Source organism: Gobius niger (genome assembly GCF_951799975.1).
Source record: "Gobius niger genome assembly, chromosome: 12".
Classification (NCBI taxonomy): domain Eukaryota; kingdom Metazoa; phylum Chordata; class Actinopteri; order Gobiiformes; family Gobiidae; genus Gobius; species Gobius niger.
Genome location: NC_136863.1, coordinates 15,162,911 through 15,223,681, shown reverse-complemented (window position 1 = coordinate 15,223,681; position 60,771 = coordinate 15,162,911). Strand labels below are relative to the sequence as shown.

General features: G+C 41.6%; 3 protein-coding genes across 4 annotated transcripts; 1 reads left to right on the top strand and 2 right to left on the bottom strand.

The window, feature by feature from the left end:
- Window positions 1–5,806: 5,806 nt before the first annotated feature.
- On the bottom strand, window positions 5,807–28,358 carry bicd1a (bicaudal D homolog 1a). Of its 2 annotated transcripts, XM_079568274.1 has the most exons (10): window positions 27,875–28,358; window positions 13,935–14,147; window positions 11,888–12,040; window positions 10,967–11,452; window positions 9,958–10,335; window positions 9,148–9,885; window positions 8,907–9,058; window positions 8,610–8,820; window positions 6,687–6,762; window positions 5,809–5,946 (listed from the first exon to the last, which is right to left on the bottom strand). In XM_079568274.1, exons 1-9 carry the CDS (start codon window positions 28,088–28,090, stop codon window positions 6,715–6,717), a joined length of 2,595 nt encoding a protein of 864 aa, XP_079424400.1. In that variant the 5' UTR covers window positions 28,091–28,358; the 3' UTR covers window positions 5,809–5,946; window positions 6,687–6,714. The 2 variants fall into 2 exon arrangements, with proteins under 2 accessions (XP_079424401.1, XP_079424400.1); XM_079568275.1 differs by lacking the exon at window positions 6,687–6,762 and having other exon boundaries at window positions 5,807–5,946.
- A 5,819-nt stretch (window positions 28,359–34,177) lies between these two features.
- slc23a4 (solute carrier family 23 member 4) lies at window positions 34,178–38,768 on the top strand (the record flags this gene model as incomplete). Its single annotated transcript, XM_079567891.1, has 11 exons — window positions 34,178–34,225; window positions 34,887–35,027; window positions 35,216–35,373; window positions 36,154–36,313; window positions 36,755–36,936; window positions 37,009–37,129; window positions 37,209–37,619; window positions 37,695–37,859; window positions 37,938–38,046; window positions 38,131–38,226; window positions 38,470–38,768. 11 exons carry the CDS (start codon window positions 34,178–34,180, stop codon window positions 38,733–38,735), a joined length of 1,857 nt encoding a protein of 618 aa, XP_079424017.1. The 3' UTR covers window positions 38,736–38,768.
- A 620-nt stretch (window positions 38,769–39,388) lies between these two features.
- Window positions 39,389–41,303, bottom strand: LOC306971874 (protein FAM180A). The gene is made up of 3 exons (XM_079568313.1): window positions 41,162–41,303; window positions 39,895–39,995; window positions 39,389–39,818 (listed from the first exon to the last, which is right to left on the bottom strand). Exons 1-3 carry the CDS (start codon window positions 41,238–41,240, stop codon window positions 39,495–39,497), a joined length of 504 nt encoding a protein of 167 aa, XP_079424439.1. The 5' UTR covers window positions 41,241–41,303; the 3' UTR covers window positions 39,389–39,494.
- Between the last annotated feature and the right edge of the window lie 19,468 nt (window positions 41,304–60,771).

Sequence of the window (60,771 nt, the reverse complement as noted above, 5' to 3'; positions counted from 1 at the left end):
TACTAATCTAATTCGTCTTGCTGCGTTTAATGCTTGTCAGTTCTCATATTACCCATAAGCAACAGTTGTTGTCTACTCTGTTTATAGTTTAACCGTTTACAAAGCACAGCGTTAACCTATATCCACACAGCAAATGCACTTCAGTCTATGAGCAGGCAACACCATTATCAATGTGTGTTATCAATATGCGTGTACTGCCACCTTCTGGAAAACTATAGAACTACAACCAAAATTTCACCCAAAACTGCCATGACTCAAATCACTGTATAGAATGAATATATATAAATAAACAAAGCAATTATTAAAGCATTGTATGTTGGACAGTAAAACAAGAAATTAAATTCATCCTCCACTACTCCCAACTCACACAGAGAACACAGTCGACTATCTTGTGCAACCCCCTTATACCGCCCCACCTGAACCTCAAGGGGCAGCACTCCTGCTCCCAGCTGAACGCACAGAGACCTCTGCCCTCTTTTTAGATAACATGCTACATACATTTCTGTCAAAAAAACAATTCTTAAACTGGACATAGCTTCTATGTCCAGTTTCCATTACTCCTTATGAATATCGAATACCATTTGCCTCAGAGTTGTTATTTTACAATTTAAGTAAATCATTTTGAAATAAGTATTGTAATTCCACTGTGTCTGTCTGTGACCTCTATCCCAATTGAAATCTTCCAGGTAATCTTCCACAATCTGATCATCTCTACCTTCTGTTTTACCAGAAGGCAGAGATGATCAGATTATAGAGTAGTATTTCTTGTTTGCAGTAATATCCATGTTGCACAATTGCAATGCAAACAGTAGCTATGTATAAATATCAACCGTAACGCAGCAGGACAATTATAAAAGTTAAATGATTAGCGATATCGTCTGTGTGTTGATATTGCAAGGAGGATAGGTTTACATTGGTGGAAAGATAATCTTGAATAATGAACAGTGAATAATACTAATACATTGCACAGCGAAAGCAAAGGAGAACATACAAAACACAGCTCTAGTACCATGGAGTTTGGTAGAAAGAGAAATAATTCGGGTGTCCAGAAATGTAGGTGGGAAAATGTGAAGATGTTGCTTGTTAGATATTATTAGATAGTGTAATGAATAGGGCTACTCACAATAATAACAGGATTCATCAAAACTCAATCAATTTCATAGCTCAATTATAAAAACTAAAAACAAATTTTTGACCAGCAGATAATAGTAAACATAGCCTTGCTATCTCACAAACAAAGATTCCACATCAGAAGCTTAATCCCCCTTCTTGCCTTTGAATTAGACTGACATTAAAAGTGCCCGTCCAGTGACTCTCTTCCATTGTTTCTAACGTAATCTGTAAATGGCTGCAACACACAGAGGCCTCAGTTGTGGCACAGTGGAGCGTGTGGCACATAAACAGTAATTATGTGAGAGGCACAATTAACTCATGGTCCATCCCACAGAGACAGAGGAGAGCCGACTGAAGGGACATTCGTTCAGACTGGGACAAAAAGCATCAGAAAACAGTGTGACTCAGACTGTCCCACTGCCTCTGTCCATGCGTACAGTTCACAGTGAGGAGTATTGTCAAAAAAACCTACAGCTGCCTTCAGTGACACTAGGCTAACATTTACTGCAGACTCTGTAGCTTTGAGTAGACCAACATACCCAGGGCCTAAGACTCAGTAAGTCAGTGTAATGTAATAGTCAAACAACAATACAATACATTAAAGTTAGGCTGACAAAATACAATCCATACGCTATATTTGGGATCTACTTCGTTCCGCAGGGGGATATGGGGACAGCTTTTGAAAAGAATGCTTTGTAGAAAGGATTGTGTGTATAAAATGGCTACTTTTACGTGACGGAAATATACCTCTACAACCAAGAGGACACTGCACAGTCACCACAAATAAACTCTGCTTATTATAGGCGGTGGGCAAATATCAAAGCAAGTCTATTACAATAACACATTTTTGAAGTTCGATATATTGAGGACCATTTTACGCTGATACATAACTCTAAAGCATGAAAACCTTTATTCTAAATATACTCAACCACATCTTAAAGGTGCACTATAGAACTTTTTATGTAGGGGAAAAAAGTTGGTATTAGTGCGTATTTGACCTTTCAGTGACCCACCAGCGTGGTCAGCTTGGATCTTTAATTTCACACAATGGTCTCTAGGATGCACCAGGATCTATTGTTTCTTAGGGTTTCTGATAGGTTTTCTGGATGGAATGTATGCATAACCATGGAGATGATTCCATACCAGGAACCCTACAAACAATTGGTCATTAAGCGGTACAGAGTCCACTGTGAAAGTAAAGGCACCATGCTTACCAGAGGTGGGTAGAGGAGCTAAAATATTGACTAGGTGACAAGAATAATTACTCAAGTAAGAGCAAAAACATACCTGTTGAAAATGCAACTTAAAAGGTGCACTATGCAACTTTTTAGATGAAAAAAAATTCTTAATATTTGCACGCATTTGACCTTTTAATGACTTGGTGGCATTATGGGTCGAGCATGGCACCTTTGCTTTCCCACACAGTGGCCTCTATGACGCGCCAGGAGCAAATGTTTTAGGGGTTCGTACCAGAAACTGACCAGAAACTCAAAAACAATTGATTCTGGAGCATCACAAAGGCCACTGTGAGGGAAAGCAAAGGTGCCATACTGCGTCCATAAAGCCACTGAGTCACTAAAAGGTGAAACACACGCTAATATCAAGACTTTTTTTTTCACATACAAGTTACACAGTGCACCTTTAAGTACTGTGAGTAGTGAGTAACTATTTTTAGCGTAAGAGTCTAATTTACGTTAAAGTAGTGACATAAATTATGAGAAACAAAACATGTATTGTAAAAATCCTAGTCTTTCAAAGGAAATGCCAGATTTACTCACAATTTCTTTTTATTCAAGTAAAGGTACAGATACTATCACTCAAGTAAGTACTATCCGCTGATCAAATATGCAATAATATAAACTTTTTATTAGCATACAAAGTTACATAGTGCACTTTTAAATAACACACAAGAAGATAGAAAATGAAGCCCTAAAACATATTGTTCATCCTACATTTACTGAACGATAAGTCGATATTGCAATTATTGTGACAGGATATCAAGATATGTTTTGAAAGCAATGTTAATGTCTACAACTCCATTTTCACATATCACATAGTTGAGTTGTTGAAGGAGTACACCTGTAATTATACTGTGAAACAAGCTTAATTCCTGCTACTGAGATACATAAACATGAGAAACTGAAACACATGAAGCTCCACTGTTGCCCTGCAGTGAGTCAGTGGCCACGCAGGTGATTTGCCCTCATTTCCCGACACAAGCCTTATCACCTGGCCTGAGCCGCCTCCTGACTGTTCCACTGCTGCTTTGAGATCTAAATACCGCTCATTCCCAGGGCAAAGTGCACCGAATTACACTATCCATAGTTAAGAAGGATTTGCCCTCTTGCGCCTGCCTGGCTGCATGTTTGCACAAGTTCATACAGCGAAGTTGCAAAATAAGGATCTGGCATGTGCGCGTGCCTGTTCACGCATGTGTTTTGACTCGCGTAGTTTTGTGAAGCAGAAAGATGCGATAAAAAAAAAAAGTGGAATCAATCTCATGTGATCTGGGGAATGTATTGGTGCCAACTCTGCTTGTTTTACAAAGGTGGAGCCACATTGATCCATTCAAATCACCTCCTCCGAAGATGAGAAATGGAAAAATGTGCCCTCCAGCTTAGTGAGAACATGCTTAGACGTGCCGCTTCATACTTGTTGAGCAGCCTCTTACAGTAACATATGTTATGTGTAGGCTATAGGCAGTGGAGTACAAGTAGTGCCAAACAGCAAAAGTGCAATAACAAGTTTATGAAACCAATGGCAAGTTTGGCTACTACATCAATGGAGAAATAATGCGTCCATTAGAGTCAAAAAAGAGAGGTTATTATCAAATTGGCAAGAAGCAACTTTTTGATGCAGATTCCGTAGTTTTTCTGACCCACCTGCCTCGTCGTCGTCTGACTCCTCGTCCAAACTGAGAGGTTTCCTCCGAAAAGCGACCCTGCTGAAGCCGTCCATTCTCCTGTGCAGCACTGACCTCTCCAGCATGAAGGTATTTTACATCCAAGGGCAACAAAGCCCCAAAAACAACAACATCGGGGGGGGGGGGGGGGTGGGGGAAGCGCCGCGTCCAACAGGTAAGCGTACACACGTGGAGAAGAAAAAACGGCCTTAAAGCATGAGCTCAGATTTGAGAAGTCCGATGTACTCTCCTGCAAGTCTTACAAAAGCCTTAATGAGAGTTTGTGACATTATAGTGAACTGCAATTAGTAAAGCTCTGCTGGAGCGCCACACTCAGGGAGAATTGCTGCTGAAGCCCCGCCCTGTTGCCGTGCGCGCTCTGGGGACGCACATCAGGCGTGACAGCTGTTAGATATTTTCGGCTTTTTACATTTCTGTGTTAATAAAAGCTTTAAAAGTTGTCCAAGCTTCCCATCAGTATTCAAATATTGAGTCCGATGTATTTAGTAGTGACACATAAAGCATAAAGTCAAACAGAGGTCCAAGGAAAAATCTTTTATTGGCTATGACACTGGCCACTGGGAAACTGGGGGGCAAACTATAAAACTCGCTGTGTAGAGTATTGTCTGCTCCTGTTTCTCTCAGTGGTTAAGTCTCTCTTCAAACAGTGCTCATTTGTGCAAACAGGCCACAAAAGTCCCTGTGTGGGCACAAGAAATACTAACTTCAGAAATTGCAGGAAAAAAATCCACATATTTAATAGACACAGACGAGAGACAGTCACTAACACAGACCTTGCTATAACACTGCTCTGGCTTTCAGTTTGAGTTTAGATTTGGTTTTAAAAACACTGTATGTGCAATAAGGAAAGTATTTTACAGCATTAAACTGGTATGAGGAAGTAGGCAGCAAAAAATGATAACATGACAGACAATGAGGAGGTGAAACATCCAATTCATTATTCAGGAATCTTTGAAATGCTCCAGAGCTATGCAATGCCATGTGTTTAGTTTGATCAAAATTCTGAGTATAACTGGATACTGGCATGATATATTGCTGTCATTAAAATATGTATTGTGCTTGGAACTATTGCATTCTGTTCTGAAAAGAAAAGTCCACTTATACATGTGTTTAATAGAGAAATTGAGTCAAAGGGTATTGGGAATGACTGTCTGTGAAAACAAGATGAAAGATCATGATCTGCAGTTCACACAAGAGCAGCATACTCTCAAAGATCTATTTACTTGGCCACTTTAAACCTGTGCAAATCAAAAGGCAAAATCCAGCGAACTCAAAAAAGAGTTATGATAATAAATTATAAAAAAAAACATACATTTCACTAATACAAAGTAGAAAATATGCAAAATGCAACATGCTGTAATGTCATAAAATAGTAATAAAACATCCACCTTTTGTCAAAGTGCTAACGTTCCTTAATTTGATGCAGTACAGTTAACCCACATCACCAGAGGATAATGCTATGGCTGTAATATTTATGTAGACAGACTTTCATCGCTCTTTATCCAACTCTTGCATCAAAGAAAAACCATCAACACTATTGTTTATGTATTGTTGATTCAGTGATTTTTCACGTCTTTCTTTATGATCTCAAGTAACCACCAAAACATTCAAATTATTTATATATAAAAAAAATCAACCAAATAAATACATTAAAGTAATTGTCACAGGCATTTGCACTGTTCCTTCAGAAGACCCCAGGTGAAATAGTCCTGCATCGGTCACTGGTAAGGGGCAGGGTGTCCGGTCCACAGCAGCGGGGCAGTGGTTCTAAGTGTGTCTCTGAGGCTCAGGTCCCGGGCGGCTGGTGGAGCTGATGGGACAGGCAGTTACGAGGGTCACACGTGGAGAGGGCGCCGCTGCTGCTGGACCAGACTATGAGCTGCTCCGGGGCAACTGCTGCAGATCTACGACTGAAACAACAAACACAAGTGAAGAGTTAGCCGGTGGTTGTCAAAGTAACTCAAACTAAGAGATGACTCGTGTGCTGATAATATGGACCCGCAACAGAACAGAAGAGAAAAAAAAGGAAAAAAAAGGAAAAAAAAACCTCTGGAGCGACAGCCTCGTAAGCCTCAATCAATCAACAAAACAGAAGGCAGTAGTGTAGGAGGAAGAGCTGGTTGACAACTAATCGGAAGAAATAGCAAGTTTAATTCAGGCCCCCTCGTGCATGTGTGTCCTTGAGCCCTCCAGTCTATACAGTGACTGAATGTGCAGCTCAACAACAGCAATGCGTTACTGTTGAGAGGATGAATCACAAAGACGTGCGGTGCTATGAGTGCCTTTTATACACCAATGTATTTATTCATTGATATCCTTACTGGACCAGCTCTACAGTCCACTTGAGGCAGAACCTACACCATGGCAGAAATTCATAGATAAGCCATTTTAGACAATGGATGTCTAAAAACTATGATTTGGCTAACTAAGGCACCATGCAAAGCTGTGCATGCAAAGTCAGTCAAAAAGATTTTTGCATCACTATAATTATAACTAACTATTGTTAGTGCAGAGTTGCAGACTGTGAGAAAACATGCATGCACCACAATATTTGTGAGGTGTTACTACTGATTAAACAAGTCACTGCAAGTTAGTGATTCATCTCAAGATAGAGTGCCACTACAGCTACCAGCAGGCTTCATCTGGTTACCTGCGACCAAGAGAGGGCCTCCCTCGCCTTAGTGGTTGGGAGAGTGGCGATACTGAGGCAGCAGGCTGCTGACAATCTACAAAAAACTGATAAATTAGACAGATATACAGTGGTGACACTCAGGGTTACACAGGGGGTCCACAAAACACAAGAGCACAACAGGAACCGTGTGAGAGACAAACTGAGCAGATCTGGAGCTACACACTGTGGCACATGTCACCTCATCTAGACCAGTGGTTTTTAAACTCTTCACTCCAAGTACCATCCATAGACTGTAGAATTGCAATGGACTAAGTGAAGGTGGCTTCTCACACCTTCACCTGTTCAGTGAAGGCTAACAAAAGCTTATTCATTTAGCTGGATTTTTGGAGCCAGCTTCTATATTTAGAGTCAGCCATATGCAGACACACACTACAGGATCCATATTGAGTGAACAATAATGTTCTTACCTCCACGTGTTGCACATGTTAAGACAAACATGTGGAGGTAAACATGACTTAAAGAGGGGTAAATTTCCTATTGGGCATCCCGCTGCTAGTAGTGATGCTACGTCCATGTTTTTCATAGTCTTCTCTGGTACCACCTTATAAAATATATGGGCTGCTGATCTTCCAAGTACCACCATTTGAGAAGCACTGATCTGATGTTCAAGTAACCTTTGGATGGTTATGGGGAAGTTTGTGTGTGCATTGTGCAAGTAAACAGCTGTAAAACAGCCTCTCACAGGTTCACAGTGAGACAATCAACATAAGAGTCAGCACAAAGACAACACAAAGCAACAGACACACACTGACACAAAGGCAAGGTCACCATTACAATGCTGTATTGTTTTTACAACACAATATACAGGGTGCATGTTAGCAAAAGATAATTAAAATCTGCATCTTCATCTACACTTTTTACTCCCAACATGAGAGCAAATCTACTCTTACCATTTAAAAAATTAATAATTCATTATCATGATATAGTATCTAAAAATAAGGTTTACTATTATTATTTATTGTTACAAAATAAGCTACAGAAAAAGCATTCAACAGGGTATAGATAAAATGTTTAAATAATCAAGTGTGCCATCTGGTGGTCATTTTCAGGACTGGTCTTTTTTGTAAAGTTTCACCACTTCATAGTGGAAATGTGAGTTAAAGAGAGGATGCGTACAGGTTTCTAGTGTGTATATGGATAGTAAAATCTTTGTTTACATAAGCATTTACCAACATATGTACTGCATCGTATTATGCAAGATTGGTAATAAAATATTGCTTTTGTATAAATAAATCCATGTTTGTATTGTGAAAAAGTTATAATGTTTTTTGCATGCCATTAGAAAAGAGAAAGACAGACATTAGTATGTCAGCAACTAGGAGGCATACCACCAAGATCAAATCTGAGTTCATATGTGGAAAACTGCACATTCAATTTCTATTCTTTCTCACTTCAGCTCTCATTTCTCAGATTCAGCTCATCAATTATTGAGAAGTACCTGCTTCATGTTCAAACTAACCCTCACCCTCCTCGTATCCCACATTTCACTGGAGCAAGGAGGTAGTTCTCACTAGCAACATTGCCCATTATTCACCTCTTGCGGGGAAGGCGGGGAGACACAGAGGTGGAGTTACAAGGGCTACATCTTGGTGATGGGGACCGCTGCCCTACACCCTGTTTTACGGAAACCTGACGTCTAATTTCCACTGAGAGCCAATCTGGGTTTATCACTACAGGCTCTATGTCAGCACATAAAGTCAAGTGTCCTGGTTTGAGCGCGTGACCTGAACCTGAGGTCTGATACAGAGGGTTTGGGGTCCATGCCGGCACAGCTGTGCAGGATGGCTCTAAAGAGGTAGGCAGGTTGAGGGTACTGAGAACAGACAGACTGTGGAATCGAGTGGGACTGGATGGTGCTGTGCGGGCAGCTCTGCCACTTACTTTAGGTGGGCTGCTTCTAATCTTGGGCACTTTAGCCCCACGGCCTCGATAGGTCTGCTCATGGTCAAACTCTAGATCTTCCAAACGTTGCGTCAGAGCCAGTTTCTGTTGGATGGCCATTCGCAGGAGAGAGTTCAATGTCTTTTTCTCATCTTCAGCTGCTGCGAGCTGCCTCTGCATCTCATCCAACTGAATGACATACTCATCACATCTATAAAACAAAACACATCAAATTCAGCGCGAAGCATGGACATAATATGTGTCTAAATGTACATGTGTCTGTATCTATTGTGTTACCTCGTAGCAAACATAGCTCTAAGAGAGGAGAATGTTGCAGCGTCTTCTTTCAAAGCCTTCAACTCATTCCTCAGCTTCATCATGGTCTCTGTCACTATTGTCTTTTCATTCTCATATTTGCTTTTCAAATTTGCCAGAGCACCCTCTGCAGTCTGAAACACAGATCATTATATCATTCACATGTCACTGCATTTTCCCTGTAAGAAGAATCATATTTGTAAAAGTATAAGTCCTACTTTACCTGTTTATTAGCCTTGAGCACTAGCCTTAGTGTTGCAATCTGCTCTCTCTTGGTGCTCAGCAGAGACTTCAACTTGAGTATCTCCTCCATGCAGGACTCTTTGTCCTTGTCAAGAATAGGGGCCAGCTCCCTGGCAGCAGCCCTCTGGCGGGACAGCTGCAGGGAGCGGTCCACAGCCCTCTGGAGGTGTTTGATCTGGTCTCTGATGATGGCATTTAGGTTGTAAATATTCATGGGTTCTTTGCGCAGGTCTCCTGCCTCTGAGGGCGCTGGGGACGAACATGAAGACAGACTGCTGGCTGTGCGGGTGGGGCTGCCGTGGTACGCTGGAGAGTCTATCCCAGAGGTGGACTCGCTGTGGCTGGTGTCTTTAGAAGGGGAGTCCATGGGGCTGCGTGGGGGATCGGAGGAGCAGGCTGCAGCGATGGCAGCCAGGCGCCGAGCCAGGCGAGGGGATAGTAATGCTCGAGGATCGTCTGAGCCTTTGAGACTGCCGCTGCGGGTCACGCGGCTCTGCCTGTAGTAGTCCAGCATGACGCGGTTTGGCGTCTCGTTGTTGCATAGACACACATGGTGGTAGAGCTGAGCCAGCTCCTCACTAAACGTCACTAACTCGTCCTGTGCTGTATTTAGCATGCTCTGGCTCTCTGTTGTGGCTGCTGAAACAGCTCGTAGCTCTGCTTCTAGTGTTGTGACTCGCTCTTTGGCGTCGCGACAACTACGCTCCAAGTTAGTGACCTGGAAGGTACACATGTGTTAGACTGCCCCGTCACAGTACAACAGATGATGAGTCGTCCAGCTGTGACATACCTGTTCAGACAGTACCAGCACCCTGTCATCAGAGTGGCTCTCCCCCTGGCCCTCCACTGCCTGATTGTACTTCTCCTTGAGCACCTTGAGCTCAGCCTTCAGGTCGATCACCTCAGTCACAGCCACTTTATACTTACACTCCAGGATCTCCAGACCATCAACACCATTGGCTGGTGGAGACGCCAGACCCCCATCAGGTTTCTCACTCTCCTGAGGGTCAGCCAGCTCTTTGTCTCCGTTGAGCTGCTTCATGGCATTGACATGCTCTGTGAGGCGGTTCACCCTCTCATTCTGCTCACTCAGGACGCCCTGGGTGTGCTGCAGCTGCACCTGGGACTCCTGAAGTGTCCTTAGCAGAGAGGCTTTCTCACGCTCCACCTGGAAAATACACAACCATTAAGAACCAGCACAACTGATCTTTGAAAAATGTACAACCACTTCTATATATTCTATACTGTATGTTTTATATAAATGTGTATGACTACACTCTAAAACATCACGTTTTAGTTTTCTTTGTGACAAATAAGCCCCACTTAAACATGAACAGTGCTAAAAGTGGTGCTGCTAACATGTTTCAAGACTAATGGAATCTGAAGAGAAAATTGTTTATTGAGTAATTCTGCTTACTGTATGGCTCTCGGGTAATAAAAGGGGCCACTAATCTAATTATCTTTTCCCCAGTCGAGCACAGCTCAGGCAAAAAAAAAAGAACACTGCAATTGCTTTATTAGATTTGTGAAGTAGAAAGCTGTTCTAAACCAGCATTGTTAGTTAGTTAGGTTAGTTTTACTATACTGAGTAAAATAGCAATGTTAAAATGAGTTTGTCTTGTTCTATACAAAACAGCAAACCCACAATATATATTATTTAAAGCAAATGCATTCTCACTTATTTTAAGATATGCATCCTACGTCTAAATGGTTCTCTTTTCTGTCTTGAATTAATATTTGACGTTTTAAGTCTGATTTTTATTTGTCTGGGATTTAATTAGTGAGAACCTCAAACTCACCTGCAGCAGCTGCTGTTTGAGCTTCTGTATCTCGGACAAGTTGAGCTCACTGAATAGATCTGGGACAGGATGGAGGCTGTCTCCCTTTCGTCCCGAACGATACTCTCCATTGATCTTTGACAGCCCTGAGCCTGTGTGGAGGTGCCCGTTACGCCTGTTGCTGTCCTCATTGTTTCCATTGGTGCTGGGGGCTGCACTGATGGTGCTGTTGGTTTCTTCACTGAACTTGAGGCCCTCCACACCAGTGACAGTGAGGGCCAGGTGGGCCCCTGCTCCATACACACTGTCACTCAGGCTGAGGTGGTGGGACAGCTCTTTGCGCAGGTTGTTCTTCTGCTCTCGCTCATTCTTTAAGGCGTCCAGGGCCTCGTCCAACTGACTCTGGGAGATGTCCTTCAGGCGCAGGGCATCTTCCAGCTGGCTGTTCAGAAGAACAGTCTCCTCCTCCAGAACTTTGATTTCATGCTTTAACCCTTCATATTCCACCTAAAAAACAGAATATGTGTAATAGCAAAATGCCATTGGAGTTAAGTCATGTTATTAATTCAGGGCACAGATTTGTTTACAAAAGCTGGAATATAACCAAGGAACAACGCACTCCAGGATCTCTGGACAAACATGATCTTTCGAGGGAACACTCTCAGGAAGTAGGTGAAAAGCAAAAAACGGAGGCTCACAAAATTGTAGGAATGATTAAAAAGCCTTAATATCCAAGCAGTACTCCTACTAATGAAGTTTTGCCAGGAAGTATTTTAAAAATGTAACTGAGTATGGGTTTTGTTAATTTATTTGATTGAAATAAATAATATATAATAAATGGGCATGTAATGGGTAAATGCCTCTTCAGTAATAATGGGATAAACAAGCCACCAAAGGACCAGAAGTGCTTGACCTCTTCAAAACCATATTGTGGGCACACACCTGGTTCTGTTTGAGCGTTGACACCAGTTTCTGCAGAGTGATGTTCTCCTCCTCCAGCTCCGTGTAGTCCTGCAGCAGCCGTGTCTCTCTGAACTTGTACTCTTTGATTTCTTCTCTCATTCGGCCTCTCTGTATCTCCAGCATCTCACTGCCCTGTGATAGAGAGTATTCAGTACATTTTCAACCCATAACATACTCAATAGCAACTCAAAACAAATAAAATTAAAATTGATGAATAACTCTGTTATTCATAAATTTGATGAATAACTCAGTTATTCTGTGCCCAGAATAATTGAAACGGTTCACATGAGGGTCAGGGGAAGTGTCAATGAAAGAACCAAAGTCATTAATCCTTATAGCTGGCACACACTCAGCAAAATCAATGGTGCACTGTAGCAACTACTTTATTAATTCTAGGTTTTCTCTAAAAATGGGTCCATAGAATGCATGTCTTTGCACTACTCCTTTATTCCCACGAGATTTGGTCAGCACCTTTTTGAAAATAGAAATTCTACTTTCTGTCTCTGACACTAAAACTCTCAAAAATATGTACTGGACTATGTGTACATTCCTGTTTTTGTCAGCACACACATTCCTGTCCTGTGCCCTTATGTCAAAGTGTTTTTATTTTATTCTACACTATAAGTCTCAATTTGAACCGAACAGAACAATATGTGCACCTGTGAGTTAGCTTTACTGCAGCACTGCCTGCCGCATCCCCGCATCTCTACATATGGCAGAAGTGCTGACCCACAGAGAGTGTCAGGACAAGGTGGTGCACACACAAGTATTCTCACTCAGTAGTGTCCATTTCTTTTTATTAGAAGAATAACATGGACAGAACTTTTTCAGAAAGACTGTAAACACGCTTTCTATTTTGATAATGCAGTGTCAGCCGGTCCTCATGTTTTAGAAGGCAGCGGCAGGAATACTTACGTTAATGAACAATATTAATTGTCTTGGTGCAAGCTTGGTTATTATATTGTAAGTGCACAGAGAGCTTTAGTGAACAGTCAGGCTGTGTAAGTGTACAGTATGTGATGGAGCACATTACTCAAGACTGGCACAAAGCCCATCAGAGGGCAGCACCCGCAGCTCCTGGGATTAAAGCTCTTAGTGTCATATTTAATGTTTTTTGTATGTATTTATTTATATATTATTTTTGTTAGCAAGAGCTTTGGGCTGCCTTTTGTTCACAGTAAACATTCTTATTCATTTTTTTCTATTATTTAATCTGCAAACACACAGTTGTTACATTCAATCTCAGTTCAATCAATTTCTATTTATTGTGCTGATCTTGTAACAGTTGGCAGAAAATGAGTCAGTGCTTGTGTTATCAAAGACTGTAAACTGTAAATATTTGTTGATGGGTAGCATTTATTTTATTGCTTTGGTAAGTCATCCATTGCACCCCAGAGAAGTAGTCATGTCCTAGTAAACCTCTGCAGATTAGTGATTGAATAGTTAACAATGTTTTGTTTTTGTTTGTTTTTTGTCGTTAAGCTTGCCCAATCCCGGTTATTAATGACTAGGTTTATGGTGCATTTTATGCATGTAGTATTTAGTAACATTGACAGCTCCCTCTGCTCCTCCACATGTGCCGAGCTCAGGACATTTCTGTCAGCCCTGAGTTTAGCCCTGGATTTGGCCTCTACAATGGGGTCGTGGCCACAGAGTCTGACCCCGGCATGAACTCTGATGCTGCCGCACAGGGGCACACATGCATGAACTATAGCACCCTTTCACACCTACCAACACTCATGTTCTGCACATGACCTATATGTGTCAGTCACCATGACTTGTGCTGTATCAATCAACTGTGGTAGTAAACAATAGCTCAAAGGCTGAGTTTAATTGAAGTACAACTAAAAAAAATCCTGCAATTTAATAACAGTAATAGGATCAACTAAGCTTTCTGTCTAACATAAGCTTTCCATGACAGCAAATGCTTTTAAAAATCAGGGCTCATACAGATAATTGTCAGTTTCTATGTATATTTGCATGTACTCTCCACTGTTAAAGTCCTTTGAGAGTTTCGGAAGCTCACCTCTCGTAGCTCCTGCAGTATTGCGTTGAGCCGCTCTGCCTCGGCCTGGGCGTTGGAGGCCACAGAGCGGCTCAGCGTCACCTCTGTCTGCAGCTCCAGCAGGCGGCCCATGTAGTAGGCCTCTTTAGACGCTGACTCCAGCAGCAGCGTCTCTTCATTCGTCTCTCCATCCTCTGCCACCTTACGCTGGTTTGAGTACGCCTGTCCAAACGCCTGCAGAGACACCGGCAACAGTGTTGAAGTTAAAGAAGAGAAACACCACTTCCACATCAAAGTTTGCACTCGTGAGTGTATCAGTGATTGCAAGTGGAACATTGGCAGTGCCAGCAGGTGCAACGACCGTCCCATAAGGATACCTAAGTAGGGTGAGGTTTCAGGGTGATCAATAGAAACGTTGTTCCCATTTCCTGACACAGGTTTTCACAGAGCTGACTTGTCATGATAATGAGGCCACAGCTCGGATTGAAAAATAATTAAACAAAAATACAAAATGTACAGAATAACACTGTCCAATACAAACGTTCATGCCAATATTTTAAATAACATAATATGTAAATCATTGTAAATGTTAAAATAGTTGTTTGTGACTTTGTAACACTGTGCCATTATGGTCTACTGCACCATAGTAGCACAGTGTTACAAAGTCACAAACAACTGTTTAGCTGATCAGCAGAATAAAACACTAATGGTCTTGGTCATTATCTGAGATAATGGGTCTTTACTGTCAACACGAAATGGTTTACAGTGACCATAAAGCAATAGAACCTAGAGACATGATCGATATATCCCAACATGTCTGACCGGGCTTCATAACGGTACATGGCATATATTAATAATTTAGCAGTTCAATCTCATGATGATAACATTTTCCTTTTAGACATGAATCATTTATCGGCTTCAGATGTGTTTAAGTGCTGCTGCTGGACTCTACAATCTACCGTGCTAAGGTACAGTCTAAGAAACTAAGAGCTGGGTCCTTTTTTATTTATTTGTATATTTTGTGAGTGTGTGTGTGGGCATATTGATACTGTTCATAGGAACACATTTTTTCTTCTAGTATATTGGAAACTCAGACAATTACTGTGCATTTATTAAGCATTTGTATTAACTTCATGACTAGTTTTGTTGTTGTGAAATGCGTTAGTTATGGATAGGTTTGGATCAAAACTAACAATCATTACTTGCTCCCTCTTTCTTCGTTTGTAAACAAAAATCAGGTATAGGGCCTTTAATGGAGACTGTATAAGACAATTCATAACAAATTGGGTTAAAATGAATGACCACCAATCATCACACAAAGACATTATCAATAACAATGAATGTTAAAATCTATATTCAAACAATCTTGTAACAGATTATGCTCGTTGTACATATTTATTTTGCGAGACCTTTTGTGTTCAGCTCAATTACAGACATGCAGCTCTTAGCATATGAATAGAGACCGACTCTATCAACTTCAATAAGCGCGGCAATAACAATAAACCACTGAAGCGTGAAAACTAGCATCAACTGTTGTGTGACTGCGACTGATTTACATTTCCCTCCGGAGTTCTCCTGTGTCTTTGTTCGTCCACTTTTCGAGCTCATCTTGTGCTGCACTGGCCCCATTACCCTCCCACTCTCCGGAGGCGCAGTTTGATTGTGGTAAGTGATTAAAAGGGAGGGCCTCCAGAATAAACGCGGTGATTTATGGGAGACAGTGTGTGGGCAACAAGCAACTGTTCCTGCTGCCAATGTCTCGAGAGGCTCTTTGTATATCCAGGCTCTAACACAGTCATCTGGCATGGACAATGAACATGGTCATTTATTCAAATAATGACAGTAAAATGAATACAAATATATCATCCCTCTATGACTGTACACAATATAATGACGTTTGAGGCTGAATTTCCATGTTGCAGAATTATAACTTCAACTGGACTAGAGCTGAAGATGTCCAGCAGGCCTCCAGCAGAAGTCTGCAACCTTTAGGTGCCAAAGAGCCTAATCTACCAGAGAATATCTGAAAAAGAGCAAATATTTTCACTAGTATATTTACAGTGAATGCAAAACCAGAAGCTGAGCCAAACCAGTGGCAAGGACTAAATGGGTCAAAACAAGGACTGACTCTGGATTAGACCAGTATGAAAATAATGTTTAAACCACACTTGAACCAGGACAAAATCTCAAAGAGTGTCCTGTATAATCCCTACAATAATGACCATCATTTTATACAGTGCATTTTATGAAAAGACAGTTTTCTATCTCTCACTAACCCACTCACAAACACAAGCCAAAACACTCGCTTGGCCGCCTTACTCCATTCCTTACTGGTGACGTGAAGGATACTGCTGCCCCGTCTACCAGAATAGATGCTCAGATCCAAAGAGCTTGTGTTTGGATGCAGTGAGTCAGAAACATTGCATCCCCCTAACCTGTATTTGTTGGATGCCAATGAAGGGGCAGATGGTCTTAACACAAATCGCTCCAGCTTTCTCCTGCTCCATCTGCCATCCACAGTCACACGGTGAAGTGCAAAGGCGACGGCTGAAGTCTTGCATTTACACGTAAACGCTCCTTCTGTGACTGCTTCTAATGTATGTAGTGGGCTATACAATATATCGGCAAATTCTTCTTCTTCGTGATTCCATTAGTGTGTATTGCGCCTCTGGTTTGGAGCAGGGAAAGCTGCAAGTGTGGTTTTCTGGCCAGAGACACCAGGGGGAGATGAAAGACCCCCCAATCATCCCATCAACACTTGTATTACCCCCAGAGGGACTACGGGAAGGATTTATTACGGTAAACAAGTTACTTGGTACTGCTTTAAGTGGAGATGTGAGGCCTGTGTAATCATTTTAAACACTTCAAAGACAATAGAAGTTTGATTTATTCTGTAGAATGATCTTTTAAAATAAAATGAATAATATTTATGTACGCTAAACTGTGTGAATATATGAATTGATCCATCAAAATTACTCAAAAAAAGTTCCAGCCCTATTTATGTTCTTGACGGTGTAGAAATGACTTAAAATATCACAATAATATCAATAATGCCTTGTTTTTCTCATATTACGCAGCCTCACTGTTACTTATGATTATGGGCATACATGACATTTTATAGGACATTTATCAGAAGCCATGTGACAAACTGAGGCAATAATTAATGTGGCATGAAATATTGATCATGTTTCCTGGGATGCAGTTCATTTAGAGGAGGTGATTGGCCGCCAGCGCAACTCTTAGTTCGGAAAACTCCATAATTCATTCAACCTTGGGGCTCAGCGCGGCGGATACAAAGGCGTCCTCGCTGCAGATATTCACCCCTGGGGCCGAGAGAGAGAGAGAGAGAGAGAGAGAGAGAGAGAGAGAGAGAGAGAGAGAGAGAGAGAGAGGGGTAGGTGGACAAAAAAACAAACTCGCCTGTGCACTATTGTACATGGGTGGAGCCCACTGGGGCACTAATGAGGAGTCATGGGACGTCCCGAGGCACTGGGGTAGTCTACACAGCACAGGAGGACTTGCTTATTTTAACTGCCAACTAAACCGCAGCCTTTAAACTGTAATTAAGCTTTATGTCTGCATTTTATGGTGGACACACTTCCATAGAATCCAATGTAACGTGTGATCACTAAAAGCCACACTGTTGAACATTTCACCCAATAAAGTCGCTAGATTAAAATAAGGAGCATACATTTCATTACAGGTGTTTGCATTCAGCGCTCCTCACACCTGACACCTGACACCTGAACTCATGCCCCTAGAGGCCATAAGAGAGGAATATTGTACATCCAATTACACTATAGAGATCATTTTTTTCACTCAAACTTGGCTGTAAATACTGTTTAAATGGAGCTAGCCCCCAGTTAGCTTTGCCCGTTAGCCTGTTAGCTTCTTCTTCGTGATTCCATTAGTGTGCATTGGTGACTGCGACCCGGAGGCAGCGAAGATGCAATTATGGTTTTCTAGCCAGAGGCAGGGGGAGATGAAAGACCCTCCAATCATGGCAGAAGCAAGGTCAAATTCAATACTTTTTAATGACCAAATACTACATTTTAATGCTACAAACACTGACAAAAATCAGCATAATAAACAACTTTTTAGCAAAACATATGGTAAATTTCAGCCAAAACTGCAGCTGGATATGTTTTGGTATTTTCAATGAACTTATACATTAAAAATTCTTCAACAGGGTCATACTTTCCCAAGAAATTAAGATTTAATGCCAGTTTGAATCTAATGGAATCATTTAAGGCCGTGATTTTGGCCGAATTCATTGAATTACTTTTTAACACGGAAACCCTGTGAGTTTTACATCATCAGTTGAGTTGCTCTTGAGTTTTGTAATATGGCTTAACATTTAGATAAATATAGATTCAATCAAAATCAATTTGCACCCAGAATCAAATCAAAAAGATTAGTGTAAAACCTATAATAAAACTAAAACAAATCAATAAACCTGCAATCATTCAACAACCAAGGAATCTAAGCAGCATTTACATAAACAGCAAGAATACGGACATTCACCGCATGGAATTTGATATCGTTCATGCGTGGCCATTACGGCAAAAGTCAGAGCTACATTTTGAGCGGCCTCAATGTTAATCACAAAAACATCATGTCACATTCTTAATGCCACACTCTTATTTGATAGACTGTCTAATCTATAAGTGGAAGGCTGGAGCTATGACATGTTTCCACAGGCTCAAAAATGTGACCTGTCCAGATGGCTTACTCACAGTGAACTTAAGTACCATGGACAGAGACCAGACGGGGCAGTGGTGCACACGGCAGGCTCAAATCAGGTCCAGAAATCCTTTTTGTTCGATAATCACCAACAACAGAAGCAGAAATGTCAATCCAAAGGACGAAGTCAAAGAGTTTGTTTCGGATTAGAATGTTGTGTTTCATTAGATAAAAAAAAAAAACTAGGATGAACCAACCTGTAAGGAAAGGAATTGTGAAAAGAAAGCCCAATATGATTTAATTGCGCATTATGCTGAAAAGCCCTATTAGGATGTAAATGAGACAACATGCTGCCTATGTGAGATTATCGGCTGTTTATGAGAAGTAATGCCCTGACACAGTATCTCTGTACAAGGACAGAGAAATGTCCTTATGTGCCTCTCGGCCACTGCTGAATATGCCAAGTCGAGAGATCTGTCAGCTTTAATGCTCATTTTTCTGTGAGGAGAAGGACGGCAGCAGTTCATAGAGGTCAGTCAAAAACAAAGAATGTAAAGCAAGATGTATTCAACTTACACTTCAGCCAGAAGCCAAAGGGAGGCTTAAAAATTATTATTCTAAGCTTATCGCTTAGCCATGCACCATTTTAATTTCCCTTTTGCAACAAGAACAACAACAACAACTCCCATTGATGAATCACCACTGCTCTTGTGTGAAATTATTGCTTTATAGGATGACAGCACAACACTAAACTAAAATAGATTGCCAGGCTCTGTGCTCCTCAAATGCTATTCATCCAAGAAAAGCCCTTTCCCGTGGTAATAACATGCTATTATGCCGACACTCCAGGACAGCATCCATAATACGGGATCACGGAAATGCCCTATTTGTGCTTCATAGTGATTATCCATGCCAGTTAGAGCCAATGCACAATACTGTCACATCTGCCACTTTGTAGCCAACACAGTGTATACGCGCACACAGTCTGAAGGTCTGCCAGAGGAAAGGCCTCCTCAGTTAAATAGACATGTCTTGATAAGAGTGATTTAATTTGGCTCATGAAAAGAAAGAACCTGGATTATTTCCCAGAATCACTAGAACTCAGTCTGAGCCTTACGAATGGATATTGAATAGGAATAAGACGGCATTTTTAAATCTGCTAATGTACTTTTGTTCAGCCTCATTTTGTTGCTTTGTCCATTACCAAAAAAACACTAATATTTTCTTCCCACTTCTTTCTTTGCCACAAAACATTGTTTGTTTTCTAAGTTGAACACCAGATGCCCTTTTTTGACACACTCACTCTCTTCTCACGCTTGATCGTGATTATTTGGTTGGGACATTGCATGTTAACAAACACACATGAGACGAATGCCATGGTTTCTAATTTCCATCCATTGTTTGCCAATTTCTAGCCACAAACACCCTCTCATTCATCCTGGCAAGATAGCAGTGAAACAATGGGATTATCAAATGTGGGGATTCGTGTAATGCTATGGAGCAGCCATTAACATTTAAAGAATTAGATCTAGCAATTATGAAACATTTGAATAGTGTCTCGGAAAAAGCCTCAAATAGCTCTGGATATCATTCTCACCTGTGCACTTTTTAAACAGTATTCATCAAAGAGAAGTCAGCTTTCTCAGAGTTCACATACTTCAAAAGTAAAACTGCATAATCTACACAGTCAGGCTGATGCAACATGGAAGTATATATGTTGCGCGTAGGAGTGTAAAATAAGGAAGAGAAGCACACAAAGAAGGCAGTTGTGACAGAGTCCTCTCTTTGTTGCTAATGCCCCATAGCATCAAAACACATGGTTTGCCCTTTGAATATGTCCAGCGAACAAATAATACATGGCTTCAAAAATACACACAGCTACAGGCTTTCAGTCTAACGTGTTCTGCACTGGTATTCAAATAGACTGCTGCTGCCATTCCTCTGTGTAGAAAAGGGAAATCCTGCACAGAAAAAAATGAAAACAATGTGAGAATGCCAGTCTCTTTTCTCTTTTTTTAAAATTTTTTATCATGGCTTGGTTGCATGTGTCAGGCAACCCAAACTACAACAAACAATTCATAAAATAAAACAATTGAGAAACAGATTATCCCCTGAAATATGAATTGATCAAACGATAACCAATGCAAGCATAAATCAGTTGATCTTAGCATTAACTGTAAATGACCACAAAATTAACTGCACAAATCAAGTGCCTATTGACTTGAGTCTTTTCGTGATCAGGATTGTGCCCCGGGTGAAGAGGAACGACCACAGCTAATGCAGGAAGTGTGGATCGACCGGGGCTGTCTCCTCCTCCTACAGCGCCTCATCACTCTGACCTTTACCCCATTACTCCGAGACTCTTTCCATGGAAACTGCATTAAACAGAGATTTCCTGATGAGTAAGATCCAAAAAGCGTCTTAAGTTATGAGAGTGGATACTGCGACGGGAAGAGAGGCACCACGAGCAGACAGGCTGACAGACAGAGGGCAGATTCACATGATTAGATGGGCGCGCTGAGTGGATTTTCTTTTGTGAGATGACCCAAAGAGATGGCTGGTCAGGATGCGTCTTCTTCACAATATTATCTTACACAGATACTGAGGAACGAGAGCCATAGACATCTCTGTAGGAGATAGTTCTGTAATTCAAAATGGACAGATAAATAATTCATAACAAACCGTAGCAAGGATGGGCTTCGGCTGTACCTTCAAAACGGGAACATGGTGAAGAGCTACCTCATAATTCAGCTAGTTAGATACACTGGCTGAACGATGTTGAAGTAACTTGCGATGTGCGATACGGCTGTGCAATATCGCGATAACGATATTATTGCGATATTTCACTAAACCATTTCAATGTTTCATTCTATTAAACACAAATCGTAAGTAACTAGTTTCTCAGCAAATTGTGTCAAAACAAGACACTACATCAGGACCAAAACAAGACTAAAATGTAACTAAATTAGGACATATTTAACTGAAAACTGACCAACGTTTGTTTTTGGCTGAGTTTGCAAAAAAATTGCCGATCTCCGTCAGATAAAGACTTTAGTGATCTTGCGATATATTGTGGCTTCTTGCAATACGGATATATCATATTAGCTAATATCGCGATACATTTGTTTTTTGCTATATATTGTGCAGCCCTATCGATTTCCCGATATATCGTGATGTTTTGCGGGATGATACAATACCGATTACTTTTTATCCTGATATCGATGCTTTTGATGACGTGATGCATATTAATGAGAGATGTTCTTACATATTAATGTTTTCAGTCAATAGAGGGCAATAATGATCAATGATTCAGTTAGAACAGCAGAGGGCAGCACTACAGTTTTAAGCACTTGGACCAAACACTGTTACACAAATACATTTACTTTTAATACTTTTGTAATTATAAATAAGATTAATTTGCGGTTGATTTATTCCTTTTGGAATAGGACAGTGGTTTCTTATATATTTAAATGTAAATGAAGTCATACATTTTCAGTGCATAAGTTAGGGATCATTTAAACACACAGAAAAAAAATATGTTGAAATAAAGGCTAAAAGTACCATGCATAAAAAAAAGTGATGTATCGTAGGTTATTTTTGCGCAATATGTCGATTATCGCAGTATCGGGGTATCGCGAGATTATCGTTATCATAAGCCATGTATTACATATCGTGAGGTACCTGAAGGTTCCCACCCCTAGCCCTACTAGACACAGCTTTATGCAGAGTTATCCTGCACAAACAGTGAATCAACTGCTGCCCTCCTTGTCCACAAAGTGCTCCTTATATATTTTTTTCCTGATCATTTTAGAGTTCAAATTGTCTTCTCTTCATGGTTTTTCGAATAGCTATCAATGACTTATATACTGTATATTTCTGCTTTGTATTGGACAGAGATTGGGGTAGTAACCCCGCATTTTAACTATAAAGCATGCTTAACTGTCCAAAAGTAGAAAGCCTGTATAAAGACTGACGTTATATAGACCTCATATCCTGACCTAATTTAATGTGGTTCCTCAGCAGCAAAACATGGGGCTAATTAAATGGGTTAACTAGAGTTTGATTTAGTGCACGTCTAAACCTATCTAACAACAGGTCAAATGGCAGAGACGGATCTGCTGACCCTGATCTGAGCAGTGCACACATAGTAGAGCTTGTTTGGGTACGCGAGTCACTGTGTGTGTTTAGCGGACTGTATGAGAGGAAGGACATGAGACTATAGCGCTATAGCGACAGTATATAGCCTACGAACATCCATGTTTTTTTCAATATGACGCACAAAAAGAACAACAATGAAACTCATCTATGGCCAATCTTTAAATTTGTGACCCGGTGTGAACACTACCTTTTCCCTACTTTGAGACGTACTAATGCTAAAGTTTCTATGGAAGGGGGTTTGAGTTGCGTTTTGCTTGGCTTTCAGACTTTGCAGCACACACAGCTAAAGCAGATGACTAATCAATACTCGAGCCCGCGGCCAGGGGAGTCCTATTGCTTCTTACCGTCTACTGTATCTCACTGCAGCAAAGGCCAGCTTTTAATGAATACCTTGGTCTCTCTGCTTCTCACGTGCAGAACAAAGAAAAAAAATGGGTCAAATGGAATTACAGCACATGTATATAAAAAAAAAAAGAACAATACTAGATCTCTGGGGTGTGTGATGCCGGTAGGACACACCCACCCTTTCTTGTTGTTATATGGACAGAGACCATTAGTCAACAGCCATAAAACCCTGAAACAACAAGAGCCCCAGAGGATGGACAGTCACGCACTCGCTCACTGCCATCACGTACAACATCCGCATGAAGAAAGAAAACTATAGTACAGGATGGCAACGAGTGACTGAAGCAAGTAGCCTTTTGTAGCGGATTGGCAAAACATGCACTGCTCATTTCCAAGCACAAAGACAGGCAGGCTCATCTGTATGCTCAACAGCTTCTGTCGCCTGTTGCAAGTGTCAGAGGTCAGTCCTGCCAAACATCAAGCCAGATCACCAGCAGCGTGTCCAGACATAATAGCACCAAAACAAATACAAATTCTTCAAATACATTCTGATTGATTTATTTTTTTAAGCACAATTTTTGCATTGTTTTCATGACCGAAACGAAGCCAAAATGGAAATAGATGGAAGGAAGGAGGAACAATGTACATTTTCCAGCTACCATTTTGGGCTGTGTTAGCAAAAAATCTCAGATGGAAGATCGGAAAAGATATAAATATTGCAATTACTTTTTTCCCCACTGATTTCAAAATAACTTTACAATGGACATTAATAGGATATAAATTATTAGTGTAATTTACTTCTGACTAATGTCTATTATGGTAAAACCTGTGTAATGGTCTGCATGAAATTATATAGAATCTATCAACATAAAACAGGTCATAGATACTGTAAACAGAGCCCCTGGAGGAGTTGGGGGATGGTGGGCTGCAGGTCTAGGGTACCACAGTATCGATCGAGTCCATTTGAGCACATTTACTGGCCTCCTGTGCACTTCGCTGATGCAAAGAGACACAAAAAAAAAAAGGCGCAGAGGGAAAAATGTAATGAATCCTTTCTTTTAGATAGATTTACAACCGCAGCCGCCATCACTTAGGCCCCCAAAGGTCGACTGCACCTGGGTTAAAACATGCTACATAAACAATCAGCGGGTGCAAATTGACATCTTCTGTAGGATTAGACTAAATTTAAGCGTCCAAATGAAGTTAACATAAGAAAGGCCAGGCACAACACACTGAACCTTCTGTAGCATTGATAGGAGGAGACATCCACCAAGGCTGTAAACCAGACGTGACTTTAAACATGTCCTTCACTGGACACTGTAGTCATTAATTTTCTGAAGAAGGTGATGCCAAAGAACTGCTTTACACCTATACAACTGGTGCAGCTGATGGTGAGGTCACATGACGTGCACTGGGGTAACATGGAATGATGATAAAAGTAATCAATCAATGTTTATTTTGGGACTAGAAGCATAAAGGTTGAGATGGTTCATTTTTGTATATGATTCGCTTGACACATCATGTCTCACCGATTCGTACAGGACTGTACCATTTAGTGGAACTGTCTTTGCCTGACCAATATTGTGTTTGTGTTTACATTTTTATTTAACTTAACATTCAATTTGTTTTTATTATAATCTATTGGTATGGGTTTTGCACATGACACATTGTTTTATGTTTGTATATCTTGTAATTGTCTTGTTGTACAGCACTTTGGGCAGACGTAGCTTTTTCAAATGTGCTTGATAAAGTTGACATTGACATTGACATGACAATTAATTAAACAAATAGTTTGTTAATTTTGCTCATTACAACCATTGAAAAAGTCTGTTTTAGCTCTTATGTCTAAGATCAATCTCTAGCTTGGAAAAGTGGAAGAGTTGAAACAAGAGAATGTGTAACGGTTTTGCCTCAATAATGGTCAGCTACAATATGAATGTTATAATATGAAGTATAATCTATACAAAAAAACACATACTTTAAACATATGAGCATAAGAACATAGTGTCCATTCCTCCTCACTACAGCTGCTGCATCCCCACCATAAGCCACGGAGTAAATGAGGATGGTCTGCCCAGAGACAGCGCTAACAAGCCAAGACCACGGGGCAGTAATGTTTGTAGCTGTGCTTAGGCAGCCGTCCCAGGACATACAGAGCAAAGAAAGGGTTGAGAAAGAGTGCCTGGGCTGGAAGCAAAATTGCAGAAAAGAAAACATAATAGGGGCGATAGAGTAGGAGTGGAATGAGGGAGATAACAGATGTCACAAAGAAAGTCGGCTGAGGTCTCCATGCAATAAGTACACATAGATATCCATCCATCCATTTTTCTTCCGCTTTATCCGGGGCCGGGTCGCGGGGGCAGCAGTCTCAGCAGAGATGCCCAAACTTCCCGATCCACACACACCTCCTCCAGCTGTTCTGGGGGGACCCCGAGGCGACACCAGGCCAGCTCGGAGACATAGTCCCAACACATAGATATGATTGGCATAATGTAATGCATCAGCAAAACATGGTGTACATTTGTCCACTGTCTTCATTCCATTGAGACAATATGAATGGTTTGAAGGTAGCATTATCCTACAGCCAAACATATAAAAGTGTAGCTGTTCTGTTCTGTCTCATCCTCTATTATGATTTACTTCATAATAGAGGATGAGACAGAACAGAACAGGTATGACAGTCGGTCACTAAGCAGCTGAGTACAAACAATGTACACATCATGTGTAGCAAAACAACTCCTTTCATAGCATATTCCACATAGTGAGAGTCAGAATAAAACAAATAGTTACAGAAAGACAAATCTGCTTCTGTCTAAGAATCATGAACATATAAATGTGACAATAAGATTTATGAACAAAAACAATATATTGTTTAGGTAGCAGGCTGCGTGTGTCGCATGTTACCAGTCAGTCCCCAAAGCAATTTCAATTTCCACTTTTATTCCTCTGCAGAACCATTGAGGTGCGAGGGGACTGCATGTTAGGTTTATATATTCATGGAAGTGTGAGGCTGACTCGGAGGTGTCTGCTGGTGTAATCATGTTTCAAGATATAGCTTATTCAGCAAACATCAAAACAGACCGGAAGATGATAAAAAACAATCTAATGACAAATATGAGAAAATACCACATGATGGTAAAGTGTGGACAAATATCAGCTCAACACAACATTGTTTAAATTCAGTGGGTATTATACAGCAAATTGCTAAACCATTTTTTGCTGTGGTTATTCCCTCACCATCCACAGTATCACATCTCACTGAACAATCAATGAAGTGTGAGACATCGGGCCGACATTGCTTCACGGCTGGAAACTTGTGCAAATATATAATGACTCTGCAAAGTGCTCATGTATTCTGTCATACACTTAAGGGACACGTGAAAAAGTCTAGTGCTGCCCTTAAGCAGCAAGTGGTCATGATTTATTTAGTATTTAGCAATATGGGGTCAGCTGCGTATAAGAATTCCAGTTGTTCCGGTAGCAATTACACAGTCAATTGTTATTTACAATTTAACATCTTTTTACACAAACACTGAGCATTCAACAAGGCTAAAGAAAAGTTTGATTGTTATTTTGTATATATTTTCATTTTCGGATTCTTGAGTATAACACATGAGATTTAATATTTTAAAATAAACTTTTTGTTTCTTGAAAGAGGATTTTGAACATCGGGTACATAAGAGAGAAGACATAAGAGAAGATAATGATATTTTGTTGCTTGGACTTGTAGTATGATGTTACCTCAATAATTGTTGTCTTTATGAATTGCTTCATTGCACCGATTGAAATTGTAATTTTGATTCAATAGCAATCACTTGTTAGGATTACCAAATCATAAAAAGAATGTGATTTACTGATGCCCAACTTAACTCTGAATCTATTTATCTCTGCATTTCTTCTTCACATTGTGCCGGACGACTCTGAATTGTACTGGTTCATAATACATTACCCAGTTTTTAAGTTTGGATGAGGCATACTTTAAAGAGAGTATAAAGATTGGGTGAATTGGCAACACCGTCCCCTCAGTCCCCTGTGACTTATTGTAGTAAAAATGCACCCTTCAGCTGTTCCCTTCATGTGCCCTTTGGTTTTAAGCAACTCCAAAAACGACCTTGAGTCCTGCGCCCTGTCAGCAGCCACCTATGTGTCCATGTATGCACTAATGATGGAATACTGTAGCATGCAGCATTCATTATTCAGCATGGATCAAGTGGCATTTCTAAAATACATGTCTCTGGTCTACAAACACACATACACCAGATTATGTTTTGGATGGTTTGTGTGTGATAACAGTGTGGGCAGTGGAAAATGTGATATGCATTTAGGGCTGGGTACTGCAACAACTGCACGATCCTATCTCGATACAGGGTCCACGACTTTGTATCACTATATATTGCTGATACGATACTGCATATTTAGTCAAGCCTTTATGATTAATACAATTTGATTTATATATAATTCAAAATGGTAATTAATTAGTTATGAAGAAATTAGTTTTACCACCAATGCCAGAACTGAATAGCCTTTAACTCTTTAATCCCCCCCAATAGAAATGGTCTATTATCAAGCAACTTCTGCAATGCCTTGGACTGTTCTCTTTGGCTTGCACCACAGCACTAGAAGTATAAACACACCAGCTGGATAGAAAATGACTATGGGCTGTGTATGTCTGGTGGATGCTGGGCCACTTTGGGGCTATGCAGCTCATCCCGCACTCACTGCAGTGCTTTAGCCACGCCACAGTCTCCCCCCAGAACAAGTGTCTCCGCGCTCACCTCCTGTAACTGCTCCAACTCCTTCCTCAGAGTCTCTTGGTCGCTTTCTAGGTCCGCGTACTTCAGCTTCAGAGCCTGGTTCTCCTCCAGCACGACCAGTCCGCACTCCGCCGCCCGGATCTTCTCCCGGTTCGCCTCGGCCAGTTCCTGCGTGAGGCGCTCCACTTCGGCTCGATACTGATCCACTGTTTCCCCGCATCCTCCATCCGCGGCCATCGCCCCTCTCGTGTTGTGGCGGTCCCCGGTCAGTGCGAGGCTCCCCGGCTGCCTATCGCCCTCTCACTGCTGAGGCGCACGGGCGGGCGGAGGCTGCGGGATGCTCGGTATGTCCGCCCCCTGCGCTGACAGACACTCAGCGCGTGCACAATTGCGATTCCTCATTAGAAGCGGGTTCCCACTCCAGGCCCCCACAGTCAGACGGGAGACAACAAACCTTTGCGACAAAAATAGGTCAGCGCCGTAGGACTCTATACTGTATCAGCAAGAAAAAAAAACTCAGCATCATTTCTGCTAAATCATGCATACGGTGGCGCCACCTGTTGGCTTCTTCAAGGCATAGCAGCAACACCGCATACCGAGTGGGCCAATCTGCCATGCGCTTGAATGCTGCGTTGAATTTATGGATCTAGTCAGTATTTTATTTCCCCCCAAACTACTTCCACGTGCTTTTGCAACGTAAAAGAAGGGCCACACACAACACTGTTGCAGAAAACGACATGCTTCAACGCTATCAACAAATGTAAGTGTTTAGTGTGCGTGAGTATTTTATTATTATTTTTTGAGTCAGTTTATTGACCTCAACACTTGGGGCCAGAACAGCTCTCTGTTCGGATAAGATTGAAGAAAAATAAGGGCATTTCAGGTCAGGGTTAGAGAAGGGTGACTCTTTAACAACTTTTATCGCCACATCTGCCATAATGCTGGGACTTCAGGCTCACCTAACTTCCATTAATCCATTGAGCGTTTCTTTTATGATGACAATTGATTAGTCGTCAGACACTTTGCCTCTGTTATCTGTAGGCTACTATTCTATCTACTTTTGAGTTATACATAATGATCTAAAGTGTCCAGTTTTTTTTGTACCTGTGTGTATTGTATAAAATAATTTCAAACACACTACATTATTGTCATTGTGAGACCAATTTAGAAGAGGTTAAAAGTTCAACTATTTTCTTTGCTTTAATTAATCACTGTCAGTTATGGAGATAGCAATGATTGTGTGAAGTTATCTTTTCCTTTAGTGGTTAAATTCCATGTGTAAAACTTCTCAGGAATAAAACAATCAGCAACGCGATACGTCTTACATTATAATGTGTGTTTAGATATTTTGTTCTTTTGAAACAGACACAAATGATTTTCTTTTTATCTTGTAAAACAAACAATAATGCACCTTCATCCTGTGGCTGCTGTTACGGCGTCTTTGATCATTGCAGTCAACCTATTCATTGTCTGGGACTGACCTGTGAACAACCTCGAATTACAAGTGCAAATTTAGATAAGTACAGGTTGTCAAAGAGTCAAGCTGATAAGCGTTTTATTGCACTCATCATATCTAACTTTTACAAGAAAATGAGACATCCTGACTCGGACCTTTTGCAAATAGAAAAGGCAATGCGTCACCACACAGAGAAATTAACCAATTAATTCAACAAGTACCACTGGGACAAATGAACAGGGGCATTAGATCACCCTTATCCGGTGCATTTCGGTTATTAATACACATACAATGTAATTTGAATACATATTTGAGCAAGTTTTTAATTGAAATGCAATTAAAACAATGACAGTTTAATAAAAAATACAATAAATCTACACAATCATTAATAATAATAACTATAAAAATATATTATAGACACCAACCTCTCATAGAAAACCTTGTGAAAAAATTGTACTAAAAACATGTGATCTTTCTTTCTGCAGGGTCTAAACATTGCCGTCTGAGATGGAGGAAATGGATGTTGGTGTTTGGAAAAAGAGAGGTCCCATTCTGGAGGAGGGGTGCAGTCCCAATATGTTCAGGTAGATGACACGACAGCCAGTCCACTGTGTGAGCGTGCTGCTTCTGTGAGAGCAAACACAGCGACTGATCAGCACATTACCATCTATTAAAGCTGATAATCTGATCACGGTCACTTTTTACTTTGAAACATATTTCCTACCTCATAATAAAACAGATGAGGGGTCACTAAGGTCGACTGACGGGTCAAATGTTCTATATCTTTTAGAGTTTCCACTTTTCTCCACTTGGCTCTGCGGTTCTGGAACCAAATCTGCAATCATTGCAAAAACAAAATGTAGAAAATAATTTTTAAAAAAAAGTATTTTACTGCATTAAATTAAATTAAACTGTATGATAATAAACATTTAAAAAATAAATACAGTTTTATTTGGAGATAATTATCAGCTGCACTTTTTAGAGTTTTGTGAGGCATCTGAAATGGTTTGTTTAGGCTATTTTTAAATAATCAATAATCAATCAAGTGTTGATCATTTGTTTGGTCAGTTTTTATAAATTAAGGTGATTTTTTTAGAGGAGAAAGTAAACAAACAAACAAACCAAGAAAGACACATGAGCTCTTTCACTGTAAAATAGAGGTGTAGTAACATTACCTGTATCCGTGCCTCTGTGAGCTGCAGGCGCGAGGCGAGCCGCTCTCTGCTGTCCACATCTGGATAGTGCGTCTGCTGGAAAACCCTCTCCAGGTGCTGCAGCTGCAAGGGGCTGAATGTGATCCTGGACTGCCTCCTTTTTCTCTCACCTAACAGTCCAAAAATACATTTACAAAGCGTCTCATTTAGTTATAGTGTGTACAGTGGACATAACATACTGTATGTAGCCGTATGATTCTATTTAGATTTCATAATATATTTGTATTACTTTATACTACTTTTTATTCTAGCTTTACAAACAACAGCAAGCTCCTTCATACTACAATATTACCACATTCGTCCCAACAAATCCAAGCCTCTTTCAACCTGTTATATATTCAGATCAGCATTGCATAGTGACAAGTCATAGCAGACATGAAATAGATTATGCTTATCAAAAGAAAACATGTACTATATATATATATTTAAAAAAAACCTAACAATTACATCTGTGTATTATACTGATGTAAAATATTTCTGAGCTGGAGCTTACCTGTGCAAGTTTTCAGTGCAATTGAAGAGTCTGTCTGTCGTATATCTACAACAAAAATGTCTTAACACTTGTCCAGCAGCATGATTTTTGTTTTTGAAAAAAACAGCACTCACCTGTTTGTGTCAACCGCTTCGAGATCGCACTATTCTCTACGATCACAGATAATTTTTGGTGATTCATGTCGTTTTTCCGAGCACATGTGGGTCTCCTCAAAATCTCCTCTATCGAATGAGACAGTTTCTTAATTGGCAGCGCTGCTTTTTGTCGCTCCCCCAGCGTGTCCTCCTCCATAACTGGCTCTCCTGACATCAACATCTTCAGCATATGATTTTCAACATCCAAAAATAGAACATTCCTCTGGTCTTCTGGTCTGTGCACAGGTTAAGAGCAAGGCGCTTGTTCTTGCCTGATGTTTGACCTGCATCACATGGCACATCGTGGGAGGAGGAGCGAGCGTGTTATGGCATTCTTCTAGGAAACTTCAGCGATCACCACCGCTCTTTCATTCACAGCGGTCCACAGTTATCTTTCAGTTTTGTACGGGCAGGTTATAGAGTTCTAGGGTAAACAATATTGTCGTCTGTCTCCCATTCCTCACATAACTACAGACTGTTTACATTTTGTGGAGTTAAATAAGCACCTAATTAATATTGAGTGTATTATAGCATTATCTGGTCTCTTATCTGTGGATTTACTGGTAGTTTATCAACATGGCCTCAGTCTGAACTTCTGCACTAGTTCATTCAGGGGACACTGTGACAACACTGGCAGTGGGAGTGGTGGAGGAGGACTAGCATTAGATCAAGTATGTCTCCATCTAGTGGCTTTGACCGTTCTATACAATCATAAGTCACATAAAAAGTTGCAGCTTACATAAGATCATTTACCCAACACTGATTATTTCTCAACTGGGTAAGCTTGATCAAGATCCTTCCTCAAAATCTGGAGATAAAGCCCTGAGTTCTGCACTCTTGTAGCCCTGAGCTTTCTATAAACCTTCTAGTATGAAACATTGCAATGTATAGCAGCGATATATCACAACATTACAAGAGAATCACAAATACATACATTAAAAAATATGGAATACGCATAATCCTCTTGATGTTTTAAGACAAGCATTTTGTCATGACGCGCAAAATGATACTCCCACCGGTTACTGAGTACACATTAACCTTGACCTAATTATATATATTAGTGAATGATCTACATCAGGGTTGTCCAAACTTTTTTCACTGAGGGCCACATACAGTAGAGGTCAGATATATATAGATATATAACTTCACCTCTATTGTATTAAAGTTAGCATGTTAAATATGCTTTTTAATAGAATATGCTTAAAGTAAAAAACAGCCTTCATCACAGCTTTCTCTTAATATATTTTCATTTGTTTTTAACAAAAGAAAAAAGGTCATCCACAGCGAAATAACACAATTACTCACCAGCACAGACTGAGATGTAGAGAGCAGTGTTGTCTGTTTGGAAGAGTGGGTGGTTGGGTGGGCGGGAACTGCTTTTAATCTGTAAAGCACTTTGTGTTACAACCTTGTATGAAAAGCGCTTTATAAATAAAGTTTTGATTGATTTGATTGATATAGCTCACAGTAACTTCACATGAATCCCTTTAAAAAATATTAACATCAACTGACTGAATTGTGATTAACACATGAAAACTGTGTTCATTACTGCAGACTAAACAAACACATCTTCCATTTAACTCTGTGAAGAAATAATCATTTCCCCACTGTGGCAGAAATTTTCGGCCCTCATGTTTCAATCTTGCGATTCTTTTTTGGCGGCGCCACTGCCTTGTTCAAGACAGCAGTGCCACCGAGTGTTAAGACTGAGAATGACATGTAGTCAAGCACTTGTTTCATATGTGGGACATGTTCAATATATATATCTAAAAAAAAAATCAATTATATTTTTAGAATTTGCGGCGGGCCAATTAAAAGTGGGCCACAGGCCGCAGTTTGGACACTCCTCAATCAATCACTGGTAAAAGCTCACCATCTCCCATTGTTACTTGGATCACGCGACACTGAGATGCACGGTGCAAATGATAGCATCAACAATGACTAGTTGAGCAGAAACATATTCACAAAGCACATTTTTCTTTAGATAATTAGCTACGCTTTTGTGATTGGACACACACACACATACAAACATGAGTCACGAGTGTCTCTATCAGGATTTTACAAGCAGTGTCATTACTGACCAAACATTTACATTTCAAACTAAAAAAGTGTCTTGAAATCACGTCTGCCATTTTTTATTGTGATATCTGAAAAGTCTGGTGGAGTCGAGGTGAATCCAATCCTTACCTGACATGTGACGGTTCCATATACTGCGCACAGTCACATGCAGAGTCGGACCTTATGATGCCGCGATTCTGTGCTCCACCAGCTTCATGTGAGATCAATTTCCTTCAACAATTTTCCCTCAGAGACATTTGATCCAGCTTTATGTGTTCTCACCCCACCCATAACACTCTGAATATTTTTGCTTTTAGTTATATTAGAGGAATTTGTAATAGATTCTGGGGCCCTAAAAATATCCTTTGTATCAAAATCCAGTGACTTCCAGTCAGTGCAGTGGTAATGTCCTTACCGATACCAACTTAACCTCCTGAGTGAGACCTACATACTGTAATTAGATGGCCGTGGGCATTCATCAAGGTCTGTGCTCTAATAATGTTAATTTCTCCTAATATCATTTGAGGGGAATTGGTGCTGTACTACGAATTAGGAAACAAAGTTAACATTCTCCAAGCTATTACTCATCTGCAGAGATTGCTGTGAGCCATGTGATCCGACTGCTAACAACATGTGATAGTCCTGAAGATATGCCCTCCAATATTATGGTCAAATCAGACAAGGTGCGGTTATTAGTAATGTTTTCCTTTTATGTCATCGTGGACCGGACACGGGAACAGATAGTGTTAAAAAGGCAGTGGGCCTGCGTGGTGCCGGTTGGTCAGCTGCTCTTACTGTTATAATTGGGTTCACATGAACGGCTGCTGTGGCTTAACAAAGGCAGCAGTCTCGTGTCTAAACTTTGCTCCGCCGGCCTGCCCTCCTCCACCTCCCAACTCTCTCTTCCTTCTTTGCTGCTCTCACTGATGTGGCTTCAGTTTGAGTCCTGAGTCTGTAGACTCATCCACTATGGCTCCAGAGAAGGACAACAATGGTCTTGACAATTATGCTTTTGCTGTGAGTAAAAAAAAATACTATTTCTACCATTTTGACTTGAGCCTTTGTTTGAATTGGGTCACTGCTGTTATTTAACCAAAATAGACCAGGTTTAGCTTAGTTGTTTATGAGGGGAACAAAACAGTTATTTTAATGTATTCTAATATATTGTCAAAAAGTCAGAGTTAAATACAGCACATGTTCAGTGTACAAATGGAATGATCAATTTTAAACAACGTATTTATGATTGAATCAGCTTCAGACCAAAACTATAAGGTAGAATTAGGCGAATATCTACCACATTCTCATGAGAGAGACTCATGGATACATAAGAGTGTACTTGGTTACATTCCTGCTCCTCCATGCTCTTAATTACATTACTGACGTGATAAGCAACAAAGAACCCATCTGGCACTTTGTATCTTTTTGTTAGCCTTTTGCGCCTGACTAAACACTCGATGTTAAAAATACAACTGACTCTTTAAGTGCGATGTGGAGGATAAGAGTCAGGAGCTCTGTATGTTATTGCTTAGGGTAGCATCTTGCTTGTTTCAGTTCAACTCATTTTACTTTTATGTTGTGGGAAAGTAACTGACCAAAATATACGTAAAGAACCATAGCCTCAAGCATCTTTCACTGCTTGTTTACTTTTCATGTGACTGACATGTCATGGCTGTTTCAGCTTGAAGGACGTTTTTGTGATCTGTCCGGGGAACAACATGGTGAAGAGGAGGACTGCTCTGTGGAGGAGGACAACAACAAACTAGCCTACTGCGTGACCGATGTGCCTCCATGGTACCTGTGTATTATCCTCGGCATCCAGGTATGGAAGCGTAACATGTTAATGTCCTGAACAATTGACATGTTATCTCTATATTCTTGCTCTTTGTTATGTAATGCCTCCATGAACTCACATGATGATGTCTGTTAGAAGTCATGCTCATGCTTGACCGACTATAAATTGATTAAAAAACGTTTTTATGTACTGTGTTTTGCTGTTCTCTCTTCTAGCATTGTTTGACTGCATTTGGGGGCCTCATCGCCATCCCCCTGATCTTGTCTCAAGGCCTGTGTCTTCAGCATGATGGTCTTACACAAAGCCACCTCATCAGTACCATCTTTTTTGTCTCTGGCGTCTGCACTTTACTCCAGGTCTCATTTGGCATAAGGTGAGGGAAATATCAGCAATGTGAAGATTATTACCATAAAAATGACACAAAGTAGAGATGTTTGTTGTGCAGCATGGCATATTACTGTGCAGGTTTGCTAATAACTCCTGCCATTTAAGTAGAACAGAACATCAGAACAACAGCTTGAAGAATGAAATGCTCAACTGTGCCTGGAGATTATCAGGGAGGAATGGGAACAATGCCCAGTTGCATTTTCCAATGGTTAAACCTTTGTAGCAAACCAAAGAAGCAGAATAATCACATTGTTGCCAAGACCATGACAAAAGTTGTATTTTTTGTTTTATTTATCGGTTTATTGGTCTATGTATCTACTATCTGTCTATCAATCCATCCAAATTGGGTTGTTGTAAATTGCTTTCCACAGTAACATAGTGTAACACACATCATTGCTGTGTCTGGCTCAGTTTCCGCGCCACAGTTGGATTTTGGGAGGAATTTCTGGGCTATTTTGCTTGGAATCCTGTTGCTGACTTTATCGGCATTCCCCTAGTTTAGCAGCACTGATGCGTTTTTGTCTGTCCCCACATACCTGGGGATCAGATGCAAGGAAACAATCGCCGTGATTAACATCTGTAATTATTAAAGACGGACATATCTGATGTCATGTCATAAAAGCAGTCTTAAGTTGCATTGATTTGCTTAACCTCTAGGCCAGTCCGACTAATGAGAGACTCTCCCCACCTCACATGATTGAGCTGATCTACTAGGTTACCACAAATGATACACTTTGTTAATTCTGACTTGTGTCTTTCATTTCAGACTCCCCATTCTTCAAGGTGGCACTTTTACCCTCTTGGCACCATCCATGGCCATGCTGTCTATGCCTGAGTGGACTTGCCCCGCTTGGACACAGAATGCTAGCCTGTTTAATACCTCATCCACAGAATACATAGAGGTCTGGCAGAGTCGGATGAGAGCGGTGAGTAAATTGTATCCAGGCGACAGTTCTAATTAATCGCATTTTATAGAGTCACCTGAAAGAAAAAAAAAAACAGTAATTGCATTTTGATAATTTGTTTAAATCTAGGCAATGAGGTTAGCAACGGCTTTCTGAGGTCAGGTAGTCTACTTGGCTTTGGCTGTGAAAAAAAAAAAGTTGATTTGCCGGAAATAATTAGCTATTACACGAATACAAATGAATTGAACTGGACAAATGCAGCCATTGTTTGACTCTGGAATATTATCAATGCTTATTTCATGCTTACACGTTGTCGGTTCATGACATGTTAAGCTAATAACTGTAGAGGCTCTTTCAGATCTACTATATGGCTTTTCTTTCTTCCATGCATACATACAGATTGCATATGTTGCGGCTGTTGTCATGTTGCATAATTAAACACATTTGATTTGTGCCCTTTAGCTTCAAGGGTCCATTATGGTGGGGTCCCTCTTCCAAGTGTTTGTCGGATTTTCTGGTCTCATTGGCCTTTTCATGCGTTTTATTGGGCCCCTTACCATTGCTCCCACCATTTCACTGATCGGGCTGTCCCTGTTTGACTCCGCTGGCACTAGCGCTGGTAATCATTGGGGCATTTCTTCCATGTGAGTGACATCTTTAAATTATCTGACTCACATGCTTGATGTTTTGATGAATTACATTGTTTTTTCTTCCAGGACAACAGCCCTGATCATCCTCTTCTCACAGTACCTGAGGCATATAGCAGTGCCGTTTCCCTCCTACAGCAAAGACAAAAAGCTTCACACCACCCGTGTGTATGTCTTTCAGATTTTGCCTGTATGTACAAAACTCTAACTAAAGTACAAAATGTCACCCGCACATCAGAAGGTTAACTGTTTTGTGGGTCTTGTTTCAGGTTTTACTTGGCTCATCCATATCTTGGCTAATCTGCTACATCTTGACCAAGTACAACGCTCTTCCCTCAGACCCTTCAAAGTATGGTTACCTGGCCCGCACTGATTTAAAAGGGGATGTCATCGGGCAGGCTCCCTGGATCAGTTTTCCGTACCCTGGTCAGTGGGGCATGCCCACTGTGAGTCTGGCTGGAGTGGTGGGCATCCTGGCTGGTGTTATTTCCTCTATGATTGAGTCCGTCGGGGACTACCATGCTTGCGCCAGGTTGTCTGGGGCTCCCCCTCCACCAAAACATGCCATAAACCGGGGAATCGGGATTGAAGGGATAGGTTGTCTGCTGGCCGGAGCTTGGGGAACGGGAAACGGCACCACATCTTACAGTGAGAACGTTGGAGCTCTCGGTATTACCAAGGTAAACTGGTTCATGTCAGTCGATACTGTAGTCGCAGACTCGATGTGAAAAAATCCTTCTCTGTTCATTTCACAGGTCGGAAGTCGCATGGTGATAGTAGCCAGTGGAGTCTTGATGGTTATAATGGGGGTGTTTGGAAAAGTGGGAGCAATATTTACAACAATCCCATCTCCTGTGGTGGGAGGAATGTTTATGGTAATGTTTGGTGTCATTGCTGCTGCAGGAGTTTCTAATCTACAGGTGCATTTTAAAACATAATTTTTTATGTTTTCTTTATCTTATGTATTCAACTTTTTTTTTTTTACATTTCCCATTTAGTATGCTGACATGAATTCATCAAGAAATATTTTCATTTTTGGATTCTCCATGTTTTCTGGTTTGGTCATACCCAACTGGATACTCAAGAATCCTAAAACTATTGCTACAGGTATGACAAATCAAGAAAACATACTCTGTTTCCTATCCTTCCACCAAGTGTCTTCATAAGAACAACTGTATGTGTTGAGCTCAGGTGTGGTAGAGCTGGACCAGGTTCTGCAGGTGCTCCTGACCACGAGTATGTTTGTGGGAGGGTTCTTTGGCTTCATACTTGACAACACAATTCCAGGTACTGTGTGTTTATTATTGTTACTGTTGACAAACCATTAGTAAATCATCAGTTAATAAAAAAATACCATTGTTTGCTGGTACAAAGCTGCTGACCACATCATTTGATGAAAATAACAAGTACAACCCAAAAAAAGAAAGCCTTTTTTAAATTGAAGCTTTCAGATGTTGTAACCTCCTAGAAATTCAGTACTAAACCTATAACTTCAAATAATGCTCTAACAGTGGATATATGCCCCCCCAGGGTCTAAACAAGAGCGGGGCATCTTGGCCTGGAACAAGGCTCATGAGGATGACTCCAATAACACTCTCGAGAGTGGAGAGGTCTACAACCTTCCTTTTGACATTACCAGTCACCTGCCTTCCTCCTGGCTGCACTACCTGCCCTTTTGCCCTCCCAATGTGCCCCACTCTCTGGAAGGAAGTGGAGCAGATATCAATGCCCTGGAGCCAAAGCAGCCTCTGCCACATCCACAACCTGCCTCCATGATCTTATCTGTCTCTTTGTGAGCTCAGCTCTCACTGCGTCACTCTGGGGATTATACATGTGTGCGCTTGAAGGCAGCTTCAGATGAACCACTGTCAAAGACTGTACTGTAACAACATGGTGCAAGAGTTCTATTCTATTTTTTTCGTCAAATGTATATGAAAAATAAGTCCTTTTGTATCTTTGATGACAAAATCTAAAAGAAAAAGTTTTATTATTGTCATAATTTCACTTTTTAATTTGTAAATATATTCTTTAAGTCTATTTTGTGCAGTTTCTCTAATTTCTCACTGTGACACCGTGGCACAGTGGTTAGCCCTCGTCCCTCACAGCAAGAAGGTCTCAGGTTCGATTTTCACCTGGACGAGTTTGCATGTTCTCCCCATGTCTGTGTAGGCCTCCTCCGGGTACTCCGGTTACCCCTACCACTCAAAACATGTACTATAGGTTCCCCTCTGGGGCCAGGGCTGCCCTGAAATAGAGAATCCTAATCTCTCACTTTCCTGGTTAAATAAAGTTTAAAAAAAGAACTTATCTCAGATAGACCATATTGATGTGCTGCAGGACAAGATTCTGAATGTAAGATTCAGGACTCTGTGTCATAGTCCACTCAAAACTCAAAGGCATAAATGAATATGGAGAGTACTTCTCTGGTATAAAAAAATATTTTCTGTGCATTTCTATTTTAGAGTACATCAGAACAGCCCGTGTCCTGTGGATTTATTATTTAATTATATCAGATGCATATGTTTTTCATATACTGTCCAGTTTATTTACATTGTTCATGTCGTCAAGTCCTGCTTGATAGCCCTGTATAAATGAACAAAAGATTGGGCCCATGCCTCTCTTTGATGTGTGCTGGTGGAGTTGGCCATCCTCTGGGTGGTGAACACCAAAGTCAGCAGGGTGCGTTCAAATTCATCCTGGTGCAGATGTCCGCTTGTCTTTGAAATGAGTGAGACGAGCCTCAGTATGTCTGGTAGATTCCTGGGAACAATTTCCTCACATATGACCTCCAGTTTCCTTGTCTGTCGCAGAGAAGCGAGCTCCCCATCATCAACTGAAAACTCTCCGCTGGCTTCAAAATGTATCCCACTCATCAGAATCTGGAAATGACAACCATAAAAAGTGTAATTATATAAGTCTGATTATTAGGAAGACTAGATTGATAAATTGTCTCACCTCAAACAGGAGATGTGCGTCCTTGAAGGAGTGGTAAAAGCTGGGATTGATTACAGATGGGAGACTTCTCTTTAGTCGACTGTTTGCAGCTGGAAACAGGGCTATAGGAGTCAAAGTGTGAGAAAAATGATTATGAAAAGATGTGTGAAGGAAAAGTCTCCATATGCCCAATGTTGATTTATGCATTATTGTCACCACGGTTCACCTTTGACCATGCATATGACTTGTATTTTGCAGGGGATAAAACATGACCTAAATCTTCAACAGCAGCAGAAAAATCAAAGGCTGAGGTGCAGATGGATTACACAGTCGCCATATGAGTTCACTCTCGTATTAGCCTGATTTTCTTCTTAAGCTGGTGTTCAGCGTTGACGCAACTCTCCCTTTGAATATGTGAAGTATTTCAGAAATCCCTATGTTGTTTATTCAACCTGATGTGAAATTCAATCTTGGAACATTTGCTTACATTTTTTATCTACAGATAAAATGTTGAAGAGCTCCAGGCGACTACTGTTTCTCCTCTACTGCATCTATAATGCACAGGGCCAACATTCCTCACTGGCTGCTGGTGTCAAATCAAAAACACAGGCATTTACGGTTCGAGGGTTGAGATCAGTATTGGCTAAACACCTACAGTAGGCTCTTAAGTAATAATAGTAGATAAAAAAAAGTAGCGTCATTGTCATTTATTTATTTATTTAATTATCTATTCACCTATGTATCCTTTCTTTGCTTTTGATTACTGTGCTGAACTCTGTTCCTATGAAGAACTTTGTGGAACTCAGATGCTCAAATAAAAAAGATGAATTGAATTGAATAGTCTAGACTTATGATTGGTATTACCTCAGTAGCAGCAATAGTTCAAGTACAGAACATTCATATCAGATTTAAACATTTGGTGAAAAAACAGGCCGCTGGGTAAAATTCAAAACAATTAAATTTACTATGATAATAATAAAAGTATACTAGCGTTCCCACAGAAAAATACGTTTACTACTGTCATCATGACAGTATAGGGAGTATGCAGATGATGTCACAGCAGAGCAACAGAAGCCAAATGAGTGTCAATTCTACATTGTATTTGATTTGACGGTTTTACCTTCTATATCTCATTATATAAAACATGACAGAAGGTTTTTCCATACATGCAGTATTAAGCCAAAGAATGAAAGATAAACACATCCATTACCGAAGATATTTCAAACTCTGAGCGAGTGATGTCTCCTTAAAACTAAACTGACGCTTTCCCTCTATTCGCAGCCCTTACCTCTGCTCCGACACCTTGCGGCCCCAGTTCGGATGCAGCAGTACAGAAGACAAACGAGCAGCAGCCTCTGAGCCATCATCCTGCCCTCCTTCAGTCCACGCCGGTCTCTCACAGTACAGTTTTATTCCTGCATTTCATTACACAGACCCGTCTTACTCACACCGAGCGCACACCTTCCTCTCCAAATCCCTATGTCTGCCCTCCCCTCCCAGTACATCTGATCTACCTCTCTCACATACTGACTCTGGGCGTTTTTAAGCTCTCAGCTGGTTGTCATCAGCTCCATGCACTCGCTCACTATATAAATCATCATATTTCAAAAAAATGTCAGACATGCTTCCTGTCTGAGGTTCTGATAGTTATTATAAACATTCAAGATATTTAGTTGCATTTACTTCACCATTTCAAGCTTATATGTTTAGATCATTCTTCTTTCTGTTTATTGTTTATGCGGAGTATTACATTATTATTATTATTTATATTATTTGTAGTATTAGAAATGTGTTTTGGATGGCTAACAGGTACACACTGTGTTTACTGCCACCCCATGAGCTATAAAAGTTGTAATATGAGCACCTTGTTTTTATGATAACACAAAGAACCATGCGGTTTGGGGAACAAATCACGAGCAGCATAAGCAAGACTTTGTTTGCTGCTTGGCAAAGGGCACGTCTTCAGCAGCCGCAGGGACACCAAGTGAGAGTATAATGATGAAACTGCCCGGCCTATTTGTTAATACATACAGTGTAACAGTGCCAGCATTTTCTTTCCATAACTGGTATCTTTGTGAAGGTGAGGGCACTATAAAAAGTGTTAAAATAGATTTGGCCACAATGTAACCTCCAGCAATACCTCACAAAAAGCCTCTTTGCTCAAATGAAAGGAAAATGTTATTCTACACCGCACCCCGAAATATTTCCCCTGTTCCATCGAGTAAGTGACTCATATTTGGACGTCACACACAGAACTGGCTGTCCCCACTGAAAACATAGGGGAGGGGAGGTTTTTCGTTATGGTTTTGGACTTTTGCCACAGCATATCACCCACCAGCATGGATTTCATTTGCATATAGCGTTGTCTTACTCTGCTACATGCCCTTTCCGACTATCCACACTAACTCAGGACTCTTTGTGAAAGCTTTCTCAGTTTATCAAGTTTTTCCTATCATTCTGAGAGTTTATATAGTGTAAGTAACAGGTAGTACTTGCTCAATACACTACTCACTACTACAGTGGGTCTGGAACTGGAACAGCACTGGGACTCACATCAATCTAGACTAAAATAAGAACAGAATTTGTTATATGTAATGTAAAATACATGCTCAGAAGAAGACTCAAGACTGAAGAATGTTTTTGTGCTTTTCCTGTTTTTGAATATTAATGGTAAATGGTCTCATATTGAAAGACATGCTCCCGACATTTGAAACATGGTTCATGGGCCCCACTTTTGGATCCCGCCCCACCAGTCGAGAACCGCTGCATTTCTACATATGGTCAGCACATTTGATTAACCTTTGTCTGCAGAACTAGTTACTCGTATTACTACTGCTACCATACTATTACTACTACTACTAGTTGGTTCTATTCCAACTCCCAATGTCTCTGAGGCCGTTTTCACCAGTTATTGCATCAGGGTGTAGCTATAGGCTATAGATTATTTTAAAAAGTGAGGAAAGACAAAGATCTGCAGCAGACTACAGACAGGATATGCTACGAGATCGATGCCAAAAATATTTTCAGTGGCTTATGCAATGACATTTCTTCCTAAATTTAGTATTTTCTTCATTTGAGTCAGAAGCTACAATCTGCAACTTCGCATAACCTTTTGACAGCATAGAAGACCTTTTATATTTGTTTGCCTCCTCTGTGTCAAAGTTGTAGCGAATGGCATTTCCATGGGCTTCTTTCCCAGGTTTGGCATTATACTCCCAGTATGAATGCCTCCACTCACAGCTCTGTAAAGTCATATGGAACTAATGCCTCATATGCCCAGTGTGTTCTTTCTGCCAAAACAACATCTGACGTTCAGGCATACATGCATTTCCAAGCACAAATGAAGGGAAAATGTTCCTAAATATAGTGGCAATATAAATATACCACTGTTAATGACAATGACATGTTTCTTCATCCACATATATAACTACTGTATTGATAGATTCAACCCAGATGACTGTTATCATTTTCCTGCCTGTATTTATTTGCACAGTGAATACCTTTATAGACATTCCTGAGACTATTCCTCTTGGACTCTGAAGCCTTGAATAACATTCTTTACAACTTAAAGCTCCTCCTCTTGAAGAGAGTCAGCACTGACCAAGTGTTTTGGAGATGAATGGACAGATCACCAGTCGAGTATTGCCATCTTGTGGTTGATTCATAGAAGTGCGCATCATTTCTTTTATGTGTTGTAGCTGAACGGTTATTATGCTCTCATAGAGGTTTAAAAGCGACGCAACAACTGAACGTGGACTACCTGAGCTTCCCCGCGCTGCATGTGAGAAATCTAAGTTACCTATGTAACTATAGTTCTACGAAATGTGTGCGCCGCCCTTAGGCTGCGCTATTGCATATCTCTCGGAAGCGCCAGCTTCCCGCCCTGAGAGGATCAAAGAACTGACCGCTCCAATCATACTTGGGGTCCACTCACCCCTGACCCCTATAAAAGGGGGACTCTCCCTTCAATCGTCTCCTTTGAACTCAGCCATCGAAGAGAGGTCGTGCCTGCTGGGCCCGTAGCTAAGGGCGGCGCACACATTTCGTAGAACTATAGTTACATAGGTAACTTAGATTTCTACTTCAATTGTGTGCTTGCCCTTAGGCTGCGCTATTGCATAAAGCAACGCGCAGCCGTGGCCGACCAATGTACTCCCAGCAGGCATGGTCTCGCATGATTGGAGCAGGCCCGTGGCAACTCTATGCATCCCAGGGAGCGGATCAACGCTCCCTAGGTAGCAGGGGCTCACGGGCAGGGTGAGGGGCAGCCGATAGCCGTTAACAACGCCAGAGCGCCTCACCCCGGAAAAAGACAATCAGGGGACGCCTGCACGAGCCGCCTCTCCCAAGAGCGCTAGTGCAGACTCACCCCTGATAACGAGGGTGTCCGAAGCCGCCTCTCCCAAGAGCGCTGGCACCCGAGGAAAAGATATGGTCCAGTTCGGCCAGGCCGCCTCTCCCAAGAGCGCCTGAGGCACCGAACCGACCATGCAGGAAAAACAGGAGCTCAGAAGCGTCTCTCCCAAGAGCGCAAGAGCACCAAGAAGGCCAAACCAATCCAGGTCATTCCCTCCCAAACCACCATAGGGTTGAGGGGGGGAATTCATGACCGTCCATCACCCAAAACTGCGTGGGCAACTGAACCAGTAGCAACGTCCTGCAGATATGACTGCACAAACGTTGAAGAGGACGGCCAAGAGGCTGCCATGCAGACCTCCTCAATCGAAGCGCCATGGAGCAGGGCCGTAGAAGCTGCAACCCCACGTGTGGAGTGTGCTCTGACCACTGCTGGCGGAGGGAGTCCTTGTGCCTTATATGCAGCGCGGATGGCAAGGCATATCCAGTGGGCCAATCTTTGGGAGGACAGCGGAGCACCCTTGTTCCTGACCCCAAAGCCCACGAACAATTGATCTGAGCGTCTGAAGCTGACAGTCCGCTCAAGATAGTGGCGTACCGCTCTGATCGGGCAAAGGCGGTTTCGCCGCTCATCCTCCGCCGACGCGTGCGGAGGGGGGAAGAAGGGCCTAATTCTGATCACCCTGGACCTGAAGGCGGACGTAATGACCTTCGGTTGAAAAGCCGGGTTGGGCCAGAGTTCCATCAACCCATCACCCTCAGGGAGTGACATGCAGGAAGAGTGCACAGAGAGTGCACAGAGATCACCCATCCTCTTAGCCGACGTTAGCGCTAAGAGGATCGCAGTCTTGTAGGACAGACAGTCCATCCCTGCCTGGCGAATGGGTTCAAACGGGGGCCCTGAGAGGCCCTCCAGTACTGTCTGAAGGTCCCAGGTCGGAACCGCACGGGCGGTCTAAGCCTACGAACGCCCTGAAGAAACCGCTTCACCAAGGGGTGACTGCGAGCAGTGTGGACTCCGAACCCCACATGCCCGGTAACGATGGCCGCCGCAAAAACCCCTAGGGTTGAGGCGGCCCTGCCTCTCTCCAGCAGACCCTGGAGAAAACTCAGTACATCTTGTATAGAACAGGATGTAGGGTCCAGGTCCCTCTCTGAGCACCAATCAGAGAAAAGACGCCAACGGACCCTGTAAGCCCTGGTCGTAGACGGGGCCCGAGCACCCTGAATTGTGGCAACAACTGAAGAGGGGAGGCCAAGGTTTAGCAACTTCCCCCGTTCAGCCTCAGGCCCAGGCAGAGGAAGCAGCTACCGTGCTGATCCCCCGCGAGGAGCGGCGCCGTGCAGGACCCGCAAACCCGCTGCTTGACGCCGGAGGGCGACGGGGGTTCAAGCGAAGGTAAGCGGTGAGTCATCTTCGTCAATTCTTGAAGTCTTCGTCAATTCTAGAAGTCGAGAATCCAGTTCAGAGCAAGGCTGAGAAAAAAAGGAGACGATTGAAGGGAGAGTCCCCCTTTTATAGGGGTCAGGGGTGAGTGGACCCCAAGTATGATTGGAGCGGTCAGTTCTTTGATCCTCTCAGGGCGGGAAGCTGGCGCTTCCGAGAGATATGCAATAGCGCAGCCTAAGGGCAAGCACACAATTGAAGTAGAACACGAGCATAAGAATTCAGTCACCGAGCATGAACTAAGGGCTTCACTTGCACTAATTAGGACTTGTAAAGTCAGGTATCAACCATGGGATCTGGCAAAACTAAATATGGGGCTCATTCTGTTTATTGACAACTTTTATATCATGTATGCACATGTTTTTTTGTAATTGCGAATAAATTATTACAATTGTTATCAAAGAAATAATTTGATTTCAACATGTTTACCTCATCTGGGATGATGTTCATGAAGCATTTGCTTGCTGGACAGGAGGACCTTAAGATAGGGTTTGTTGTGTTTTGTTTAATATTCCATGAGACATGGTATGAAGTGAACATGAACAAATCAATGAAACATTTTATTTAAAAGGAACAGGCCACCGTTTTTCCATACTGAGATATGTTCTTACCTGAGCTTAGACGAGTTGATGCGTACATGTCTGGACTTTGTGTGTGCGCTCAGTCACGCAAAAAGACCAAAGATGGTGTTAGCATTTAGCCTCTCCTCTTCTCCTCTGGGGCCAACTGGGTGTGAAGTTCGAATCGACCAAACTCTTCCACGTTTTCCCTATTTCAATGTGGTTACGTGAGTAGTTACACGATCCAAGTATAGTTACACAAAATTAAACATGTGGATTTTCTAAGCGGATAAAAAGAGGCACTATATTGTAAGGCGTAATAACACCTTAGGAGCACTTCGACTTTACCGCGCGGACGTCAAAGACACAAAGACCAAACAGGTACACATCAACTCATCTAAGCTCAGGTAAGAACATAATGTCAGTATGGAAAAACGGTGGCCTTTAAGGGACATTTCAGGATTTTTGACTTAAGGCCTCATTTCCTACTTATCAGAAGTGTTGTTGATTTCTGGAGATTTGAAGAGTTTACTGGTGCTAGGCTAGTGCTAGGCTAGCGCATGTCTATGGTAGCTAGTAGCCTGCATTAAAAACCTCCTCAAAATCATCGGGTAGTCCTCCAAACGTTACCATATCTGATTGATTTGATTCCATGTGTAGTAATGTCAGCCGCAGGTAAACAAACTACTGTAGATCTGGTAACCTGGCAGATCACTCCGCCGCTCAAATATAAGTTCTTTTGAATGCAAAATGGTTATACACTGCTCACAAAAACTTAGGGCACACTCAAAAAACACATCCTAGATGTCAATCAATTCGATTTTTCGGATGAAAATCTTTATTCCTAGTGTAGGGCAATGTGTTGAGAACAAAATAACATAAGAATGATAAATGGAAATCAAATTCTCAGCCCCTGGAGGTCTGGATCCAAAATTATAGTCAAAATCAAAGTGACAAATCAGGTCACTGGTTGATCCAAATTCTGTAGAAATTCCTCCAAACGAGTCTGTATCATCCTCAGTAGTGTGTGTGGCCTCCACGTGCCTGAATGCGCTCCCTACAACGCCTGTGCATGCTCCTGATGAGACCACGGACGTCCTCCTGAGGGATCTCCTCCCAGACCTGGACCATTCTTCTTTTGGAGTGATCTTGCTAATTGCCTCTCATTTCCACCTGTTGTCTGTTTAATTTCCACAACACCAAGTGAAACTGATTCACAATAAGCGTGGCTTCCTAACTGGACAGTTTGATATCCCAGAAATTTGACTGACTTGGAGTTATATTGTGTTTTTTGAGTGTGCCCTAAGTTTTTGTGAGCAGTGTATTTAAAAAAAAAAATCTGTCAACACAGACATGTATATCGGTAGTCTGGTGTTATAAGTGATTTGCCTCAGGTGCACTGTGCTTGGCTCAGACTGTCTTTAATGCAGGCTACTAGTTACCATAGACATGCGCTAGCCTAGCACTAACTAGCCTAGCACCACTAAACTGTTCCAAGATAAGGACTGCATGAATTCAAGATAAAAAATATCTCCTGAAATAAACAACACTCTGGATAACTAGGAAATGAGGCTCTATGTCAAAACTCCTGAAATATCCCTTAAACAATTGCATAATGTTGATTTAACCACAATAAAAACTCATTAAGTCTAACACAGATAATAAAAATAAAAGGACTTTCTCTGATCTAAATATGACCAAAATCACATGATCCCCAATAATATCCTGAATGTTAACCCAGTAAGAGCGCGCATCTTCCTTTAAACTTAAATCATTTTCTTACCACTATCAATTTACCTTAGAAGTCTGTGGTAAGTAAGACTACCCTATTTGTAATTTCTGTCTCTAAAATTGTGTAGCATAACATTATAGTCTTGAATCCTTGTAACACCATTTCTTCCCCACTAGATGGTGCCATTTATCTTCCAGATCTATAAACGGATTTTGGTCCAGTAAATATCTGGAAATGTGTACTGTGCTATCTGTTTATCTTTATTTGCCACATTTTTGAATATGATATACTTTGAAAAGCTGTTATGTCTTTTGTCTGCTTCATTTGCCTAAAGCTCTATGCTTGGTACGCCACATCTCTCCATTGCCCTCCATTGTCTGACCTAGACCAAACCAATTTTATGAACCATTTAGCAGCTTTCTCCCATTAAAATGACAAACCCTCATCATTAGTTAGTTCTGGCCCTTATAGTCGTCACATTATTTGTCCATTGAGTGTGACTGAGGCACATATTGTCCATCTGTTCCTCGAGCACAGGGAGCGTGCACAGGAATGACTGTAATCAACTGCTCTGGGAAGTTACAGCCGTGCAAAAAAACGTGACTTTGTAGATTGAAGCCGACTGTATCCAAAATGCCACCCAAAATAGTCTTGTGGGAAAGCACTGGAGTCTGGCCTCTGCACAATTACAGTGATTTGACAAATGAGTAGTGTTTTGCAGCAAATATTCAGCTCGGACCGGACATTTGAGTGTATATAAAGCAGATTCTGTAAACCTGCGAGACTGATACAATTACGTTCTAATAGTTGTTTATATATAGAGAGAAATCGAAACAGACGGCATCAAAAATGATTCCTGTTAGCAGATTGCTCTGGCTCATCTGGAGAGTACAGGCAAGTGTAGTGTTTGTTTGTTTGTTTGTTAACTTTATTGTCCCCGTAGGGAAATTCGTTCTCTGCATTTAACCCATCCTTCGATGCCGCTGGGGCAACCCGTAAGGAGTGTGCTTCATCACATTAAGACTTCTATTTGCTGAAGCCTTGAACAGACAGACATTCTCGGTGAACAGTCTGCACTTTAGATGGATGAGACGCCTGTGAGGGCAAGACCTCAAGGCCGTGCTTCCGCAATAAAATGTCTGGCTACTTGACCATTTATGGCCTCTAAACAAAACTATCCAAAATGATTTTGGCTTTTCTAAATATATTCCTCCTGTTTCTGTTTTAGTATCCATCTAGGGCAAACCTGAGGCTCCAAGGCTAAATCTACTACATGTTTGAAAATATGTCTATGTTACGACCCAGCTCTGATAGGGCGAAGGGAAGTAACAAAAACCAAGATGTAAAATGGATAAATAAAGTTGTTAGTTGTTTTCAAGGAGCGTAAAAGGTCACAAGGAGTAACAAAATATGCAAACTAAAGGGGATATTTACAATTTACAAAGGTTAACCAAAAGTTACTAAAACTAAACAAAGACTTACACACAAAACTACACCACCAAAGCAAGTCACAGTGAAAACATAAACGAGTGACAAACCAAATGAGTCACAAACTAACTTAATTAAAAGAAGTGTCCCTGGAAACACACCAAGTCTTCCACGACACCAAGGGAACCAACACAAAATGACATCCTGGCCAAGCAGCCCTAAAGGTCCTGTAGTGTGGCCTTTTATAGGTGTGGCTGCAACAGGTGGTTGATTAGGGGCCAGGTGCACTAATCAGGACCAGGAAGCAGCAGCCAACCAGAACAGAGCTTGAAACTAGTCCTCCAATCCCAGGCAAGGACTCACACAGCCAGGTTTCCATGGAGGGAAAGTGGTGCTTCGTCCGAAACGAGCAGATTGGTAAGAGCTCTTACGCCAAACCGGATGTGCGTCAGTGTCCGCCATGGCAAGTTACTTCCAAATTGGTAAGTCAGTTAGGAAGTAGTTAGGAAAAGGAGCCTTGATGCTAACTATCATGGCCACTTTAGCATAGGGACCTCTGATGCTAACTAACCGGTGATTAGGAGCTATGTGCCATCCCACAAGCCACTGCGCCAAACCCCCCACCCCCCTCGCCCCACCCTGGAGTGATTCATGCGCAACCACTGTTGATTGACAGGAGTACATTTAATAATAAAAATAATAATAATTAAAAATTAAGATTCTGCACAAGCCAAACTTTATAAAAGTCTAAATCCATGTTGTCGTCCCCACAGCTCAGTCACATGTCAGTGTTAAAGAGTAAACTCAGTAAACTGATTAAATGCTTTTGTTTTCATTTAGTAGAAAGTTAAGCCACATGGATCATTTGCATAATGTAGCTTTATGAAACAGCTGTCGAAATAAAATGACACTAAAGGGAAATGTATGGATCATTTGGATTTATTTTTCTTTGTTTGGAAACTATGTTGTTGTTGGACACTGTACAGTAGGGGGCGACATGCACTTTTGTTTGGCCTGCACTCCACCAATAACTTTAAAGAAGAAGAAAAACAGCTGTTGGTGATGTCACTTCCTTTTCCCCTGTTTAAGGATGGACGGATTGTGCAAATGCTGCTGAAGCTCTAGTTCACTAACTGCATAGAGGTCTAACAGTTGACCCCATGAAAGGTTAAGGAGTTAGTTGCTAGTGTTAGTGCTTAGAGGCTACAATGGTTTCGGACGCAGCCTGGGAATTGACCGCACACAAAAAACTAATCCAAAAATGAAGGACGCTATATCTTGTCAAATGAAAACAAAGAAAGGCCAATCTAATTTAACTTTTTGAGTTTTTGCAACCTTTCAATATTGCCCCCTCTTGGCTCCTGTAGTTAACCGTGAATGGTTTGAGGTTTCTCACTTTAATTCCTTATGCGTGGTGTCTTTACCACAAGATTTTGTTGCCCAAATCCAGACAAAGTTTCCCTGTGATGAGTGCTTCATATAAATCTTGTTACAACCTTTTCATGCAGCTAACAGAACAGCCAGCATGTCGGATCTTTAATCTTCTCTGCAAAATTGATTCTCCGTATTGTTGATCTTATCTTTGTTAATAAAGGGAGCTCAGCAAAGGATATTTTGTTGGTTGCTCAGTCACATTTTCAAAACACCAAGAGAAGAGAGAAGTTGGTGTAGCCAACTGGGCGACGTGGACGGGGAGTCAGGGACGTCTCCTCTAACCCTTTTCTGTTTTTTTGTTTCTTTGTGTAGTGAGGTGGGGTAGGTGTCCCTGCATTAAGCCAATGGCACGTAGGGGGCGCGCTATAAAAGGGGCTCTTCCCCATCACCTGCCCTCTCACCTCTCTGACGTCACACCTGCTGCGGGGCTTCGCTAGCGGCTAGTCTGGGGTTGCTGGGTTGTGCGTCGTGTCGGGAGCGTCAAGCCGGCGACGTAGGCTTAAGGCCGTCAACTTTGTATGCAACTTCCATGCCTCGATGGTAAGCGTGTTTGCAGCTTGTGTCTTGTCATGCGGGTACGTTGTCTAAGTTCCTACTGTTCACATAGCGCTGCTGATGCCGGTCCGAGTGGGGCCGTATAGCTGGACGTGGTCCGGGGTCTGCGGGCTCGTAGGGTGTCTCGCTTCGCTTTCGCTACCTGGTAGGATCTTCGTTTTGTTTTGTTTTTGTCAGCTGTAAAATGTATTCCGTACTCATGTTAAATGTAATTGCAGGGTCCTGGCAGTACCATCATGCCTCCCCTGCCTGTATGTCTGTCCACTTGCTCTTCTCTGAACGTCCTGGATTCAGCTTTTAAAGAACGAAACAACAACATGAACTTTTTAAGAAACCAAACTTAACTGGTGTAATAAAACAACAGTCTTTTGTAAATCATTTGCCTCTGCCCGGTCCTTTTAACGAACTTGTGTGCCTTAGACTTGTTTTAAGGTATTTCCCAGTTATACTGGGTGGCGTTGTGGCAACATATTTATTTTATTTATTTTATAGTAACCTCTACTCTGCTACATTTGGCGCTCGTTGGCAGGATAAAATGACTATGGGCATTGGCATATTGATTTTTGTAATGACGTGAGGTATTGTGGTGTGTGTGTGTGTGCACATAAAAATGTGAAGGCCTGCTTCCTACAGCATTTATTCTGCTAAAGTTATCAGAGAAAAGACTGACATGCTTAGCCTAGTCCTGTGTGTGGTGTATAATTAGTGTGCATTATTTATTTGCTGTGTTTATTTTTTTGCACACTTGTATTTTCATTTATCGGACCAAGGCGAAAAGAAATGTTTAAATTGATCTGTAGCGCTAAAGTTAAATGATGCTGTAACGAAATGTTTTGTTTGCAATACCTCATGTCAGAATGGGAAGAACTTTGGAAAAGTGTGAACAATCTTGATCCATGATCAGCGTTCATCGCTGCATGTTTTGTTTTCTGTAACTTACTGTTCTTAAAGGGAAACGCATTAAGTGGGAACATCGGCACACCTGTTGGGAGCTGGGTGTAGCTAATCAAGTAGGCTGATTGAGTGTAGCTGTGATCTGAACTTTAAAGGGGAGGTATGGTGGGGCGTGGTGCGGTGTTCGAGAGGGGACGGCAGTTTTGCACTTTGGCTGGACGCTTTGGTCGGTAGTGTTGGTCATCGTTGCCACTTTTTAACTTGTGGTCCAGGTCGGGGTGCTGCAGCGGCCATTGCATCAGTGGTGTCGAGCTTGGTCAGTTTTTACCTCATAGGGAGTGGAGAGTTTGAAGACGCCCTTCCGCCTGCGTAACGTGGTTGTATGTTCGTTTGTTAATCGTCGGGACGACGATTCAAATGGGAGGGAAGAATGTAGTGAGGTGGGGTAGGTGTCCCTGCATTAAGCCAATGGCACGTAGGGGGCGCGCTATAAAAGGGGCTCTTCCCCATCACCTGCCCTCTCACCTCTCTGACGTCACACCTGCTGCGGGGCTTCGCTAGCGGCTGGTCTGGGGTTGCTGGGTTGTGCGTCGTGTCGGGAGCGTCAAGCCGGCGACGTAGGCTTAAGGCCGTCAACTTTGTATGCAACTTCCATGCCTCGATGGTAAGCGTGTTTGCAGCTTGTGTCTTGTCATGCGGGTACGTTGTCTAAGTTCCTACTGTTCACATAGCGCTGCTGATGCCGGTCCGAGTGGGGCCGTATAGCTGGACGTGGTCCGGGGTCTGCGGGCTCGTAGGGTGTCTCGCTTCGCTTTCGCTACCTGGTAGGATCTTCGTTTTGTTTTGTTTTTGTCAGCTGTAAAATGTATTCCGTACTCATGTTAAATGTAATTGCAGGGTCCTGGCAGTACCATCATGCCTCCCCTGCCTGTATGTCTGTCCACTTGCTCTTCTCTGAACGTCCTGGATTCAGCTTTTAAAGAACGAAACAACAACATGAACTTTTTAAGAAACCAAACTTAACTGGTGTAATAAAACAACAGTCTTTTGTAAATCATTTGCCTCTGCCCGGTCCTTTTAACGAACTTGTGTGCCTTAGACTTGTTTTAAGGTATTTCCCAGTTATACTGGGTGGCGTTGTGGCAACATATTTATTTTATTTATTTTATAGTAACCTCTACTCTGCTACATTTGTTTACATTTACCATTTCAAACCCATCAGCCTACACAATGGTTTTAGAATCTGTACGGAAATAAGCTAGGTATGAGTTCTTCCACAGCTGTGCTCTCGGCTCGTGTCCTTAGCCCACTGACAGTATCCTTTTCCTTATAATCTTAACAGAGCAGACAGGTTTGTGCCAGATGAAGGTTAGTAGTGCTTGATGGATGGCCTCACTTGTAAGTATTGAATCAAGCCCCAGTAATGAAATCATAGACTCGGGCAATGCTACAGAGTAAGGATGCCGTGCAGTTGACATCGCAGACGCATTCCTTCATAAACTGCTCTATTTCAGAAATTGCCTTCGGAGCTTATACAATTCGAGGGCTTTTATTGGAAGATGAGTAATAATAGGTGCGTTGATGGATGACTAAACTTACCTCCGAGCAGGATACATGGCTTTACTGGAATCATGATTATGCTCTTAGGGATAATTCCACAGTCACATGCAAAAACTATTTCTATCAAAACAAGCCCAAGTGAACGGACCACTCACTCCCACCACAAACCATGTCAGTGGAGCTAAAAAGAGGCTTTGGATAACTCCGCGGCAGGCATTTACTGCATATAAGTGGACTTGCCCAGAGAGAGCCCAAAGGGAAGTGCGGTGTTCGGATTTTATTCAAACACATAATGGAAGTCTACAGTTTTTAGATACATTCTTAAACTAAGAGCATCTAAAGGGATCAGACACATTGCCCTTTGGCTTTACAAATGCTCATAAAATATCTTCCAAAACATGAAAGTCGGTGGTTTAATGCCAGTTGTGCCTAGTATCTGCTCTATAATGTGGTTGTGTCCTTAGGCGAGTGTTCAGATAAGTGCAATAGGCAGCTAATGTATTCTTATTAATACAGAACATAAAGACATTCACAGTATACATAATGCCCTAAAACTGAGATGTACATTGCATTGCATTTTGTGGTAAATGTATAGTGTCACTGGCCAATATTACCCAGGTTTAGAGAAATGCATTAATTTGCTACTGTTGAACCTGTTTGTGCTTCATTTGCAGTGGCACTGAAATGGATTGTAAGTGGAATGAGAGGTGACAAAACCTGCAGACAACATAATGCGACATAAAAAGTAAAATATGAAATTGACTCTGTGTCTGATTCACTCCACTCGGATTTTCAAAATAGAGAAACAATTTAACTCATCGATTGGACGGCAGTGTTCTCCAACGACCAATAAGAGATCATGTCATTAAGGGGTCCGACAGTCGACTGAATTAAGCATATTTTTCATAATCCACAGTGCTCTATACATGCTATTTCGAAAAGGGATGATAATAATCATTTTTGAGGTGACACACAACTCTCTCTGGATCATTATTCCATGCTCACAACCTGTGATCTTAATCTTAGGCAACTCTGAAATCTGGAGAAAATGTAACTTTAACATGATAGTGACTATGTATATGACTCTGAAATCAAGCATCTCAGTATAAAAAAATAAATTGCTTGTCTGTCATTCTTATCAGTATCATTTTTGCTGACATTGTTTCCATCCAGCCGCCATCTTCTGCCAGTCATCTGAGAGCAGCATGTTTTTCTCCCTAATATCACACCTGGGACATATTTCTACTTCTTCTTCTTCTTCTGTTGAATTCTGTCAACCCTGGTCCTAATCTCTGCCTGGCAATGAGCGTCAACACTCAAACTCTTTCCGCTCACATCAAAAAGAAACAGTCCTCATAAGCTTCTATAATGAATTCTTGTGTAGTCAGCTCTTCTGGTTGGAACCCAGATGTCTTGAGGTTGGGAATGCACGAACAATAAACCAATTAAAGGCAGATTCACAGATATTGAAACTGGCCCACACACACATGAAATGCACTGCTGCTGTTGTTGGGAGTTGCATATGCACAGTGATTAGAATCAGTTTGATGAATAATCTGCATGATTAGGATCCTCTGAAAATATTCACACCAAAGAAAAAAACTGAAACATTACATTACATTAGTCATTATTTTAACATTGTTCAAACAAAGAAAATATATGTCCGCTTGGGAGTGGGTAGAAGTAATTGACTTTTATAATCCACGATTATACCTTCGGTGCTTTATTTGTCATTGTACAACCGCACAACGAAATTGTGTTCAGGTGTTAGTCCTGAGCCGCTGTGACTTAGCCACGCTGCCATTGTGGGCCAACCTGACCCGCATGTTTATGGAGACAGTGGAAACAGTTGTATGGAGGAAACCTGGCGGGCTGCCTCCAGTGTTCCTCTGAAACGGTGCACCGCCTCCTGGGTTTGCCCCCGTTTCAGAGCGTGGTGTCCTGCACTGGTCACCTCCTTCCTCTTCCTCCTGTGCAGCTCCCTCCGCTCCACAACAGCGCTTCACCATCTTCTGGGAAGATTTTAGCAGTTAATCTGTTTTATTCTCCAGTGAACGTCCATTAGCCAGAACAATAGAAGGCATGTGTGGCATAGCTGTGAGGCTTGTCCGCATACCACCTCGTTTGTCCCTTTTTTGTTTCCTTTAGCTCCTCTTGTGACACCTCCACTGTGCTGCAGGTGTGGGGGTGTCTTCGTGCCTCTTCAGTGATTCAGAAGAAGACATTTGTAGGTCTCAATTGTCTTTAGCTCATATCAGTTAATTATTTCAGTTCAGTTTAGCTTTGTGAAGAGTGGGGTACATGAAAAAACAACCCACTGCATTAACTTGATTGATTGTCATGATGCTAAGCTGAATTAGGTAAAAGGTAAAGAGATGGTAAATTTATTTATATATTTATTTTTGTCATTACACAATTGTACAATGAAAGTGCACCTCAGATTAATTGTTTGGGTTTTAATTATACTCTCTATATAGCAGAGTCCTATTGGCCTGTGCGGTGGTGCCCGGGGCACATGGCTGTGATGTGGTGAACATGTGCCACGCTGCTCCCACTGTTAAAAAAAACTTCCTCCGAAGCCTGTCGCCATGGCGATAACATGTATGTAATCCGTCTGTGAAGGCCATCAGCCTCCCTCAGAGACGAGGGCAACAGGAAGAAAGAGGCCGGGCTTTAGAAAACAGGTGCGTGCACTTTGATCCCTTCCATAAAAGCACCATGTGGCACACAACTGCAGGGGAAAGTCTGCAACTATACATTATGTTATATATATATTCACATTCACATTAAAAGTATACGTTCAGGTGCAGCTCATCTTTTGAAATACGTGCAGAAATAGTTCATAGACAGTAATAATTCTATATGTATTGTTTACTGTATGGATATGTTTCTAGGATAGTAGAGTATTTTAGGAAATGCTTGATGACATTTATGTTGTTTGTGATCGCTGAATGTAAAAATAACTGAGGCAAATTTCAATGACCACCAATGAAATAAAACTAGGGGGCAATACAAAAATATAAACACAAATTTCTCTTGAAATGCCTTCAGTGTTCTTGCCCACAGAGGAGTTGACCTGCCATTTCCCTGTAGGCTTTTTCTTGTTTCTTTTAGATTTACGAGGTTGGCGTAGGTGTTCCCGGGAGTGGGGCCTGCGCACTGAAGGCAGAGCCGTGGAAAGGCCATGTGTGTGTGAGCTGTCCTCTGACACACCACCCACTCGGACCTAAAGCACTCTGCTCTATACGGCGCTATAAATCACAGCCGTCATTAAACCACACCCAGCCTCTTCATCTTTATTCAATTAGAGAGAGATTACCGGGCAGCGGGTGACATTTGCCTGTGGAAGGGACATGACTGAAATGCCACTGCGTGAGGAGGGGGGTCGACACCTGGGGACACAGGCAAGAGAGAGGTGCACCTTTTGCACACAAATGATGAGGAAATATGGTTCTTTGTTCTCAAATACTTGTTTGTTTACTTGCTTGTTGGATGATGTTGGACGTTTTGGGTTGGGTTCATTTTTTTGTATAGAGAGACACATGGTTGGGAAGTCAGAGTACCTTCCTGACGCTCAATTATAAGCACCACAGACAAAAGGATAATCCCCAGACGTTAAGTGCTGCTCTGGCTACACCTGACCTGACAAGAATCTCTTTTCAGCAGTCAGTGCATCACTACAGCATGGTCTCTCAGTCTACACAGTACATCTTTCGAGATCAAATTACCAGCTTTTATCACCTCAGGCTCCAGGCAGCTGACCGGAGCGCACGGATCCCCAGGTATAGGCTTTGAAGACTCTTTCTCCCAGAACTGCCACTGAAATGTAAATGAACTCATCAAAAATAAAGAGTGGAAACCGTGTTGGAATGGGGAATATGGAAAAGCACAATGTGAAAAGGGCATTCGTTTCTTCATGTCTTGTTCTGCTGCCAAGAGGACTGTCTCTCTCACTCGAAAGACTTCAACTACAATGGATAAGAAGTCTTAAATGGGCATTACAGTAGTGGGCTTGAGGTGGTAACCTGCTGCAATAAAGTGCTATAAGCGCATTGAGGGCTTCAACTGGATGTTTGTTTGTTTGAGAAGAATATGGCTTCATTTTATTCTTTAAAGTGGACTTTACTTCTTTGGGGGTTTATCTCTTTGTAATGAACATACAATATTATGGCAAGCTTTCCTACTATTTCCCATATTATGCATATCTATAAGAGGGCAGGTCAGGCTATTCTACACCAGAACCGTATTTTATAATGACTATGTTACATAACCTGTTGTCCACATTTCTTCGCTGTGTAACGAGCCCCTTGTTGACTTTAGCCTCAGCTCTCTGTGTGGTCATGTGACAGCTGAGTGACAGGAGCTTACTCTCAGACAGTCCGGTATTGTTCACTTGAGGAGAATCCCCTGGGAACCCCCTCACCAACCTTAACCCTGCATTTGAAACTCATCACACACAGATTGGGTTGTGCAACACTAGTTAGCATTCATCTTTTAGTTATATTATGCTTATTCGCTGAAAGAAAAGGTTAACATTTGAATCAAGGGCCGTAAAGATTAACAATTCCACACTGTACATTTTAATTCAACATAATGCCCGTAGCTTATTCGTGTCTTGCTTGAATTAACCTCCACAGACCACAGCGAAGCAAAACAATTTCACTAAATATCGTCATGGCGATGAATTATTCCTGCCCATGATGAGATGAGGATGTGCACGAAGCAATAAATTGACGCTGGGACTTGTGCCGGTGCAACATTTTCAATTACTGCTGCTTGCATTTTAATCAAAACTCAGGTCAGAAAGTCAAACATTTCCAAGTGCATGCAGTTGTGTGTTTTTATGCTCCAATATAGCATAAAGTTTTGTTGTTTTATTGAGTGCATAAATTAGATTATATTTTTTGTTCTGCTTTCCAAACGCGGCTGCAGCTCAAGGTATTATTAGCTCTGTCCTCAGCCAATCAGAAAGTTTTTTTTTGTTTATTACAATCCCAATAAAATCACAAAAAATCACACATCTTTTGTCCGAATGATGTTCAAAGGTGCTTTTTGTCCAGTCCTAGGAGCATCTTTCCTTTATTCTTATCCATTGAGCCGTTTATTTCTCCATTCCTTACCAGGATTGATACTTTGAAGGAGGGACGGTTGGCAGCATGACTCCATTTGCATAATTGCATCATCAATTGTCGATCTCTTTCAGTGGCAGCAATAGTCGCTGGTTCTTGGTGCAGTGTGTGGCGAAGGGCTTTTCCAGACACTCCAGAGGAATGCCCACTGCCTCATTAGTGCTTTCTCCCTCAGACTCCTTTTCTATTCTCCAACACCAGTGAATGACAAACCAGAGGCTGGAGTGGATTCATTCAGGTGGCACTTATTACCCCTTTTTCCCACAATCCTTTGCACAAACTCAGCCTCCACTAGGACACTTCAAAATCCATTGTGCTGCACCTCCAGTGCTTCTTGTACTAGAACTGGTCCGGTTGCTCCATGTAACTTAATGAGCGGGTTCTCTCCGGAATTCCTGACCGCTGGTTGGACTGGATAAAGAGGTAATTAGGAGAGTATGGCAGGTCTTGAATGGGGCAACGGAACGACAAGTGTGAAAGCTGCATATGTTCCCAAATTGGAGACCTCTGAGTGGGAGGAGTCTCACACAAGTAATGCAGCCATGGTTCAGACAATTCCACACAAATGACAAAAAGCAGATGTCAGACAAAGCTTTTGACCAATCAGTCAGTGCTGCTTATGTTTATCATGTAGACATTTTAATGGTTAGAAACTGAACTAAACTCAGTGAGTGCCACATTGAGCTGCATAATCTGCTACTTGCACCTTTAGCACAACACTAGCATTTTAAAGTTCATGCATTTTTTAATATAACATATATACAGTATCTCCGCCCCACAGTGGAACTGTCTCTCTGACCTTTTCGGCTGATATGGAAGTTCACAGTCAAGTCTGCTGGTGTAATTTCAGATGCACAAATCCATTTATAATAAATGATGCCCACACAGGAATGTGGCCTCGTTCAGGGAAAGCAAACACATGGAAATTTCGACCTGTGTGAGTCTTGGATGGAGGACTCCATGATGAATGACAAGGGGATGGGTTTGCCAGTAACCACCACCCAGGTATGCTCGAGTCCTGAAATAATCTTCAAGTAAATGTCTGGATTTGCATTGTGCATGTATATTTTTTTACATGAAGATATATGCTGAGAAAATGGTGCCGGTGGGGTCTTTGATTTGTATTCATCAAGCTTCATCGACCCACACAAACTGAAATTTAGATGCACATACTGTAGCTAAACCTGGGCTTGAGTAGGCATATTCTTGAGTGACAAATTATATCGTGCAAGTATTTCGAATGCATTTATTATTAATGGCCCCTTTTCTACAAGATTATTTGTGCCTACTGTTCAATAAGTTTGCCCAAGTGTGAGCCAACCTGCTCATAATTGAAAATAAATCTTTTCTAAGACTGGAGAATCCGTATACCCTTCGATCATTAGTTATTCCGTTTCAAAATAAAATCAGAAAAACAAAATTTCCATTTGTTTTTTGTTTTTTTCCCTTTCTAAACTTGAATTTAAAAAAAGAAATCTTGTACACGTCAATGTCAAGGTGTTTGTTTTGGCTCTAGTTGTTTTAAATTCCCCCCAAAATTATGACGTTACTATTATTTTGTTTTATTATTGTTTGCGACACCGGAAGTGAGGAGAAACCTCAGCTCAGAGCCGCTCCTACACTTGTTTGGAAAGTTTTAAGCATATACTTTTTAAAAATTGGGCAACACATGCAGAGATCAGAGATGCTTTATATTACCACGGAGGGAAGGGTTGCTCAGAAATATCCGTGAGGAGATTCTGCTTGGAAAACAACCTTAAAAAGCTGGGCAGGCACTGTGCGTCTCTGTCATGCAGTGTACAG

Coding starts and splice junctions, on each gene's coding strand:
- LOC306971874 (XM_079568313.1), bottom strand. CDS start 41,240: ATGATGGCTCAGAGGCTGCTGCTCGTTTGTCTTCTGTACTGCTGCATC. Junction 39,996..41,161: donor CGCAAGGTGTCGGAGCAGAG/GTAAGGGCTGCG, acceptor TGACTCCTATAG/CCCTGTTTCCAGCTGCAAAC. Junction 39,819..39,894: donor ACGCACATCTCCTGTTTGAG/GTGAGACAATTT, acceptor TGTCATTTCCAG/ATTCTGATGAGTGGGATACA.
- bicd1a (XM_079568274.1), bottom strand. CDS start 28,090: ATGGCCGCGGATGGAGGATGCGGGGAAACAGTGGATCAGTATCGAGCC. Junction 12,041..13,934: donor TACTGCAGGAGCTACGAGAG/GTGAGCTTCCGA, acceptor TCTCTATCACAG/GGCAGTGAGATGCTGGAGAT. Junction 11,453..11,887: donor CAACGCTCAAACAGAACCAG/GTGTGTGCCCAC, acceptor TCTGTTTTTTAG/GTGGAATATGAAGGGTTAAA.